Here is a 59,742-nt window from a genome sequence, read left to right on the forward strand (position 1 = left end):
AGTGAAACAGCTTGCGATAAAAGCTCAATTTCATGATTTTCAAAAGCTGGGATAGGTTTGTAGAAAAAAGTTGTTAATGTGCTTTCCCTGAAAACTGTTTGAGCTAGAGGCATACACTGCTATAGTGATTAGTCTCTCTCAACCTCTAGGTTCCTAGTCAATCCGACCTGTCCTTCATCATCAAGTTCATCTAGATTTTGCCTCTTAGGTGCATCTTACAAGACAAGGGTATGTATGTATGTTCCTCGTCACTTTTTTATTATTATATTTCAAGGGTAGGTGCATCCATAACTATTATTACAAAACACAACTCAATTATGCAACACTACATTTCGTACGTTGTATCCATATATATATATATAGTTACTGTTGTTGAGAAAATTATGAATTTATTGTACATGGATCTTGGAGGACCGAGTAAAAAGATAATCCCTTTGTTTCTTGTGCAGAAAAACATCCTAAATTATTTTTGCTAAAGACGGATTTATTTATATCTAGGAAATAAATGCTGACAAAAAAAGAATAGAAAAGTTAGTGAAGGAAAAATTACAGAAGACGGGAATCAAATCAGTGTGTTAGGTTGTTATTGGACATTGGAAAACCGAGGAACCAGTATGACACCAAACCAAACCATTATTATGAATGATGCATGTCATGAAAGCAAAGAAATGTTTAAGAAATGCATGAATTATGAATGACAGAATGTAAGAACACTAGTGTCATTAAACTGATTGTATATTTTAACAAAGTGAGAAGAGACATGTTTAAGAATTGGTTATACAGCATCCATAACGCACGATCTTCACAACCAAATTGTGATACACAATTATAAAACCCTTTACTAGATCTGGTGTGACTTTGAGAACATATAGACTCTAGATAGACGCATGATAGTACCATAAAACCAAAATCTAAACCCACTACAAGTAGTTTTCTAATACTGCTGCAGGTTGGGAAAAATGTTTTTTTTTTTTCACAAACATCTCTTTCATGCACCAATTAGTGAAGTAGGAAACAATTACTGCACATTTCAACCTTTTATTTTAATAGTTAAGTACGTTGGAGTTTGAAATTGCATTTGTATGTCATCCACTTTATTTGAAAGTGACTCTAGATAGACGCATGATAGTACCATAAAACCAAAATCTAAACCCACTACAAGTAGTTTTCTAATACTGCTGCAGGTTGGGAAAAATGTTTTTTTTTCACAAACATCTCTTTCATGCACCAATTAGTGAAGTAGGAAACAATTACTGCACATTTCAACCTTTTATTTTAATAGTTAAGTACGTTGGAGTTTGAAATTGCATTTGTATGTCATCCACTTTATTTGAAAGTGAAAACTAGGCAACACTGGCAATTGCTTCTTTGGTGCCAAAGAGAAAGAGGGAATTGCTGGCACACACAGTGTTGAAAATAGATGAAGCTCATCTCTACCTAGCCATAGTGTGTTTGATGTAGATGTTAGCTAGTTTGCTTTGTAGGTTGCAATATGTCTTAGATGATCTTGTACTTTAGGGTTGTGTGTACTCAAGGGTGCCCTTTTGCCTTACATGACCTATCCTAGATGCCTAAGCAAGCATAGATCAAGCACTTGAAGTGGTTAAAAGTTTTTTCCAAAGCTTTTTTGAGTTCTCTCCAAAAATCAGGATACTACACAAAAATAAATCTGTTTCACTGTAAAAGAATAGGTTTTATTTTTGGTGTGCTGAAAGGGATTTTCAAAAGTTAGTTAAGGCACCAAAGGCTCAACTCAGTCAGTTATTTTCAGTTAGCTGAGTTGGCAGTTTTCCTAAAATAAATCTGTTTAGTTTAAAACTGAATCTGTTGTTTTCATAACAGCTTTTCAACTGTTTTTTTGAAAAGAAGTTAGAAACTGTTTTCTATATAAAGAAAGTTTTTCTCACATGAAAGGATGCTGAGCAATCACGTTTTTGACAGAGATTAAACACTTTCTATGTGAGAAGAATGATTGAAAAGAGTTTTTGAAAGGTTTTCCAAAGGGATTTTCAAGTGAGCTTGTTCTAGGAAAACTTTGATCTTGGTGAAGGTGCTGGTGCAGTTCTGCAGCAAATTGAACTACTGGTTTTGAGTTTCTTGCATCTTCTTTTCAGGTGTTATCTTTCCTTTATTCTTGTTTGTAAAGGTGTAAGTGTTAGTTACTCCTTGATAGGGTTTCTTGGAGTGCAAGGTGTGCTGAAATAGGGTTTTTCAGCATTGGTTGTATTGTTCTTGTAGTGTTCAAGAACTGTTGTGTTTGTAAGTGATTGATACTGTTTTTAGTGGATTCCACCTTGGAGTAAGGTTGAAAATAGATGTAGCTTTGTATGAGTGAACCAGTATAAAAACCTGCTTGTCTTTTTTCTCTCATCCCTGCACTCGTTTCTGGTTTTGCTTAATTCTGTCAAGAACTAAATCTGTTCTTTTGAAATCAAATTTGTTAATTTTGGGTTTAATAAAAACTGTTCTTCCTGATTTGTTAAAGTTCTCTAATCACTAACAAAGTGTTTGTATATGAGGTTTAAATTGGTTTAAGAACAAATAGTCCTATTCATTAATCGTGACAAAGATCATTCTCTTTTGAAACCTTGTGTTGAATGAACTTGATTGATTTCTTGGCATAATCTGTACTATTCAAACTCGTAAAATTTAACCAATCTGATTTTGTCATACCTCTCTGTTGATTGCAATTTTAATCTGAACAAGTTCAAATTGTGTTAGACTATTCTGAAGAATCAATGTGTTCCTTTTTAAAAACAATTTGTTCTTTTTTCCTCTGATATACTAAAAACTGTTTGTATTTGCGAAAATTTTATATGTTCAATTCACCCCTCCCTCTTGAACTTAGACACTAATAGACCCAACAATTGGTATCAAGAGTTAGGGCTTGTATTTTGCTCAAGTGTATGCATGATGTCTGAGTTTAAAATGCCTTTTGCTGAAGGTGCGTCTATTAATAGACCTCCTATGTTTGGTGGTGATAACTATGCTTTCTGGAAAATCAGGATGAAAATCTTTATGGAGTCTATTGACATGGGGATCTGGGATGCAGTGGTCAGTGGACCTTTTATACCTATGCAGGTTGTCAAAGAAGAAACAATAAAGAAGCCTTGGTCTGAATATAGTGAAACCGAGAAGAAGAAGGCCCAATATGACTCCTTAGCCAAGAATATCATCACCTCTGCACTGAATATGGATGAGTTCTTTAGAGTCTCTCAATGCAACTCAGCTAAGGAGATGTGGGAGGTACTAGAGGTAACTCATGAAGGGACTGATGATGTGAAACGGGCAAGGAAGCACTCACTAATTCAGGAATACGAACTGTTCAGAATGCAATCAGAAGAAAGTATTGCAGATGTGCAGAAACGATTTACACATATTGTAAATCACCTCATTGGCCTTGGTAAAGTCTTTGACAAGGAAGAGCTCAACATAAAGGTGTTGAAATGCCTTGATAGGAGCTGGCAGCCTAAGGTAACAACAATCTCAGAATCCAGAGATTTATCCAAGATGTCCACTGCTACACTTTTTGGAAAGCTGATGGAGCATGAAATAGAGCTGAAAAGATTGAAAGAACAAGAAACTGTGGAGAAGAAAGCCAAAGGAATTGCCTTGAAAACTACCATGGAACATGATACAAGTGAGGAAGAAGAGAATCCTGAACATGATGAGACATTGAGTCTGCTCATCATAAAATTCAGCAGATTTCTTAGAAAGAAAATCGTGACAGAACTCAACAAAGGAAGAGGTATTCTAAATCCAATGATTCAAATTCTTCAAATTACACTTGTTTTGGATGTGGTAAACCAGGTCATATGAAGGCTGATTGTCCAAACAATCAAAACAAAGAAAAATCAGCAAGCAAGAAGAGTGAAAGAAGCAAAGGCAAAAGAGCATACATCTCATGGGAAGAAAATGATGTATCCTCATCTAGTGATTCCTCAACCGAAAGTGAGGAAGCAAATTTGTGCTTTATGGTGAATGATGAAGAATCTAACTCTGATTCAGTAAGTGATTTTTCTACTGATTCTGAAAATTATGATCAGCTGTTAATTGCATTTAAGGAAACACATGATGAAGTAAACAGATTAGTTGTAATTTGCAACAAATTGAATAGAGTAAATAGGGTACTTGAACCTAAGGTCAAAGCTCTTGAAGAAGAACTGCACAAAGCTAAAACTGAATTGGTTAGCCTTGAATTAACATGTTTGCATGCATCAATAAAACCTGTGATAATTGTAAAAAGCTAGAAAAGCAGGTTGAGTATTTGTTAAAAACACTTTCAAATTTCACCAAAGGAAGAGAAAATCTTGAAACTTTATTAGGTTCACAGAATGCTGTTTTTAATAAAAAAAATGGTCTAGGATACAATCCTGGAATGAAAAGCAATGTGAAAAAGTTGTCCAGTTTTTTGGATCCTTCCAAAACAGGTTTTTCCTCTTTTAGTTGTTCAAATACAATGTATTATGCAACTTGTTTTTATTGCATGAAGTCTGGACATATATCTAGAACATGTAAAGCTAGGAGGAACCTTGTTCCAAAAGGGTTAGCCAAATGGCTTCCTAAGGGAAGGTATTAATCATACTGGACCCTAGACTAAAATGGGTACCATATGTGCTGAATCTGTTTTGCAGATGAATAGCAGAAAAAATCAGTGGTACTTGAACAGTGGGTGCTCGAAGCACATGACAGGTGACTTGACTCAATTCATAAGCCTAAAACTCAAAGCTGAAGGACACGTCACATATGGAGACTGTTAGAATATATGACCTTAAACGAGAGGGGGGTGAATTGTTTAAGAAAGATTTTCGCAGACTTTTAAACCTTAGAATGAAAATACTTTGAAAGAACTTTGATTAAGGATTCAGTTTTTCCAAACAAACAGCAAAAGCACAAAGCTGGAAAAAACAATCGGTTGTTTTAGCGAAACAATCGGTTGTTTATACAGTTCCAAATAACAAAACTGAATTAAAGAGATAGGGATAGAGAAATGTACACAGTTGTTATACTGGTCACTCCAATCCAGAGCTACATCCAGTCTTCTCAGAAACCCTGGGATATCCACTAAGCAATCACACATTGTCACTTACACCACAACCAAGAGAATGACCTTGAACACCTCAAGAAACACACTCTCCTTGGCAACACTAAGATTGTGATCTTGAACACCTCAAGAACACACAGCCAATCTCAGCAAAACACACACACGAATTGTTCAGCAGTTTACAAAAAGATTACACTTGTTACAGATGGAAATCTGAAATCAATACAAGTAGAATCCCTATTCAGCACCTTTGATCAATCTTCAACTCTTTAGCAATGTCATATACTTTGAAAAACTCTAGATAAAAACTTTGTTTCAAGATTCATAAATATATCAAAACTGTTTTTCAGAATATATCTAAGAATATAGTTTGTTATCAATCTTAACAAACTCTTAATTGTATTTAAAATTGATTGGTCAAAGCATTTTAATGACTGGAACGTATTCAGTTAAAGCATTTAAAGCTCAGTCAAAGAAAACAGTTTTTCTGTTATGGTTTTAAAACAAACAATCGATTGTTTACTCGAATCAATCGGTTGTTTTGTTACTTAACAAAAACACCATTCAAAAACAGTTTTCAAACTTTCTCAAAACACCTAAGTGTAAACAATCGGTTGTTTCAACTTAGTTTGAAAATCATTTTGCTTTGATAAAATTGAGATGCTAATTGCTTTGAGATTTAATCTAAGTGTATTACAATATTGAACTACCCCAGAACAAAGCTTAACCATCACAGCAGCATCAAGCAAAGCAGAGGCTTCATCATCCTTCAAAGGATTGGATTCATCAAAACATTGAACACCACTTTAAATCAATTTCTACACAGTGCTGTCAGACTCAAAAACAATCGGTTGTTTCTTCGAAACAATCGGTTGTTTATACCAGCAAACAACAAACAAACTGAATTTAAAGAGATGGGGATAGAGAGATTGTACACAGTTGTTTATACTGGTTCACTCAAAACTAGAGCTACATCTAGTCTTCTCAGAAACCCTGAGGATATCCACTAAGCAATCATCACTTGATTACTTACACCACAACCAAGAGAATGACCTTGAACACCTCAAGAAACACACTCTCCTTGGTCAACACTAAGATTGTTGATCTTGAACACCTCAAGAACACACAGCCAATCTCAGCAACACACACAAACGAATTGTTCAGCAATTTACAAAGATTACACTTGTTACAGATGGAAATCTGAAATCAATACAAGTAGAATCCCTATTCAGCACCTTTATCAATCTCTCAACTCTTTAGCAATCTCAGAACTTTTGAAAAACTCTTAGATGAAAAACTTTGATTCAAGATTCTTAATATATCAAAACTGTTTTTCAGAATATATCTAAGAATATAGTTTGTTATCAAATCTTAACAAACTCTTAATTGCATTTAAAATAGATTGGTGATGACTTTTTACGGCAAGTGCACCGCGTTTGTCAGAAGTAATAATTGTCCCTAAGGACGGATATCGATCCCACAAGGAACAGTGAATTATCAAGTACAATAATCGCTAAATATAGAACAAAACAATTAAAAGTGTATTGAGAGTGGTTGTGTTGGCGATGATCAATAAGAAAACAGACAAAGAATTAATTGTTTCAATTGGAAAAATAGGGATTAGGTTTCATCTCTCTCACTCTCATGTATTTTTGATTAACATGTCAATATTAAGTTCTTTAATTGAAATTGATGCCCGTATAAAAATCATTTATATCGATTCCTCGCATATAAAATCCTTAAGAATGTTCCCTAACTATCGATCCCTCGCATAATTATAAGAACAACTTAGAACGAAGCTCAGACGTTTAATAGCAATTAACATTTCAAGTCTATTCCTAGCACTCAAATATGTTAAGTATTGCTGTATAGGTCCGAACCCTAAAAATACCTCCCGGTCAGATTTTAAGATTCTCAATTTGTCACGGAAAATTAAAAGTAAAACAACAATACCAATAATCAATCAAGAACTGAATATTAATATATAAAATATCACCTCAATACATAAGAGTTTGAGCAGATTACTCCCAATCCCAAAGGGGTAGAATTAGCCACGCATACTTCTATCACCTTCCATTCTCCCAATTGGGTTACAATTCACTCTATGGTGTTTTCCTCTCAATCTCGCACACTAAGGTTGAGCCTCTAGCCCTCTATTTATCCTAGTTTTCTAGGGTTAGATTGTTTATTGTGTTGCGCTAATGGGCTAAATGATAAAACATAAAAAAGGCCCAATCTTTCTTTGCATCTTTTTTCCATTCTGGGACCTTCTATCTTTATCTTTTTAGCTCAAATCATTCATCTTAATCCAAATCTCCAATCTTCCTTAGAAATCTGCAATTAACACCAAATTTGGGAATAAAATACTCTTATTCAAATAAAGATCATAAAAAATGTAAAAAGGTATAAATTCATAAATTAGGGATTATTTTATATGTAAATTAGCAATAAATCTTCATAAGTGCTTATATTTTAATATGAAAATTTACTGAAATTAGACACTTATCAATTGGTCAAAACATTTAATGACTGGAGCGTATTCAGTTAAAGCATTTAAAGCTCAGTCAAAGAAAACAATTTTTCTGTTATGGTTTTAAAACAAACAATCGATTGTTTCCTCGAATCAATCGGTTGTTTTGTTACTTAACAAAAACACCATTCAAAAACAGTTTTCAAACTTTCTCAAACACCTAAGTGTAAACAATCGGTTGTTTCGACAAAACAATCGGTTGTTTCAACTTAGTTTGAAAATCATTTTGCTTTGATAAAATTGAGATGCTAATTGCTTGAGATTTAATCTAAGTGTTGATTACAACATTGAACTACCCCAGAACAAAGCTTAAACCAGCACAGCAGCATCAAGCAAAGTAGAGGCTTCATCATCCTTCAAAGGATTGGATTCATCAAAACATTGAACACCACTTGGTTCAACAATCTCCCCCTATTTGATGAAGACAAATCCCTGGTGCTTGTGTTGTACAGATTAAATCTGAAGCAGTTCCTGCAGAGAAAGCATTCATACTATCCAAAGCTTCTTACAGCAGCAAGTTGGATTTCACTCATTAAGCATAATAAACAATTGGTTGTTTACACGAAACAATCGGTTGTTTCTATCAGCAGCAGCAGAAAGCAATTTTAAATTCAAAGATTTAAACATTTTATGCATATAAGACATAGATATACAAGAACCAATAATTCTCCCCCTGTTTGTCTTCACAAATAGACTTTAACATGTATTAAAAACAGATTTAAGAGAGATTATTAAGATCAAGAATACCTAACTCATTTCTCAAGAAGAAAAACCTCTCTTTTGGCAAAGGCTTTGTGAAGATGTCAGCTAGCTGCAGTTTGGTCTCCACAAACTTTACTTCACAGTTCCCATTTTGCACATGATCTCTGATGAAATGATGTCTTATTTCAATATGTTTGGTCCTTGATGCTCAATTTGATTTTTGGTAAGGTTTATTGCACTTGTGTTATCACACATCAAGGGAACCTTGTTGATTTGTAAACCAAAATCTGCAAGTTGTTGCTTGAGCCATAGGATCTGTGCACAGCAGCTACCTGTAGCTATATATTCTGCCTCAGCAGTAGAGAGAGCAACACATGCTTGTTCTTGCTATGCCATGAGATTAGGCATGAGCCAAGAAGGTGACAAGTGCCACTTGTTCATGATGTGATTCCACTAGCCATATAGAGAAAGGTTCTTGATTTCTTAGGAATCACCTTGAGTTGGACATTATAGAGGCACTTTTCTTAGAGTTGGATCATTGTTCTAAGACAAAACTCACCAAAACTAGTACAAATCCCAAACTCATTGGATGAACCAATTTTAGTCAAATTGACCGAACAAAAGAGTAAGAAAAGCAAAGGAACAAGATGAATGGACTCAAAATAAAACTGCCGAACCAAAACTCATAAAAAACAGCAAGAACACCAAACCAAAACTCAAGAACACAAGCTAACAAAAACAATAGAAAGAGAAAAAGGAAGGAGAAGAGAGTGCTCATGAAGATGGAAGGATGTTGGATGATCTCGCCACTAGAAGTGTGGAATGCTCCTAGATAAGAGTGATGCCGCCACTTGAGGACTCCATTGATCCATCAAGATAAGACTAGAGAAGAAGGCTCCAAAAGCTCTCCAAAGTTCACTCAAAATTTGAGTAGAGTTTTCTTAGATTAATTCCAATCTCAATTTTACAAAGAGAGCACCTCTATTTATAGCCTAAGGTGCTGAAAATGCAAGCTAAACATTTCAAAAATTCCCTCCTAAAACTAGCTAAAACCGGCGCCTAAACCATGCATGAGGGAGGTGTGACTCTTTCCTTCACTTTGGCACCTCCTATTCTACTCCTACACCTATCTACTAATACACCCCCCCCCCCTAAGACTCCTAACTAAAGACTAAAAGATGCTAAAACAAAAGAGGTTTCTAATGTTTCCCTCTAAGCACCTTCAACTAAAGAAATTACAAAAAGAGAAAATAAATGTCCTCTAGCTCCCAAAGCTTTGAACATGCTTCTTGTAATCCTTTGAGGTGGACTTTGACCTCCATGGGCGTCTCCATTTGTGCCTCCACCTCTTCTTGATCTTGTTGATTGGCCTCCATGTCCTCTTGAGCTTGATCTCCATCAGTGCTTTTTCTATCTAGCTTGCAACCTGCAAATTCAGAATCTGAATAACCAATTAAATGTATAGGAGAATGAGAAGGATACCATAGTCCTACAGAAGATGTTCCTTTGAGATATTCAGAATCCTTTTTGCAGCTTTGAAGTGTGACTCCTTAGGATTTGCTTGATATCTTGCACATAGACACACCGCAAACATGATGTCCGGTCTACTTGCTGTGAGATAAAGCAATGATCCAATCAAACCTCTGTATTTTGTTTATCTATACTCTTTCCAGCAGCATCTGCATCCATATAGCAGCTTGATGGCATTGGAGTGCTTGCCTCTTTGCAATTCTCCATGTCAAACTTTTGAGAATTTCCTTGCAATACTTTGATTGACTTAGGAAGATCTCATCCTTTGTTTGTTTAACCTGCAATCCAAGAAAGAAAGATAGTTCTCCCATCATAGACATTTCAAACTCAACTTTCATTGCAGCCACAAACTCTTCACACAACCTATCTTGAGTAGCACCAAAAATGATGTCATCAACATAGATTTGTACAAGAATAATTTCTGCATTTGACTTCTTGATGAAGAGAGTCTTGTCTACCATTCCCCTTTCATAACCATGAGATAGCAGAAAGTTGCTAAGCCTTTCATACCACTACCTTAGAGCTTGTTTCAGACCATACAAAGCTTTCTTCAACTTGAAGACATGGTTAGGAAACTTGTGATCTTCAAAACCCGGTGGTTGATCTACATAGAGTTCCTCATTGATGTAGCCATTCAAGAAGGCACTCTTTACATCCATTTGGAAGAGTTTGAAGCCACTCATACAAGCAAGGCCAGCAGCAGCCTCACAGCCTCCAATCTAGCCACAGGAGCAAAGGTTTCACCATAGTCTATGCCCTCTTCTTGATTGTAGCCTTTGGCAACTAGCCTTGCCTTGTTTCTAGTGATCACTCCATCCTCATCTAGCTTGTTCCTGAAAACCCATTTTGAACCAATAACATTCATTTCATTAGTTTTAGGGACAAGAAACCATACCTCATTTCTTTCAAATTGGTTTAGCTCTTCATGCATAGCCTCAACCCATTTCTCATCTTTGAGAGCTTCTTCAATTGACTTTGGTTCAATTTGAGAAACAAAAGGTGTGTGCCTGCAGTAGTTTGAGATAGAGCTACGTGTGGAGACACCTTCCTTTATCTGCCCTATGATGTTATCCACTAACAGATCTCTAGGAATCCTCCACTCTTTGGGCAGCTCACTCCGTTGCAGAATTTCAATCGGTTGTTTCTACGAATCAACCGGTTGTTTTTCTGCACAGATGTCTAGCTTCTCCAAACTGATGCTCTGTTCGTCTTCCTCAGCACTGATCTTTGGGTTCTCACTGGTTCTACGATCTACCTCATCAAAGACTACATGGACTGATTCTTCTACAGTCATCAACCTTTTGTTGTAGACTCTATAAGCATGGCTTGTGAGAGAATAGCCAATGAAAATGCCAAGGTCAGCTTTTTCATCAAACTTTCCCAAGCTTTCCTTTCCATTGTTGAGAACAAGGCAGTTACAACCAAAGACTTTGAGGTGACTGATGTTGGGCTTCCTTCCATTGAACATCTCATATGGAGTTTTCTTCAAGATGGGCCTTATAAGCACCCTATTTATCACATAGCAAGAGGTGTTCACTGCATCTGCCCAAAAATACTTAGGAAGTGATGATTCACTAAGCATTGTCCTTGCAAGCTCTTCAAGAGATCTGTTCTTCCTCTCTACAACTCAATTCTGTTGTGGTGTTCTTGGAGCAGAGAAATTGTGTAGGATCCCCAACTTCTCACAGAACTTTGCAAACTTCTCATTTTGGAATTCTCCTCCATGGTCACTTCTTATGGAGCCAATGTTGCTGTTCTTTGTGTTTTGAAGCCTTCTTGCTAGCTTTGAATGCAGCAAAGGCATCACTCTTTGATTCCAAGAACAAATTCCAAGTGTACCTAGAGAAATCATCAACAATAACAAGAGCATAATAATTTCCACCAAGACTCATAGTTCTAGAGGGTCCAAAGAGATCCATGTGAAGGAGTTCAAGAGGTCTCAATGAAGAGACAAGATTTTGGTTTTAAAAGAACTCTTCACTTGTTTCCCCTTTTGTCAAGCTTCACAAATGTGATCCCTCTCAAACTTGAGTTTTGGCAGCCCAATCACAAGATCTTTTGATATTAGCTTGTTTAAATGATTCATGTGAATATGAGCAATTCTTCTATGCCAAAGCCAAGATTCATCTTGCTTGGATAGAAGACATCCAATTGAACATGGTGAAGAGATATCAAGAAGATACACATTATTAACTCTCTTACCTACAACATTACCTCTTTGGTGTTGGGTAGACAGATTTCACATGTGTTTGTCTTGAACATCACTTGATACCCCTTGTCACAAAGTTGGCTAATACTCAGAAGATTGTGCTTTAGGCCCTCAACAAAGAGCACATCATGAATCACCAAGATGCCTTCATCTCCTATGGATCCTCTCCCAAGGATTCTTCCTTTGTTGTTGTCTCCATAGGTAACATGACCCTCTTGCTTGAAGGATATTCTCAGGAACTTTAATTTGTCCCTGTCATATGCTTGGAGCATCCACTGTCCAAGTACCAAAGATGGTTTCTTTCCTCCAAGATGTCCTACAAAAAAGATTTTCAAGTACATAGGTTTGGTCCCCTTATGAATGTGGGTCCAACTGGTTTATACTCATCAATACAAGCTTTATTTTCTTTGGAATCCACTTCATAAGCCCTTTAGGAACAACATGTTTTTTGATTTTACAGAATCGCACAGAATGGCCTCTTTTCATGCAATAGAAGCATGTAACAATCGATTGTTTCGATGGTCCAATCGATTGTTTTTCTGGCATTTTCGAAAACGATTTTGAAAATCTATCTTGTTTGTTTTGTGGATTAAAACCCAATCCAGATTTTCCAAAAACACAATTTTGAGATGCTAGCACACTCTCAAAGTTAGATTGGCCTTTTGAAAGCTTATCCACTGTTTTAACAAGATAGTGGACATTCTTTTCAAGATTTTCGCAATTTTCACAAGCTAGAGTATCACACTTGCAAGAGGAGTTTTTGTAAATGATTTCCAGGTTTTCAAAATCCATTTTTGAATTTTCTAAATCTTCTTCCAGTGCCTTTACTCTGTTTTCAAGCCAGCTATTCTTTTCTTTCAATCGATTGTTCAAGAGAGCCAATCGGTTGGCTTCTTCATGAGTTTCTTGAAAGGCTTGAAGCAATTGACCATAATTTTCAGAGTTTGATGAACTTACACTACATGAGTCATCCTCCCTTCTGGCCATTAAGCAAAGATTGAGGCTTTTCTTGTTTTGCCTTTTCTTTCTTCTTGCTTGACTCTTTGTCATTGCTTCCTTTGGTTCATGAGCAGCCTTGAGTGTCTCCCACATTTCCTTAGCAGTTTTGCACTTTGATATTCTGAAAAATTCATTAGTTTCAAGTGCAGAAGCTATAATATTTTGAGCAGACTTATCAAGCTGAGCCATCTTACATTTATCATCTGTCCATTTGGACAAAGGTTTTGTAAAGAAAGCATTTTCCTTTTTGAACTTTGGAATGTAAGGACCATTCTCAATTGAGTCCCAAATTCTTTGATCAATAGATTCAATAAAGATTTTCATTCTTGCTTCCCAAAACTTGTAATTCAATCCACAGAATAAAGGTGGTTTGTAGATTGAAGCACCCTCCTCAAAAGATAGTTTTCCACCCATAGAAAAAAAAGATTTTTGGATCAACTTGAATAACTTTCAAGAACCAAGCTCTTGATGCCAATTGTTAGAATATATGGCCTTAAACGAGAGGGGGGTGAATTGTTTAAGAAAGATTTTCGCAGACTTTTAACCTTAGAATGAAAATACTTTGAAAGAACTTTGATTAAGGATTCAGTTTTTCCAAAACAAACAGCAAAAGCACAAAGCTGGAAAAACAATCGGTTGTTTTAGCGAAACAATCGGTTGTTTATACCAGTTCCAAAATAATAAAACTGAATTAAAGAGATAGGGATAGAGAAAATGTACACAGTTGTTTATACTGGTTCACTCCAATCCAGAGCTACATCCAGTCTTCTCAGAAACCCTGAGGATATCCACTAAGCAATCACACCTTGATCACTTACACCATAACCAAGAGAATGACCTTGAACACCTCAAGAAACACACTCTCCTTGCCAACACTAAGATTGTTGATCTTGAACACCTCAAGAACACACAACCAATCTCAGCAAAACACACACACGAATTGTTCAACAGTTTACAAACGATTACATTTGTTACAGATGGGAATCTGAAATCAATACAAGTAGAATCCCTATTCAGCACCTTGATCAATCTCTCAACTCTTTAGCAATCTCAGAATACTTTGAAAAACTCTTAGATAAAAACTTTGTTTCAAGATTCTTAATATATCAAAATTGTTTTTCAGAATATATCTAAGAATATAGTTTGTTATCAAATCTTAACAAATTCTTAATTGCATTTAAAATTGATTAGTCAAAGCATTTAATGACTAGAGCGTATTCAGTTAAAGCATTTAAAGCTCAGTCAAAGAAAACAATTTTTCTGTTATGGTTTTAAAACAAACAATCGATTGTTTCCTCGAATCAATCGGTTGTTTTGTTACTTAACAAAACACCATTCAAAAACAGTTTTCAAACTTTCTCAAAACACCTAAGTGTAAACAATCGGTTGTTTCGACAAAACAATCGGTTGTTTCAACTTAGTTTGAAAATCATTTTGCTTTGATAAAATTGATATGCTAATTGCTTTGAGATTTAATCTAAGTGTTGATTACAACATTGAACTACCCAGAACAAAGCTTAAACCAGCACAACAGCATCAAGCAAAGCAGAGGCTTCATCATCCTTCAAAGGATTGGATTCATCAAAACATTGAACACCACTTTAAATCAATTTCTACACAGTGCTGTCAGACTCAAAAAACAATCGGTTGTTTCTTCAAAACAATCGGTTGTTTATACCAGCAAACAACAAACAAACTGAATTTAAAGAGATAGGGATAGAGAGATTGTACACAGTTGTTTATACTGGTTCACTCAAAACTAGAGCTACATCCAGTCTTCTCAGAAACCCTGAGGATATCCACTAAGCAATCACCACTTGATTACTTACACCACAACCAAGAGAATGACCTTGAACACCTCAAGAAACACACTCTCCTTGGTCAACACTAAGATTGCTGATCTTGAACACCTCAAGAACACACAACCAATCTCAGCAACACACACAAACGAATTGTTCAGCAGTTTACAAAGATTACACTTGTTACAAATGAATATCTGAAATCAATACAAGTAGAATCCCTATTCAGCACCTTGATTAATCTCTCAACTCTTTAGCAATCTCAGAACTCTTTGAAAAACTCTTAGATGAAAAACTTTGATTCAAGATTCTTAATATATCAAAACTGTTTTTCAGAATATATCTAAGAATATAGTTTGTTATCAAATCTTAACAAACTCTTAATTGCATTTAAAATAGATTGGTCAAAGCATTTAATGACTGGAGCGTATTCAGTTAAAGCATTTAAAGCTCAGTCAAAGAAAACAGTTTTTCTGTTATGGTTTTAAAACAAACAATCGATTGTTTCCTCGAATCAATCGGTTGTTTTGTTACTTAACAAAAACACCATTCAAAAACAGTTTTGAAACTTTCTCAAAACACCTAAGTGTAAACAATCGGTTGTTTCGACAAAACAATCGGTTGTTTCAACTTAGTTTGAAAATCATTTTGCTTTGATAAAATTGAGATGGTAATTGCTTTGAGATTTAATCTAAGTGTTGATTACAACAATGAACTACCCCAGAACTAAGCTAAAACCAGTACAGCAGCATCAAGCAAAGCAGAGGCTTCATCATCCTTCAAAGGATTTGGATTCTTCAAAACATTGAACATCACTTGGTTCAACAATCTCCCCCTATTTGATGAAGACAAATCCCTGATGCTTGTGTTGTTCTTTGATTAAATCTGAGGCAATTCCTGCAAAAGAACTTTGAGTAATACATTGAACTTCTGATATTCTGTTAGTAACAGATTAACAATTAAAGCTTAAACATTCAATATCAGAACCAAATAACATCACTCAACCTGTTTTTAACAATATGAAAAACAGAAACTTAAAACAAATTGGAAACACAAACACGGCATATATCTCCCCCTATTTGTCTTCACAAATAGACAAAGATAAGAGATAAAATAAAACATTGTTCCAATTACATCAGAATAAAACAGCAACAGCAGAAGGAAAGAAATTTTAAAACCAGAAAAGAGAACAACCAAAAACAATCGATTGTTTCGATGGCCAATCGATTATTTTTCTCTCAGTCTTCTTCATCAGCAAACTGAAGATCAAAGATTTGATTCTGGACAGCTTCAATCTGTTCGTCCAGAGTCATAAACCTTGCATCCATGTTGTCAAACCTTGTATCTATCCTCTGAAAGTTGCTAACACATAGATCATGAAGGCTCCTTTGATTTTCAGCAAAGGTATCTAGCCTATTCACCATGAGTCTTTCAAAAGGAGACATGGTTTGCATTCTTTCTCCTTGATGTTCAGCATCAGCACTAGGTCCTGCATCTTGAAAATCTTCAGCTGGATCTTCATGTTGAGCATCCATGTTAGCAGGTTCATCTTGTTCAAGGTGAGCAGCACCACTTGATGAGGCACCATGATCACCATCCTTACTTAACCATTTTCCACCTATTTTTGTGAAGCCCATCTTGCTGAGTGATCCATTGTTCAACTCTTGAGTTGACTTGACCAGCTCAGAAGTTTCATCTTCAAGATTAACTTCAAAATAGTGTAGAAACTTAGATATTAAAACAGCATAGGGATAGTGGTAATCGACTAACCTCATGGCTTTTTGCATATGTTCCTTGATTATGTGAATCTAATTGATATTCACTTTCTTGGTGATACAGAAGATGTAAACCAGATCTTCTTCAGTCAACACTGAGTGATTACTCCCCCTTGGAGTTAGGATCCAAGTTACAATGAGAGCAAGCAACCTCTCATCAATCCTCAAGCCTCCAACCGAGCAAGTGCTGACTTGAGATTGTTTGTTCTTCAAGCAACTTTTGTAGAACTGGATTTTGTTGAAATCTTCTACCACACCAAGGTTTCCTTTGTTGATTCTTAATCCAGAGAACTTAAGCCCAGCTACAGCAGCCCAAACCTCATGGGTTATCTCCATCTCCACACCTTTCACATGAGAGACTAAGTTGTTTCCCTCAAACTTCAAGTTGGTGTAGAAAACTCTCACCAAATCTGGATATATGTTCCCTTTGAGCTCCATAAACTTTCTGAGTGACTGGTCTTTGAGAAGCTTCCTCACATTGTCAAGCTTTAAGACAACAATAGAGGAAGAATTCTTGGAAGAGGAGATGTTGGCACTAAAGACTCAACCACTATTGAGAATGTACTGTATGTTGAAGGGCTAAAGCATAGTCTTCTAAGTATTAGTCAGCTGTGTGACAAGGGATACAAGGTTAATTTCGAAGCCAACACTTGTACAATCTCAAATGAAATTTCTGGTAAGGTGCTTTTCACAGGAAAAAGGGTAAACAACATCTATCTCTTAGACATTATGAATAACTGTTCTGAAAATGAGTGTTTGTTGTCTAAAAGTGATGAGTCCTGGCTGTGGCATAGGAGGCTTACTCATATCCACACAAATCACTTGAATAAGCTGAAGTCTAAGGAACTTGTTTCTGGTTTACCAAACATAAAATTTCAAAATAACAGATTGTGTGATGCTTGTGTAAAGGGAAAACAGATAAGAACTTCATTTAAATCTAAAGATGTGATTTCTACAAATAAAGCCTTGGATGTTTTACATATGGACTTGTTTGGACCATCTAGGACTACTAGCTTAGCTGGAAATTACTATGCCTTGGTGATTGTTGACGACTTTTCAAGATATACATGGACTTTGTTTCTTGCATCTAAAAATGATGCATATAAAGCCTTTAAGAAACTAGCTAAGGTTCTGCATAATGAAAATGAAAATAGAATAAAACAGATTCGTAGTGATCATGGGGGAGAATTTCAAAATGAAAAATTTGATAGATATTGTGAAAAGCATGGGATCACACATAGCTGTTCTGCTCCTAGGACACCCCAACAAAATGGTGTAGTTGAAAGGAAGAATAGGTCATTAGAAGAGTTAGCTAGGACCATGTTAAATGAATCTGGTTTACCTAAATATTTTTGGGCTGATGCAGTATACACTGCTTCTTATGTGCTTAACAGAACCTTGATTAGACCAATTCTTAAGAAAACTCCCTATGAATTGTATAAAGGTAGGAAGCCTAGCATTAGTCATCTTAGGGTTTTTGGCTGCAAATGTTTTGTTCTAAATAATGGTAAAGAAAATCTGGGGAAATTTGATCCTAAATCAGATGAAGGAATACATACTGGTTATGCTATAAATGGGCATGCTTATAGAGTGTATAATAAAAGATTGCTTGCAGTAGAAGAATCTATACATGTTGTATTTGATGAAACAGATTGTTCTGTGTCTAAATCTGTTCTGGATGAACCTGGTATGGATGATTTAAGAACCATTTTGTAAAAGAATCAATCTAGTGAGCTTGATGCAACTAATCCAAATGTTGTCAAAGAATCTATTGTGAATGCAGGATTGCCTAAAGAATGGAAGACACCCAGGGATCTCACACTAGACAATGTAATTGGTAAAATTGAGAAAGGAGTCTCAACAAGAAATTCACTTAATAATTTCTGCAAAACAGTGGCCTTTGTTTCACAGATTGAGCCTAAAAGTCTAGAAGAAGCACTACAAGACAGCAATTGGATAACAGCAATGCAGGAAGAACTGAACCAATTTGAATACAATGAAGTGTGGACTTTGGTTCCACGAAGGCATGAGATGAATATCATAGGAACCAAGTGGGTGTACAGGAACAAGATGGATGAACATGGGTCTATCACTAGAAATAAAGCAAGGCTAGTTGCTAAAGGTTATAACCAAGAAGAGGGAATTGATTTTGGTGAAACCTATGCACCAGTAGCACGTCTTGAAGCTGTCAGATTACTCATAGCATTTTCCAGCATACAAGGCTTCAAGCTATTTCAAATGGATGTCAAGAGTGCATTCTTAAATGGTTACATTAATGAAGAGGTGTTTGTATCTCAGCCTCCAGGGTTCGAAGATCATAAAAATCCAGAGCATGTGTACATGCTTAAGAAGGCGTTATATGGATTGAAGCAGGCACCTAGGCAATGGTATGAGAGACTAAGTGAGTTTCTGCTCTCTCAAGGATATAACCGTGGCAATTCTGATAAAACTTTGTTCATAAAGAAGAAAAGAGAAGACATTATACTTGTGCAAGTCTATGTGGATGATATTATCTTTGGATCCACAAATGAAGAGATGTGTGAAGACTTTGTGAAAACAATGAAGAGCGAGTTTGAGATGTCAATGTTAGGGGAAATGAATTTCTTCCTTGGACTACAAGTGAAACAGCTCAAGGATGGAATTTTCATAAGTCAAGAAAAGTACTGCAAGGAGCTGCTTAAGAGGTTTGATATGGATCAATGCAAGGCAATCAGCACTCCTATTTCAACAAGCTGCCAGCTGGAACAAGATTGTGTAGGAAAATCAGTGGATCAATCTAAGTACAAGGGTTTAATTGGTTCTTTGTTATACTTAACTGCTAGCAGGCCTGACATTATGTTTGTTGTGTGCTTATTTGCTAGATATCAATCTGATCCAAAGGAATCACAGTACAATGCAGCAAAGAGAATTCTGAAATACTTGCAAGGATCTAAGGATGTTGGATTATGGTATCCTAACAATGTATCTTTAAACTTAACTGGTTTTTCAAACTCTGACTTTGCAGGTTGCAAGGTTGATAGGAAAAGAACAAGTGGGACTTGTCACATGCTTGGATCAAGTCTAATCTCTTGGCATTGCAAGAAACAGGCTTGTGTTGCTCTCTCTACAGCAGAAGCAGAATACATAGCTGCTAGAAGTTGTTGTGCTCAAACCTTATGGTTAAGGCAGCAGCTAAGTGACTTTGGGATTCTATTAAACAAGATACCTATAAATTGTGATAACACTAGTGCTATAAATCTATCTAAGAATCCTGTCATGCATTCAAGAACTAAACATATTGAAATTAGACATCACTTCCTAAGAGAACATATAACTAATGGAACTTGTGATATCAAATTCATTGGCACTGAATTTCAATTGGCTGATCTTTTTACTAAACCTCTTGCTAAAGATAGGTTTTATTTTCTTCTAAATGAATTGGGTATCATTAGCTTAAATTGTCCTCTGCAGTAAAAATTTCAATATGTTATTTTATATTTTAACATGTTTTGCTCTCTGTTTCAGAATCACAGTTGTGACTAGGAAAGAGAAAAATTTGTTTTTCTCTCTCTCTCCCTTTATCTTTGACTGCTTTTACGGTTATTAACCAGCAGGTCTATAACAATTATTATGTGGGTATCCTAACTGATTGGATATTGTGTAGGTGCAACAGATTTGATTTGTCAAACTGAAATCTGGTTCCAATATATTCTTGCGTAAATCAACACCTGAACCTACTGTACCACAAGAATAAAATCTGAAGCATATCTGATTGAATTGATTTTTTTTTTAAAACCCATAATTCTTGAAATCTGATCTAAAGCTCTATATTAATCTGGCATTGATCAATTGTTTTGCACACAATCTTATTCCTGCTACAAGCTGTCTAGGTTCAAAACATTTACAATATTAATTTCCATTTTCTCATGAACAAGTGAATTGTTATTGATTCTCTCTCTAGCTGGGATTGTCTTTTGATAAACAGGTGCAGGTAAAAACAGATAGAGCATGGCATCCTCATCACACAAAAAGAAGAAATCCAAAGAGCAATCCAACAGCAGCCAAGGCATTCTAGAAAACTGGTTTGCTGGAGATTCTGAAGCTATGACAAGGTTCATCCATGAAACAAGCAGAAAGCAAGTCAATGTGCCCAAGGTGCTGGAATTTTCTTGGTTGAGGGAAGAAAATCTGACTGAAGCGAAAACCCTGCTCAAGCATCAAAAGCTTAAAAGCTTCTTATAAATGACTGGAAATGTCTATCCAGACTTGGTGAAAGTGTTCTACAGCAATCTGGTTCAAGATGGCAAAAATCTGGTCTCCCATGTGAAAGGTGTGAAGCTGAAAATTACAAGGGAAATATGGAGCAATGTGGGAGGAATCAAGTATTCAAGAATGAAGGTTAGCAAAGGGAATACTGCTGGAATTCAAGGGTTCAACAAAATGCAGTTTTACAGGAGCTGTGTTAGAAATCCTGCTGAACCAGTGGCTAGATTTCATGCTGGTAATCTGACCTTAATTCCAAGACTCCTAGCCTACATAATTTCTTGGCAGCTCACTCCTAGAGGAAGTAATCATGCTACTCTTCATGAAGAGGATTTGATTCTGCTATACTGTATAATGAATCAACTCAAGGTAAATTGGGTGAGTACAATGGTAGAGCATATGCTCAAATCCACACGGCTTCCAGATTATCGTATTCCATATGCTATTTTTGTGTCAAAGCTAATTGATTATTTTGAAGTTGATACTGCCAATGAGAGAAATGACACCATTAAGGCAGCAAGTGAAATAAACAACTCCACTCTCTTGAAGATGGGGTTCCAAAAGGAGGATGACAGCTGGATATTTAGAAGGAATGCTGCAAATAGAGCTGAAAATGAAGCAGCTAATCCAGCAGATGAAGAAGAAGAAAATGTTGATGGTGTGCATCACATGGATGAGTCACCAGTGCACTCTTCTGGAAATGAGGATATTGCTGCTACAAGCCAAAATGCATTGGTAGCATATCAGGAACCTGTGCATAGAGGTGAACCTCTATCCATGTTCGAAAGGCAAGTTCTAAACAGGCTAGATACACTCACATACGACCAAAAGGAGTACTATGAAATGACTCAAGCCAGGTTTCAACACTTGGATGACCAAATTGAAGGAGTTCAAGAGCAGCTAGCTGAGCTTTACTACCACAACCAGTGATTCTATTTCATAGTCTTTATCTTTTATATCTTGTTGAACAATTTGATTTTAGTCTGTTTGTCTTTATTATGCACTGGTTTTAGTCGGTTTTATTTTGGTTTGTAATAGAACTCTATACTGGCTTTTAGTTTGAACTGTTATGAATGTCTATGGTATGTCTTTATCCCATGCTTTATTCTGTTTGATGAATCCAAAGGGGGAGAAGAACAGAAGAACATCTCACAAAAGCTGATGTTCTGGTTCAAGCTGCAGGGAGGTAGCACAAAACTCACACACTGCTATATTCTGGTTTTATTTCTAAATGTTGTTGTGAAGGTTTTGGCAGTTAGTACAGTGCAGGTTTTTATCATCAAAGTATGCAAAGCAAAGGGGTTTTGTCTCCATCAAACAGGGGGAGATTGTTGAAGATGGATGAAGCTCATCTCTACCTAGCCATAGTGTGTTTGATGTAGATGTTAGCTAGTTTGCTTTGTAGGTAGCAATATGTCTTAGATGATCTTGTACTTTAGGGTTGTGTGTACTCAAGGGTGCCTTTTGCTACATGACCTATCCTAGATGCCTAACTAAGCATAGATCAAGCACTTGAAGTGGTTAAAAGTTTTTCCAAAAGCTTTTTTGAGTTCTCTCCAAAAATCAGGATACTACACAAAAATAAATCTGTTTCACTGTAAAAGAATAGGTTTATTTTTGGTGTGCTGAAAGGATTTTCAAAAGTTGGTTAGGGCTCCAAAGGTTCAACTCAGTCAGTTATTTTCAGTTAGCTGAGTTGGCAGTTTTTCTAAAATAAATCTGTTTAGTTTAAAACTGAATCTGTTGTTTTCATAACAGCTTTTCAACTGTTTTTTGAAAAGAAGTTAGAAACTATTTTCTATATAAAGAAAAGCTTTTCTCACATGAAAGGATGCTGAGCAATCACGTTTTTTACAGAGATTAAACACTTTCTATGTGAGAAGAAGGATTGAAAAGAGTTTTTGAAAGGTTTTCCAAAGGGATTTTCAAGTGAGCTTGTTCTAGGAAAACTTTGATCTTGGTGAAGGTGCTGGTGCAGCTCTGCAGCAAATTGAACTACTGGTTTTGAGTTCTTGCATCTTCTTTTCAGGTGTTATCTTTCCTTTATTCTTGTTTGTAAAGGTGTAAGTGTTAGTCACTCCTTGATAGGGTTTCTTGGAGTGCAAGGTGTGCTGAAATAGGGTTTTTCAGCATTGGTTGTATTGTTCTTGTAGTGTTCAAGAACTGTTGTGTTTGTAAGTGATTGATACTGTTTTTAGTGGATTCCACATTGGAGTAAGGTGAAACTAGATGTAGCTTTGTATGAGTGAACCATTATAAAAACCTGCTTGTCTTTTTCTCTCATCCCTGCACTCGTTTCTGGTTTTGCTTAATTCTGTCAAGAACTAAATCTGTTCTTTTGAAATCAAATCTGTTAATTCTGGGTTTAATAAAAACTGTTCTTCCTGATTTGTTAAAGTTCTCTAATCACTAACAAAGTGTTTGTATATGAAGTTTTAATTGTTTAAGAACAAATAGTCCTATTCATTAAATCCTGACAAAGATTCATTCTCTTTTGAAACCTTGTGTTGAATGAACTTGATTGATTTCTTGGCATAATCTGTACTATTCAAACTGATAAAATTTAACCAATCTGATTCTGTCATACCTCTCTGTTGATTGAAATTTTAATCTGAACAAGTTCAAATTGTGTTAGACTGTTCTGAAGAATCAATTTGTTCCTTTTAAAAACAATCTGTTCTTTTTCCTCTGATATACTGAAAACTGTTTGTTTTTGCGAAAATTTTATATGTTCTATTCACCCATCCCCTCTTGAACTTAGACACTAATAGACCCAACACATAGATCCTTACTAAATCAACCTCAGAGTACACTGTTATGGTAGGAATTGCATTGAAGCTCATTTGTTCCATACAAAAGTTCTGTATTGTAAGAGTAACTTAAAATCAATTTTAGTATCAACTTTAGAATGTCTTAGAATTCACTTGTGAAAATAATATTGAATAAGGTTCTATTAGAAATATGATTTCAGTATCAGTCCATGTTTGAATAGGTTTCAAGTAAAATTTATGTTATTGATTTCACATATCCTTTCAGCATATTATATTCTTATATATTAAATGTGAAACACATGGCTTCAAGCTTTGAGTATCCTATATTACAACAACTTTTTCAGACAATTTTACCTAATAAGTATCCCTATTATATATAATACACACACATTATAGATTAATTACAGGTCACTGTTATTGTTTACCTGCACATTAATGAAAATTTTCCAACTAATTTCTTTTTAATTACTTCAAATAGACTGAGAAGCAATCATTCATGAAATAATATCTGTTTGTTTTCTTGATCAATATTCTATTGGTATGAATATTCTATTGATGTTAACAAGCAGAATTTACAGGTAAATTTGAAGACTTAACACAAAGTGCATCTGCACAAGGAATTCCCCCTCCAAATGAGTTAGATGTTTGGTGTGATGTAGCTGGAACAAAGAATGGGAGGATATATGGTCTTGGAATGGAATCTACTGTTATTGGAGGTAGGCCTTACTACCTTGGCTCATCTTCTTCCTCAAATGGGTGGATACAAAGTCAAGAGCTTGATGAACTTAAAAGAGATATGGAAGTAGTTAGGAAAGAAAGAGATGAGCTTCGAATCAAAATTTTAAATATTGAGCAACTTTTTGAGAAAAACAATGCAATGATTCGACAATGGATGGATAGCATTAATCGTCAATCAATGCCACCAAGTTTTGAGGAAACTCAAGATGAGGATGAAACACAACCACCCAGTCAACCACTCAGTCCTTATCAAGGTAATTTTGTTACACTATTCTATATATATTTTTAAATTTCAATCTTACTAATAAATTTTATTTTATATTTTTTGACAGGTAGATGATTATTGTTATAGCTAGCATCAAAAGCTCACATGGTACACCACTGAGCATTAGCTCTTCATGGAATAAAGTTCACAAAAAAATGATAGATTAAGCATTTTACTTTTCAAGCGCCTTGTTTGAATCATTTGTAATGATTAGCAGCAGCAGCTCTTAGCTTCTACATTGCATATAATTACTTCTAACAATAGAAATAACTGTTATAATTTGTTAATGACACCATAGTTGGTGCTGCAGAATTATAATATGTGTCACTCTCATGTGCTTTGAAGTCCTTTTGTTTTGTTTTTATGCAGTTTTATCCCAACTATGCCAATCTTTTTTGCCTCACTGCCAGGAACTAAAACCATAGTTGGTAGAGGGTAGATAAAGTAAGAGTGGGTATGATAGTAGATGCAGTTGTGTAATTTTTTTTATCTTACCTGCAGGTTCGATGGTGTTGAGGAGGATGGAAGGAAGCATATGAAGGGGAGTTAGAATAGCTATTTGAAAAGTTATTTTCATCAAACCTTGTTATCTATATAATGTACATACAATCTTAAAATATGTCAAATGTATTGATTTTTATACTTGATAAATAAATAAATAATAATAAAATAAATAAATAAATAATAATAAAATAAATAAATAAATAATAATAAAATAAATAAATAATAATAAAATAAATAAATAAATAATAATAAAATTATATTATTTAGAGACCAATATAGTGACCATTTTTTGGTATTTATATATTTGGTCACTAAATGAGTTTCTATATATTTTGGTCACTAAATTGGTTTAAATAAAATTGGTTGTTAATTTGATTTTTATATAATTGGTCACTAAATTAGTTTCTATATATTTGGTCACTAAATTAGTTTTTACATATTTGGTTACTAAATTAGTTTCTACACATTTAGTCACTAAATTAGTTTCTATATATTTGGTTACTAAATTGGTTTTTATTTAATGTCATTAAATTGGTTTCTAAATTGGTTTTTATTTAATGTCATTAAATTGGTTTCTAAATTAGAATCAAAATTGGTATCTAAAATTAGCGACCATAATTTTAGCCACTTAAAACTATTAGTTTCTAAATTAGTTTCTAATCAAGTTAGTGACTAATTTTATCATTTTAGAAATCAAAAATTTAGTTCCTAAAAGCAATTTTTCTTATAATGCCATATACGAAACTCAAGAATTTGTCTCCTTAAATACTTCATATTCATCCAACACAGTGCAAGACACTATTTCTTCTATTTTCATATAAATAAACTTCTGCAGCTCTTTAATTTCTCACATTTTCTACAAACCCCAATTATATTTCCCTACATAATATTTTTTTTCTTCCCTCTCTCAAACGAATTAAAATTTCTTCTTTCCAAAATTTCAATTATTTAATTCAATAAACCTTTTTCAATCAATTTTTTTTTTATTTTCTCATTTTTCCTCTCTCCTTTCAAACTAGTGCGAAAATAAAAGAGAGTAGAGAATTCGGAAAACAAGTTTAATTGCGGAAATAAAATTCTGGTGGGTCCAAATGGGGGAAATTTTCCCTTTCCGTACTAGGAAAAAAAGAAGTAATAATACTTTCACATCCTGCTTCAATATAACCTCTCTCATCAATCATATAACGAAAGGTTATTTTCGTCATTGGTGAAAAGTTTGAGAGAAAAAAAAGTGTTGAAAAGGGTGTTCCGTCTGTGGATCATATTTAACATAATATGTTTCACATTAAACCCAATAAATATTAATATTTTAATTATTTATAGAAATTTATAATTTTTTAAATTTTGAAAATTATTTTAACATGTTACATTGTGCTTATAATTTTAATTAAAAAATATTAATTTTTTTATTATAAATATTAATATTTTGTTGTAGATGTAAGGTGCAACAGGGTATAAAAATATAAATATGTTTTATTAATACCCTCTGCCACTAACACAGACATGACATTGCTTGCGTGACATTAATTGACGTTGCAAACATGACATTTGGTGAAGATGTGACACTGGCTCTATATTATAATATATGACCCGTGGCACACGCAAAACTGGTTACTCGTGTGTGTAAGTGGTTACTTATGTGACGTTTATGGCCACCTACTCTTCATGAAAAGAAAAATCAATTTTTTTTAATAAGAACCATATATTACATCGGTTAGATGGCTTAATCGGTGTAATAACCCTACCAGAACTGGTTACCTAGCCACATGTTCTTCCACATATACTGGCACACGCAAAACTGATTACCTGTGTGTCTGTAAGTAGTTATTTATTTGACTTTTATGACCATCTACTCTTCATGAAAAAAAAATCAATTTTTTTGAATATGGGTAATATATTACATCGGTTAGATGGTTTAACCAATGTGTAATATGAGTCATTTTAAGTAAAAATATATATATATATATATATATATATATATATTACACATGTTGTTACTAAAAACCGATATAATATATTTTTTTTATCCTATTTAAAAGTTCACGCTGTTCATTGATGCACAATCTCACTCCGTCACGTCTCTATGTTATTGTGAAGGGTGTGAATATATCACCACTCTTCAAAATATCATAACCCTTATCACTTTCTACACAACCCAATCTCCTCTTCATAATGGCTTTCAATGGTACCCTTGAGAATGCAGAAACCGAAGTGCTCGTTATTCTCATACCTTTTCTTGCACAAGGCCATCTCAACCCGCTTCTCCACTTCGCACGCCTAATTGCTTCACACAACATACCAGTCCATTATGTTGGCACAATCACCCACATTCGTCAAGCCACACTTCGTTACCACAACTCCATTTCAAACTCAAACATCCATTTCCATCGCTTTGAAGTCCCTCCATTTGTTTCCCCTCCTCCCAACCCCAACAACAATGCACAATCCAATACTTTTTTTCCATCTCATTTACTTCCTTCCTTTGAGGCCACTTACCATCTTAGGGACCCTTTTCGCCAACTTCTTCAGTCTCTCTCATCTCAAGCCAAAAGGGTCCTAGTCATCCATGACTCCCTCATGGCCTATGTTGCACAAGATGCTACAAACATGCCAAATGTTGAGAACTACACTTTTCTCAGCTCGTCTGCCTTTTACACCTCCCTTCTCTTTTGGGAGAAAATGGAAAGGCCCCAATGCTTGCATGTCCCGGTTCCTTCTCTGGAAGGGTGTTTCCCAAGTCAATTCATGGACTTCGTTAGTGCTCAACGTGAGTTCCACAAATTCAGTGATGGCAGCATCTACAACACAAGCAGGGCCATTGAAGGTGCTTCCATTGAGTTTCTGGAGGGTGTCGGTGGTGGCAAGAAGGTTTGGGCTTTGGGGCCATTCAACCCTTTAGCCGTTGAGAAGAAAGATTCAGACGGAATTAGGCACTCATGCTTGGAGTGGCTTGATAAACAAGAGGCAAATTCAGTTATATATGTGTCTTTCGGGACAACAACAACTTTGACAGAGGAGCAAATCCAAGAGATTGCAAGTGGATTGGAACAAAGCAAGCAAAAGTTCATCTGGGTGCTGAGAGATGCTGATAAAGGAGACATCTTTGATTGTAGTGCGGCAAAAAGGCATGAGCTTCCAACTGGGTTTGAGGAGAGAGTTGAGGGCATGGGTCTAGTAGTGAGGGATTGGGCACCCCAATTGGAAATTCTGAACCACTCTTCAACAGGAGGGTTTATGAGTCATTGTGGATGGAACTCTTGTTTAGAGGCACTAACCATGGGGGTGCCAATTGCAGCATGGCCTTTTCACTCCGACCAGCCAAGAAACACAATTCTGATGACACAGGTGCTCAAGGTTGGTTTGGTTGTGAAAGATTGGGCCCAAAGGAATGTGGTTGTTAGTGCTTCGGTTGTTGAGAATGCTGTGAGAAGGTTGATGGAAACAAAGGAAGGTGATGAGATGCGAGATAGAGCAATGAGGTTTAAAAATGTCATTCATAGTTCAATGGGTGAAGGTGGAGTTACTTCCACGGAAATTGATTTTTTCATTGCTCACATCACCAAATAGTCTTATCAAATTATTCTTGAATCTACCAGAAGTTTACGGTTTGTTTGGCATGAAAATACACTTTCTTTCTGTTTCTTTAGGCATTGTCTGGTAATAAATATTCCTTATGAATGTGTGCTAATCCATTTTGCTATCCTCCTCTAGTTATTTCCGAAGAGCAAACCTTATTTGATAGCAATAGTTGCCTTACATGCAAACTGAAGCTTCACTCTGCAGATTTTGTATACTATTATTTTTGTTCAAGAGAATCTGTCAAATCTCCAACCATCAGCAAATGAATTTTATTTGCATCAATTAGATTGAAGAATATACTGATGAACTATTTATCTTATGTAGTGAACAATTCTGTGACACCAAAAGCACACTGAACATGTGCTTTATTTTCCCATTTGTTGGATGCTCTTTTTGGCTTCTCTGCTGACATCTTTTCAGTTCCTGTCAGGTTCACTGTTGCCTTTTTTCCTTTCCATGCAGTCTTTTTCTTGTTTGATCCACTTGGCTTTTGTGAAACTTGGAAAAGCATGTGTTTGGCCCTGCAATCTGTTTTCATGTCTCCTTGTGCAAGACACAGCTCTATCAAATGCTTGAACAAAGATCATTTTTGGCATTTAAATTCCTCAACTTTATGTTATCTACCTCCATCTTTTGTTGTAATAACTCAATATCCCTTATCTTCCTACAAATAAGGTAATCTGCTAGTAAAAGTAAAATAAATAAAACTCCTTACAACTTTGACCTACTCAACTAACAGTTTTGATGTCATCCAAATCAAAATTCGTTTTGATTGAAGATGTAACTAATAACTTCATATCATCTTTTTCAAAGTTTGATACAATTTTAATCATTTTCTCAAGTGACTTTAACTTCAAAGCTAGTGGATACACTAAACTTGAAACATTCTATGCAACCTTTTTCCAAACTATGTTGCTCATTTTGCAAATTTCTTTGATTCGATAGTATTTTTAAACAACACATGTTTCATGTTCAAATTTAATGTAAAATGACTTCTTTCTCCCCCATCGAATCTTTTTAGCACACTACATTCAACTCACAATTAACTTTGTTATTCTAATGCACAATTACAATTTCTGTAAATATTTTTTTCTAAACAAGGCAGTTACCAAAATGTCAATGTTTCAAGTAAAGCTTTTCTTCAAAAGTAAATGTAAGAACATCAACTAAATAAAATATCTCTTAAATAACAACTTACTTAAAAATTTCCCCCTAAGATAATTTTCATATATATTGATGACTAATAAACAAATTTATTATTGATAAAAAAAGATATTGAAGATGTTGAATAGTAACTATAGCACCTATAAATCGCTGTTAGAATAGATGCAGAAATATTATTCTATTTTTTAACCGTTGCTAAGGTATCACACAATTTTGATCTCTCTTCTGTGACCAAAATAATTTTTGCACCTTTTTCTTTCTTTTTCTTTATTGTTTTAAAATAAGAACTTTATGTCTTTCTACAACCTATAAAAAAAATCGGTTCATGCCCATCTCTTATTAGTCCTTTCCAAAAAAAAGATCTTCGTGTTATATTCCATTTTTAGATCTTCTAGTTACATTCCATTTTTAATGTTTTTTATCAAATGGTAAAAAATCAAAATATCTTATCTAATCCGATATTTTGAAAAACTGTCTAAAATATATTTTAAAAATTTATTTCAAAAAACACGTTCTGAACCATACTATACTCATTCCAAAAATCTTATTTGGGAAATCTTTTCTGAAAAATGTTTTTCAGAAAACAATTTCTGGAATAAAATTAAATTCCAGAATGGGATGTTCGGAAAAATTCCAGAAAAATTAATTCAAAAATCATTTAAAAAATAGGTAAATTCGTATTCTTGAATATTGATGGATGCAGGAAGAACTTTATCCGATGTAGGAAGAAACACCTTCATTTTATTTTTTTTAATATCTAGAACAATCTTTCTATTGGAATTTGTGTGCTTGCAAGACAGATTAATAACTTCATTTTCAATGGTGTTTCTAACCCACTTGTTGAAATGATATCAAATACCTCAAAATGGTTATATATCTCACATTCAAAAGAAAATAATTACATTCACAAGAAAATATCTCACATTTCAAGTTTATTTTGATAACTTAAATAACCTCTTAATGCTTTGGAATCTCATGTAGACCCTTCACATCTGGTAACATTAACAAACTTTAAATTCAACCCATAATATCCCATTTGTAAAACCATCACCCCTCACCCACTCCAAAAATATCTAGGCATGTGCTAAAAAAACAAAAACAATATATAATATAATAGGGACTACTTTTCAAATACTCGTTTTAGACAAAGCATAACCATGTTTGTACTTATTTATTTTCAGCAGTGTTGGAATTTAGCATGTTATCTCTTTTCTAATTTCATAGTATTTGTTGTTATATTCATAGTAAATATCTACATGGACTTTATTCAAACAATCACAACTTTATTAAACATTCCTACCATACTTCTGAATAGAACACATTTCTAGGAATTCATACCCATTACATAAATCAAAGAAACGTCCAAACACACCACAAACATTAAACAAAAACTAACACATGTAATTATCTCTATACTATTTATAAGATAAATTGGGACAACTTGTAAGGAAAGTCTTTCAAATAATACACATAATTATCTAGTATGAGACTCCAGGCTTACATTTGTTGTTAGCTGAATCTAACTTTATTGAATTACTTTAAATAATTTCATCTAATACTTTAATCAAGATTTTAGGGCTATCAGATGTCTCTAGTCTTAACAATATTGAGGTATAGGAAGAAAAATAAACATGAAAACTGTACGGTATCTACTGTGTCCTTGATGCTCATCACACGAGGCTTACTAATAGAACATTGTTACGGACAAAATTGGAAGCAAAACGCATAAAATTATATTTCTCCAAGTGAAACAAAATGGCCGCAAGCAGACTTCAAAATTGCTTGCAAATTAAACTTGGGAAAATTGACTGAGATTCATAAAACTGATGCTGACTTTCCCTATCAAAGTTTGTTGCCTTCTCCTTAACCAATTTTGAACCACAGATCTCTACAAACTAGAGAGAAAATTTACAACTGAGAAGCAATCTAAAATCAAAAATGACGCCCAACAATATATACATTTGTGAGAAAGGTTCGAATTACTCAAAAAGTAATTTTGAAAGAGTTAATGTTCTTCCTCACCCTTTATTTTCTTTAAATATAATGGTGCTAAAGAATAACTCGTCTTGGACATCAGATTAAAAGAAAATAAACAGTGAGGGCGAAAAATAACTCCTTTTAAGTTACACACTGAATATGATTTGTATCATTTTGCTCACCACATAGCTCAGTCCATGTCCTTCTGCCTGTCAATTTGACAATAAAGAAGTCCCTTCTATGCCAACTATGGCTGCAAACAGTAAGCGTGTCAGAAATATTCAATTGCTACTTTTATTACAAATCATAATGAAATATAAGCATGGGTAAATTAAGCACCACATCATAGCAGTCATGAATAATATGATTCTTTTGAACAGCTGAATGAAAACAAATTGTTGCATAATCAGGAGAATTATGTTATAATTAAGTGCAGATTCCATTTTATATTTATTAAGACAGATTTGTTAGTGATTTTATTTTATTTGATTTGTACAGCTTTAAACACTCATTATTTCTGGCTTTCATTGCCTATTATTTCTTTCTTTAATTAGGTTGTAAAACAGTCTATAAATAGAGACTGTAATCACATTTGTAAGATATCTCAGAAATATATTTCATCTATTTCTTTCCACTTGGTATCAGAACTCCTGATCTAGGAGACTCTGCTCCCGCAATTTTTTTTATTTTTTTTTAGCCTTCATTGCTGTAATCATTTTCCTTGACAGCCTTCATTGCTGTAATAGCCTTCATTGCTGCAATTATATTTTTTTGGATAGCCTTCATAGCTGCAACTTTTTTATTTTCCTTATCCTTTCTCCATCGACCACCACCACCGACCACCACTGCCGTCGCTCGCCGGAAACCGCCACCGGAAAATTTTTCCGGCGGACTTTTTTTGTGCGTGAACAAGATCAAATTTTGCCAATCTGAAAAAAGTTGGTTTTGAACTCTCATGGACTCCCTTAGTAAGCCATCTAGCTATTGTTCCTTTACTATGAGTGGTAAGAGTTCTAGTTTTTTATCCTTTAATGCTTCTAGTACTGAAAATATCTGGATTATAGACTCTGGTGCTACTGAACATATGACACCTCATTCCTCGTTTTTTTCATCCTACACTACTTTATCCGGTAAGCCATATATTACTGTTGCTAATGGTTCCACTACCCCCATTAATGGTTGTGGTAACATTCACCTTCAACCTTCATTTCCTTTAAAAAATGTGCTTCATGTTCCCAAACTATCCAATAACCTCTTGTCTATTCAAAAGATTACCCAAGATTTAAATTGTGCAGTGGTATTTTTCCCTTTCCATTGTGTTTTTCAGGATCTTGCCACGGGGAAGACTATTGGAATTGCTAAAGAGCAGGGCGGGTTATATTATTTACAGCATGAAGAAAGTAAAAAGGGTGTTAGACTACAGGCACACACTTCTAATTTTCAGCAAGGTCGTGAATCTTGGTCATCCTCTCAGATATGGCTTCAACACAGACGTCTTGGTCATCCTCCATTTAGTACCCTAAAGTCCTTATTTCCTGTTTTATTTACAAAAGTGTCTGCTGAGTCATTTCATTGTGATGTTTGTCAGTTTGCTAAACACCATCGGACAACTTTTCCTCCCAATGGTAATAAAAGTTCTAAACCTTTTGATCTTATTCATTCAGATGTATGGGGACCTTCACCTATTCCTAATATCTCGGGTGCAAAATGGTTTGTTTCATTTATTGATGATTGTACTCGGGTTACTTGGATATTCCTCATGAAATATAAGTCTGAAGTTTTTCACTTGTTTGTAAAGTTTTACAGAATGATTCAAACACAATTTGAAAGTCCAATTAAGAGATTGCGTTCTGATAATGGAAGAGAATATGTGAACCAAAACCTTTCCAAGTTCCTTGAGGAAAATGGAGTTGTTCATGAATTAACCTGTGTGGACACTCCTCAACAAAATGGGGTTGCTGAAAGGAAAAATCGTCATCTCCTTGAGGTTACTCGAGCTTTACTTTTACAAACATCTGTTCCTAGATCTTACTGGGGGGAAGCAGTCCTGACTGCCACTTATTTGATTAATAGATTACCCTCTCGGGTTTTAGAGGGTGTTACTCCTATTCAGGTTATGACCACATTCTATCCTTCTATTCCCATGTTGAATAGTCTTCAGAATCGTGTCTTTGGTTGTCCTGCTTTTGTCCATGTTCATAGTCCTTATCGGGGTAAGTTAGATCCTCGTGCCATCAAATGTGTCTTCATCGGTTATGCCCCCAACAAAAAGGGGTACAAATGTTATCATCCTCAAAGTCGTAAAGTGTATATTTCCAAAGATGTCACCTTCCATGAAACAGAGTCTTTCTTTCCTAGTTCTCAGCTTCAGGGGGAGAGTATTCAAGAAGCTGAGGATCTTGAGTTGCCACATTTTCCTTTGTTGCAGGATTTCGTTCTTAGGGAGGATGACAAAGATCCTGCACCAACATCATTACCAGAGAAGAATAATGAAGACAAATATTTTGGAAAACAATATCAGCGAAGGCAACAAGAACCCGTCTTGGTCGAACAGCAACTTCAATTGTCTGAACCGGAGGTAAGAACTCATACCAGTGAGACTCTTGAGGACACCTTAAATACTGCTTTTGAACCTAACCTAAATGATTTACCTATTGCCTTGAGAAAAGAAAAAAGATCTTGTGCCAAATATCCTATATCCCAATTTGTGTCTACAGAAAAACTTTCTATGCAGCACCAGAGTTTTCTTTCAGCTATTGATTCTATCAAAATCCCTTCATCGATACAAGAAGCCTTAAAAGATGAGAACTGGATTCGAGCCATGAATGAAGAAATGAGCGCGTTAGAGAGGAATGAGACTTGGGAGATTGTAGAGAGACCAAAAGATAAGAAAGCAGTGGGTTGTAGGTGGATATACACAGTTAAGTATAAGTCTGATGGCACACTCGATCGGTATAAAGCAAGGTTGGTTGCAAAAGGGTACACTCAAACCTATGGGATCGATTATGAGGAGACTTTTGCTCCAGTGGCAAAAATGAATACCGTCAGGATTATTCTCTCCCTGGCAGCACACTTTGGTTGGGCAATGCATCAATTTGATGTTAAAAATGCCTTCTTGCATGGAAGCTTGGAGGAAGAAGTATACATGGAGATTCCACCTGGTTATGGTATTGTTAATGAAGGGAATAAGGCGTGCAGACTTAAGAAGGCCCTATATGGTCTTAAACAATCACCTCGTGCTTGGTTTGGAAGGTTTACTCAAGCTATGGTATCTTTGGGGTACCGACAAAGCCAAGGTGACCATACTCTGTTTATAAAACATTCTCAGAATGGTAAACTCACTCTACTTTTAGTCTATGTAGATGATATGATTATTACAGGTGATGATGAGATTGAAAAACAAAATTTGAGGGAGAGACTAGCTGCTCAATTTGAAATGAAGGATCTTGGGAAGCTGAAGTACTTCCTTGGGATAGAGGTTGCTTACTCGAGACAGGGCATCTTTATTTCTCAAAGGAAATACATCCTTGATCTTCTCAAAGAGATTGGTAAGTTGGGTTGTAAGCCCACTGGAGTGCCAATAGAGCAAAATCATAGGATTGGGAATGATGAGGAAAACCAAAAAGTGGAGAAGACACAATATCAAAGACTTGTGGGAAAACTCATTTATCTTTCACACACTAGGCCAGATATAGCCTATGCAGTTAGTGTGGTTAGTCAATTTATGCATGATCCAAGAGAAAGACACTTGCAGGCAGTAGATAAAATTATTCAGTACTTAAAAGCCTCTCCAGGAAAAGGATTGCTATTCAAAAAGGGGGAAAACTTATCCATGAAAGTATATACTGATGCTGACTATGTAGGATCGATTGTTGATAGGAGATCCACCACAGGCTACTGCATGTTCTTGGGTGGAAATCTGGTGACATGGAGGAGCAAGAAGCAAAATGTAGTTGCAAGATCAAGTGCAGAGGCAGAATTTAGAGCCATGGCTCAAGGGGTGTGTGAACTCTTATGGATGAAGATCATACTTGATGACCTAAAAATAAAATATGAAGCTCCTATGGGTTTGGCATGTGATAATAAGTCCGCTATCAGTATTGCACACAATCCGGTTCAACATGATCGAACAAAGCACGTAGAGATAGACCGACACTTTATTAAAGAGAAGTTGGATGATGGTCTTATAGCCACTGAGTACATCCCTTCAAGACTCCAATTGGCAGATATGTTTACTAAGGGACTTCCCACAAAACAATTCGAAGATCTTACTTGCAAGTTGGGAATGATAGATATACATTCACCAACTTGAGGGGGAGTGTTGCATAATCAGGAGAATTATGTTATAATTAAGTGCAGATTCCATTTTATATTTATTAGGACAGATTTGTTAGTGATTTGATTTTATTTGATTTGTACAGCTTTAAACACTCATTATTTCTGGCTTTCATTGCCTATTATTTCTTTCTTTAATTAGGTTGTAAAACAGTCTATAAATAGAGACTGTAATCACATTTGTAAGATATCTCAGAAATATATTTCATCTATTTCTTTCCACTCAAATGAAGTAAAAATACTTATTAGCAAGATTGAGCATAACAAAGATGTATTAAGAAAGATAAACACAATATCATCAAAAGAAAAAGGCAACACAGACAGAGAAGGAAAACTAAAACATTGATTAATAAACCCAAAAAAATACTGCAAGCCATCGTTATGCTGAAAGGCTTAATTCAAAATGGTCATACACGAAGCAAAAAACATTAGAAGATATGTCCCATGACACTCCCCACACCAAACAAATGGACACAACTATAGCACAAATAAGTAAGAAAGGCAAATTACTATCTTAAAGCATGTGATTTAATCCTTGACATTTGCCAAAAGATATTTTAATGCCTAAAATTTTGAAATGTGCGAAATAACCCCTTCCATAGTTATTTCCAAGCCAATGACCAATGGATTATATGTGGACGACTTATTCTGCACTTTTTGACAACATTAGAGAACAAAATGCATATTTTTAAGAGTCAGCAACAAAATCACAGATACTAATTTGCACTTTTCCCTACTGATTATTTAGAAACACTACTGAAGATGTATGATACTGTAAACACACCGAAAAAAGATACAAGAAACTCCAACACAAATACACAATAAAATGACAACTGACAAACATGACAGAAAAAATTGCTAAAGAAATAACACTGTTCCAGGCATGAAAAACGTACCAGTTTCTCACTCCAGAACATTCTTCTTGACGATCATTATCTCGTTAAGATTTTCAGTCGTTCAAGAGCACATTTTATTTCATGTTCTTCAATTTTCATACTGATCTTCCCTGATGACTACATAAAAAACAAAAAATAATCAAAGAACAGCCATTATAATGTTTTGGGAACTAGATATGTTAACAAAACAATAACATCAACAACAATAGCCTCATCCCACAGATAAAAGAACAATAAGGCAAATAAAAAATCAAAATACATTGAAACATTAAAAGTCACAGCATATGATGTATCCGTTGGGAAACTATTAAGGTTCCATTACCAGATTTCCACCCAACCAAATCTATTAGCTTGACTAGTTGTGGTATGGCATGCAATAAGCACACTACTTGAACTTTATGCAACCAAAAAATAGGTGATATTGTATCATGGATTCATGCTAATGAGCAGATGTATATGGTGCAGAATGTAACTATCCTCACTGCAGAAGATGTAACTATCTACACAGTGGAGTATAGACAATCTCAAAATACTGAAAACCTTTACTAAACTCACAATTTTGATTTATCCAATGGAAAGATAAGTAATATTTATGAACAGCAAGCTTCAAAATAACAGTCAAGAGTTTTTCTTGTTCATCAAGGTTGAACCTACCTGTAAGGAAATAACTTGCTCTACGATGTTATCAATATTTTCCTTGAATAGAGACATAATCTGTTGCAATTTAGCTTCCTTGTGCATCAACAAAAGAACAGAAGTAACAGCATTCACCTTATTCAAGCAGTTCCTTATATGTTGAGAACATTTGTCAGATTTTAGTAACAAACTACTATCATATATTGCTGATCCCATTCTCTTCAACACAAGATTCATAACTTTATGGCACCGGTCAAACAAGAAAAAACAAGGTAGAAGATAATAATGCTGGGTGCTTAATTGAGCGGAAGGAGTTCCCTGTTCATCATCTTCTGGAATGCACTGCGGTAAAGTAAAATTTAGAATCAATGGAAGTACTGACATTAATTCATATCAGAAAAATTAAGATCCATTTCTTTAGAAAATAAAATAAAAGAACACTCATAAATTACTAGAAGCACTTACTACTAGTATCAGAAAACATACTAGGGAGTCTAGCAAACATTTAAACAGGAAATTATATAAATAAATCAATTCATGTTGTCAGCAGAAATTAAAACCCATTGCTTTCAAAAAGAAAAAATATGCCAAATTACAACTACTTACTATAGTCAGATCATAAAACATATTAGATATCTAGAAGAAATTTTTGTTAAATAATAAATTAAAGATAATCTTCAATAAAGATGTCTTTAGACCGAGATGAGAAAATGAAAAGATAATGCTTATTTGTTACAAATAACACCTTGAGGTTCAAGGGTTACCCTCAACTTCTTATTATATGGATGTTAAGCCATAAAAAAGGTAAGCACACATAGAAGAGTCAAGTTGTCATTTTTCTCAATGAATCATCACATTGATTAAAATTGTGATATTGGTATCTGTTGTTATATAACTCCAGAAACATTTATTAACAACCAAAAATCAATCATCTCAGAAGTAGTGACAATTTAGAAACTATTCCCACCATCACCTTTAATATAATAATGGCTTGTAGACATTTAGCTAGATTCTGCATTTCTTTTTGGAAGTTGTCAACTTTTATTTTATATGTAAGATACTGTAGCAATCAAACATAATATTTTAAAAACACTGGACATTTTGACTTTAAAAAAGAAAATAAGGGCAGAAAAAACAATTAGCTAATTTTGATGTAAAAAGCATTGTCAGGGGAAACCAAAAGAATAACTTGGACAAATAGGTAACAACACAGTTCAAATTCATATCATGGGCTAGTCAGAATTTGGAAGCGTGCTTACCTGCACAGCATCCATCAGATATTCAGAAAGATGATGGCCAAGAGTGCTAATGCTTTGTTCAGAAAGTCTTGTGGGCTTTGAATCCACTGTAACAAGCATTCTCAGGAGAGAGCAACTATTATCCAAAGAAGGCTTTTGTGGCTGTGGTACAAACTAGGTATGAGAAATCATTCTTACAAAAAAAAATTAAATGAGCTAGGAAGGAAGCACCAGAAAAGTAAACAAAAAATCGCAATGCATAAGAACTCAAGAAAATGTATCAACTTACTATCTGATCAATAACCACTTTCTCTATCATCTGTAGAACAAGACCGTTGTCACCCATCTGTGCAATGTATGAACAAAGAACAGTTGTCATTGACTTTAAAGTTTGGCGAAGTGGGTCACTCTTTAAACCAGAGGAACCAGATTCTGCAAAAGTGAAAAGAATAACATTTCTCAATCTCTGGTACATGAAGATTACTTAAAGTAGTTTAGAAAGATTCAAAAATATAGATAATTCAATCACCAAATATTAGTCAAACAACAGAATGATTATATGAGGGTCGGTAACAGAATGAGAGTTACGAGGATTCTTAAGTGAAAAATATCTGGCTAGGTTGAGTGAAGGAGTTCTTCATCAGGAAAGGGATTATTCTTATTTCAGTTTTCTTCATTTTAATTTAGTAAGGAGTTCTGCCCCAGCTACGGTCTATTTTTCCTTTAACTCTTTATTGTAACAGAAATTTCCCCTCTGATTAGTCATATTTCAGTATCAATACTATTCAGTTTTCCTATTCTATTTTTGGGCTATATCACATTTCAACCCCTACTAGTTCTTTCTGATACCAACTACTGAGTATTATGGACAAAAGCACACTGACTTGGAAAAATGAAACAAGAAATGGATAATATCAAAAGTTAAATAACAGGTAGTCCAAATAAATCTTTGTAAGCTACCAGGAGAAACTTTGAAACGCAAGACCAATGTGATGAAAACACTCAAGTAATCAGCAATTTTTATATGTCCATCTCTATAGGCTGAATGGAGAATCTCTATGATCCTAAATAAGACACAGGAGTCTAGATCATCACCTGCAATAGTATAAAACAAAATTAAAAATCAGAAGCTTTAACCCAGAAAATTTTACAGCATTTATATCCTTAGTATCTAAACCCTACTTCTACTTAAAAGGCAATAGCTACATTGAACATTAAAAATGTTGGTACAGGAAGTGAGGGAAAAATGCTGTACAAAAAGTATCCTCCATTGCTTTAAGTTGTCAAAATACTTAAATCACAATAACATCACAAAGAATCTTAGTTGGAGCTCTGAGATAATTCATGGACAACATTCTAAGCTATAGAATTATCACTGCAACATCTACTTTGCGGGGAAAAGTCCGAACTTTCAAATCAACCTTACAAGAGTTTAACAAATATAACCACATTTCTATTGTAGGCAATAAAATAAAAACAAAAATAAGGCTGCCAAGTCAGACAAATATCTACATTTTTTTGGTTTTGATGAAACAATAATTACATGTTTTTATAATTAATTTCACTAAATAAATATTACTTGAATCTTTGAGACATACACTTAAGATGTTTCCAAAAAATCCTCAAAAAAACATCAAAGCAGTGGGACTTCTATGCTATATCTATCACATTTATTAAAACAAAAATTACTACAAAAAAGGAAGAAAAAAGTTTTAAACTTATTCTCCTCAAAAAAATTTAAATGATAAACCTTTCAATAACTTGCGATCATGTATCATGATAAATTTAAAATTAATTGATGTTAGTTATGCAAATGATAGTAGGCAAAATGTCAGGTGAGGAGGTATGATGACTAAATTAATAAAGAAACACCATGTTAGTGAAATTTTAAACAAGCCTGAAAGCGTACTTAGGCAACAATAGGCTATTGACTTTAAAATAGGCTGGTCCAAATGAGAGAAATAGTAAAGGGAACATAAAGAGAGCTCTTGAGATTCCCTAGGAAGACTGAGGAAAGGACCATAACATATCTGTTCTGCAAGGTGAAAAAAACAAAACAATTAGAAGCCAAAAAATAACTCACAGGAGTAGTATTATTAATACAGATGTCAACGGCATGTTCATGTTTACCTCCTCCTTCTTGACATGTACAATAAAAATCTTGCAATGACTGCTGCATGTTGTCATACATGCAAACAAGTACTGAATTCAACAAAGCACACTGTCCAATATGAAGTTGAAGACGTAACACAGCCTATGATGAACAAAAAATGTCGTGGGTAAAAGGACATAGTAAATTGCAGACTTAAGATCAATGCAAAGGAAGAATAAAGTACTCCTTATCAAATCAGAATAATAACTACCTGGGAGGAGGCTGGGTGTTTATCTCCAAGCTGGATAAGCAACAGAGGGAGATCTCCAATCCATGCAAGTAAAGCATCTTGAAGATTTAAATTTTCTGGATTGCTTGTCTCTATGGAAAGCATGCTTTCAATCTACATTTGAACCAAAGAAAAAAAAATTAATCTAGAAGGAAGGAAATAAATTGCTTTCATAAGATTATCCAAGAATCAAGAATTTCATTTCAAGAATGTTCTCAAAATGAGATGAGTCCAAACTTACATAAGTTAGCATATCTTCAATAGCGGAGACACAAGCCAATTTCAGCATGGAACCTGGTTTGCTCTCCTTGAAAGTCAGGGTAAAAGCCTGCAAGTGTCACAAATCCATGTTAATAGCAACATCAAAACCTTTATAGGAAAGAAAAAAACATCATAAACAAAAACATGGCACAAGATGACACAAAACCAGAAAATTAATTCTTTCAATTTAATTTCTAGTTTCGGTAGTTGATATATTTTCACTAACAAAAAGGTCACACTTAGTTAATTGTTTTCAAGAATTCGCAAGGCAACTGGTGATAACAAAATCTTGATTTCACCATGTCTTTCACAGTATCTGGAATCAGACAGAACAATTAGAAAACAACATAATTTTGTAATTATTGTCGAAAACAGAAAAGAAACCAAAGGCCAGCAAATATTAAAAAATCAGAATATCCAAAATTAATGGCATCCACAATCTAATGAAAATGACATAGAATTCCTTCAATGTGTCAAACCTGAAGAAGACGTGATGTCCAATAGCCTGCCCCACGTGAAACAAATTTAGGAATAAATGGAAGGAGTTGAATTAAATGCTCTTCCCAGACAGCCTTAGCAGACTGTGTAACCCAGAAGAACTGTATAATAAAAAATCCAGCCCATTTCAGCCATAGAATGATAACTATTTTCAACTTAATGAAAATTCAAAAGAATAATGTTAGCATATCATCAGACCTTTCCAAGCAGAGCATTTTCAAAAAATTCAAGAAATTTCTCCAACAAATTAGGAGGAAGACACGTCCATTCATTTAATTCAAAAAATATTTTGGCAATGACCATGTTCAAGTCAAGCAACCTACCACAATCCTGCATTGCAAAAAAAAAAATTAGTTTATTTGAAATAAGAAGAATATCACAATCCTGCAGATCCCCAAAACATGTCACAAATGGAACCAGATCACAATAACACAACAGAAAAAGGGTAATCCACCACAGAACAATTTATAGGGGTAAACTATCTTCTTTTTTTTTTGGAATATAAACTTGATCTTAACAAACCAAATTTGAGGGCTGATGACCAAAGCAAACACACAAACCAAGATCAACTCAAGAAAGGTTGCAAAATTTAATATTTCAATTACTACTCAAAATATTGATAGAAGATTTTGCTTAGACATAAATACATGATCTTTAAAGTATACCAGTTGGAACACTAGACATGCCTTGTCAAAAGTCACATTTCGTAAATCTTACAGTTCAAACGATACATGGTATATTTTCCTCAGGAAAAAAAAAATTACGAGGAAAGGGAACGTAACAACAAGAATTATATATCTTCCTTGGACCTAATTAGAAAAAGAACATGACTTTTGTCAGGGGAACCTCCTTGGCAGGTAACAGAAAATTGAGAGCTGTACCTCATCCTTCTTGGTACTTAGTCTTATCTTCTTAGAAAATTTCTTTTTTACAGACATCAACCAAACAGTAAAAAAATAATCAACTTAGCAAACATTATATTTGTTGAAACATAACAAATTTATGTTGATTGGGTTATCAAAGGGAGAAATAGCTAATCTGAACAGTTCCATCTCCTCTTTAGATCACAATTTTACAGTTAGTTTCTACTCACCAGCCCCCACTAAAGGGTAAAAAACACAAGACACATACCCTTGCTGAAAGATGATCAGCCGGATTGAGGGGGAAAAGAGGAAATAATTTCTTGAAGAGTACAGAAGAGATGGTAACATCCCATATAGCCACATCAGGTCCACCTAGAGAACTTTGAGATTCTGATTTCTTATCATTCCCATAAGCGATAGACCTAACTATAAGATCTATGCAATGAAGAATGGATGCCATACAACCATAAGACTTCCCTTCAAGACTTTCCATAGAATGAATCAGTGGAATAAATTCCAGGAAACTATTTATTAATGCTGGAACAAGATCCTTCAAATTCTTTATGATATAAGAAAAACCTACACAAACAGATAAAGCATAAAATTGGAAAGTCAAACAATTAGTGAGAACATCAAAAGCTTGACAAAAAGCTTTTAGAATTATGTAAACTCATGCAACGACAATCGATTTATGTATGCTTCAAAAATCAAATTGTATTTATAAGTTATCATACCATTTGAGTTCATAGGCATGTCAACTTCAAAGGCATGCAATACCCTTTGTCTAGTATCATCCTATTAAAAATATAAAATATTAGAAATAAATTGGTGAGCACAAAAGATAAAATACAGTTAAGATTAACCACAATGAGATGTTTCACACAATGAAAAGCAAAAAATTTAGATCATAAATTATAACTCATTCTAATCATAGATAAGTATTTATCCAGATACTAACACGTATTACAATTTGTGCAAATTATAAATTCCAGATGCACATAATTTGACCAATTTAAGCACAAAGCTGAGTATAAATGAAATGAAAATAGAGACAGACTGCTAAAATAAAAAATGCAGAGTGGTTTATGCATAGAAATACCAAAGCTTAAATTAAAAAATATGTCATGAAGCATTAACAGCTAAATGGAAATAAAATACCTTATTGTGCAAATGAGTTCCTCCTTTATTCCATGGAAGGAGTGACAAGCAACGAACCAACCCAGAAAGAGCATAATTTAATTTTCCTTTGTCTTGTAAATGGTATTGGTTCCTCCTTAGAATATCCTCATAATTCAGAAAAATCTGTTAACCACACAACCAGCAAAGTCAATTCTAAGCATCAAATACAAAAATTACAATTACAGGGATATAGAACTCAATTTCAGGAACAATTGAAGAACAAAAGTATGCAGATGGAGAATAGAATAAAATGGTGGGCTGGAAAATAGATAATACATTGATGGCAGGTAAAACAACCATGAAAAAAATGGGAAATAGAAATGCAATAAATCAGTGTGTTTTGCTAGCACAGCTAAGAAAAATACTGCCACAGTAATCTGTGTATGAAATTCCCAAATTCCTCTGACAAGTGTTCAATCAGCATTATAGTACCATTATAGGATTTCAGAACAACAAGAATATTAAATGTACAGAAATCTCCCTTCAATTAAGTTTCAACGTATTGTCATATCAGGATCCAAGTTCTATAAAATACAGATATAGTGAAGCATTCCCTCATTTTTCTCTTCTGATTGTTGGGCAACATCAAGACAGAAAATAGCATATAATTCAAAAACCATTAGCATAAAACTGTATGAAAAAAGTTTTGACACTGGGTCAATAAATAAATATAAGCTTTCATTGCAGAGGTGGATGTAAAATCCAATTACAAGAGCATCAGAAAATTTAAGGAAATCAAAACTGCTGCTATTGCAAGAGAAAAACCTTCAACCCCCCTCCATGCCTCCTCCCCCCAAAAAAAATCACCATAGACCATAGAGTTGCATATTAAAAGAAAATTTGATTTTAAGGAGCAATCATACCATACTGATAAAGAAATTTAGAATATGGAAAATAATATCACCTTTTCTGCATAAGATGGTGAAAAGGAAGGAGGATAGAACTCGAGAATGAGATCTAAAAAATCAAATGCCATCATCCGAACATCAACCGACAAATGAGTCATTGCATTAAAAATGTAAGGCATCAATAAAGAAACAATCAGCTCTTGATTGTCCTACAAAACATAGGGAAACCAAAGTAACCGAATAAGGCAAATGAAGTTTCAAAAGAATCACTCTTTAATGTAATGATGTAGTCATATAAAGATTATGGGATACGTTAAGGAAAAATCAAATTAGACCCTCATAATAAGACTTCAGGAAATATAAGGATAACAATCAGCTTCAGAGTATTACAGCCAGCCATCTTGATGCATGATAATATTGATTAATAACCAGAGGCAATATAACAAAGCATATATCATGAGAAAGAAACACCACCATTTACTTTTTCATAACTGATAAAAAATAAATAAACAGCCAATGGTAGTGGCATATGAATGTATCATCCCAATGTGTTAGAAAAGTGAAGTAAATAAAATGGGAAGTACCTCTTTACAGCAAGGTAAAATCACAACTTTAAAAAGATCATACAATGATTTCCGAACCACTTTATCATCATCACCAATGCGCTCACGAAGTTTTTCTACAGCAGCATATTTGTGTGACTTCTGTTCAGCTGGATGCCTGGTGAATAAATCTTTAATACCCATCAATGCATCTGTAGTTTAGAGTGTGGTAAAGAGAGTATTAATATGAGGATGATCAAATTTAAATGAAAATTCAAATGCTTAATTCCTGGATTAAATAAAGCAATGACATTAATTTAGGAAATTACAATTCAAAAAGAACAAAGAGTACATTAGGAATAGGAACCAAGCCAACACATCAAAGCAATCAAGATATGCCATTAGAGTAACTTTCAAAAGATCCAAACAATATAACTAATGGCTGCTTAATTTTATTTTTGACATATTTGGAAAATAATTAGTAATATTGGCAGTGCTCATGATCTTGATTTTATGGCTTCAGGCTTAATTTCAAACCAACTTGAGCTATCATTTCTAAAACTTTTAAAACTGTTAGATATTATTAGATATAATTAGATATTATTTGATATTATGAGATATTATAGATATTGTTAGATATCTCATATTTATGTAATGGGCTTAGCCCATATGTTTCTTTTTCCTATATAAACATAACTCTATGTGTTCACAAGGGATTTACCCTATTCTTTCTTTTCCTTTAATATGGTATCTAGAGCATAAGGTTAGAGTTTAGGGTTTAAGGTTCAATTTTTATTGGTGAACCCACTATTCACTGGAATTTTCCAGCCACCACCCCACTGTCTCGCCGGACCAGCCTCCGGACCTTCGCCAGATCCGCTGCCGGAATCTCGCCGGAATCGCTGTCGGAGCCTTCATCTTTGTTGCTCCCGCCAATTAACCGGTGACTAGATTTGTCCTTATCTTTTATGGCTTCTTCCGCTTCCGCTGCCACTATGGCTTCTTCTTCAGTCATTATGCCGGATTCATCTATTTATACTAATTACGTCAATGTTCATCTTTCCATTGACAAATTGGATGGAACCAATTATGACACTTGGGCATCAGATATTAAATTATGGCTTAAGAGTCAAGGAAGGTTATGTTGATCATCTTACTCATCCTACTCTTGCTGAAAATGAAGTTGTTCGTTGGTCGAAAATTGATGCTCAATTATGCATTGTTATCAAATCGACCATTCACTCATCTTTAAAACAAATTTTTCGTACCTATGAAACATGTTCAGAAGTTTGGGAACAAGCAAAATTATTATACACCAATGATACTCAACGTCTTTATGGTGTGTGTCAAAATCTTCTCACAATTGTTGCTCCCAAACGTCTTGATGGTACAATGGCAGAATATCTAGGTAAACTTCATGCTCTTCTTCATGATTTTAATGAGTTATTACCTCCTGCCTCTACTCCTTCTCAAGAACTAGAACAAAGATCCAAGTTCTTCATGTTATTGGGTTTACATGGTCTTCCTGATGATTATTCTCAGGTTCGTGATCAAATTTTGGGATCTCCTATTGTGCCCAATTTTACTTCCACTTGTTCTACCCTTTTGCGCGTGCCAGGTAAACACACCGCTGATATAACGTCTCATGTTGATGACTCTTCTGCTTTAGTATCTCAGCATAATGATCGTACTCGCCCTCACAAGCCGGGCAAAGGGCGTCACAAGTGTGACCATTGTGGCAAACTTGGCCACAAAATTGACAGATGTTATGCCTTACATGGTCGTCCTCCTAGATCTGTTGCGGTTGCTCAAATTGCCCCTATGCAACCTTCTACCATGGACCATACTTCAATTGATACCCCAAGCCAGCCTGCTATTTTCAATGAATTTCTTAAATGGTATGAGGATCGTCAGAACCCTAGTTCCACGGCTTCTATTGCACATTCAGGTACATCTTTTGTTGGCCTCACTCACTCCACTTCCCATGGCCCTTGGGTTCTAGATTCAGGTGCCACTGATCACATTACTGGTAATAAATCTTTTTTCTCTTCCCTATCTACTATGGGTTATTTACCTTCAGTTACCATGGCCAATGGATATAGGGTACCATCACATGGTGTTGGTACTATTAATCTTTTTTTCATCTTTATCTATTGATAATGTTCTTTATGTCCCTGGGTCTCCATTTAACTTATTATCCATTAGTCGTCTCACTCGTTCCCTTGATTGTGTTATTTCTTTTACCAAAGATTCTGTTACTTTACAGGACCAGAGTTCGGGACGGATGATTGGCACCGGATGTGAGTCTCATGGACTTTATCAACTACAGATCTCTGCACATGTTGGCGCAATTATGGATTCTCCATCTCTCATTCATGCTCGGTTGGGTCATCCTAGTCTTGCCAAGATGCAACAGCTTGTTCCAAGTTTGTCTAATGTGTCTACTTTATCGTGTGAGTCGTGTCAGTTAGGGAAACACATTCGTAGTTCTTTTCCTCGTAGTGTCTCACAACGTGCTTCATCTCCTTTTGCCTTAGTTCACTCTGACATTTGGGGACCAAGTCGTATTAAGTCTAATTTAGGATTTCAGTATTTTGTTACTTTTATTGATGATTATTCAAGATGTACTTGGGTATTTTTAATGAAAAACCGTTCTGAGTTGTTTTCTATATTTCAAATATTTTACAATGAAATTAAAAATCAATTTGGAATTTCCATCCGAATTTTGCGCAGTGATAATGGACGTGAGTATCTTTCTCATTCTTTTAAAAATTTTATGGCTTCTCATGGTATTCTTCATCAAACTTCATGTGCTTATACACCTCAACAAAATGGGGTAGCTGAGCGCAAGAATAGACATCTTGTTGAAACAACTCGTACTATTTTAATCCATGGTGATGTTCCTCAGCATTTTTGGGGTGATGCTGTTCTTAGTGCATGTTATCTCATTAATCGCATGCCATCTTCAGTTTTAGATAACAAAATTCCTCATTCTATTTTATTTCCACATGACCCTCTCCACTCTTTACCTCCCAAAGTTTTTGGGTCCACATGTTTTGTTCATAATTTTAGTCCTGGTCTTGATAAATTATCTCCTAAGTCACACAGATGTGTCTTTTTAGGGTTCACTAGATCACAAAAAGGATATAAATGTTTCTCACCGTCTTTAAACCGTTATTTTATTTCAGCAGATGTCACCTTCAGTGAATCTTCCCTTTACTTTAAGTCTTGTCCTTCTCCTTCAATTTCTTCATCTAATCAAGTTAATATTCCTCTTGTTGTGCCTAGTGCACCTAACAATTCACCACCGCCGCCAACTCTTCAGGTGTATAGTCGTCGTCAACCGTCTCATCGTCCATCAGCAGACTCTATTCTGGTGCCAACACCTCATCCCCCTCCGGCTCCTATAGTTGAACCTCCTACTGTTGAACCTGATCTTCCTATTGCTATCCGTAAAGGTATACGTTCTACTCGTAATCCCTCTCCACATTATACTGCTTTGAGTTACCATAGACTATCTCAACCCTTTTATACCTGCCTTTCGTCTATTTCTTCTGTATCCATTCCAAAATCTGTAGGTGATGCCTTAGCCCATCCTGGTTGGCGTCAGGCCATGCTTGATGAAATGAATGCGCTTCAGAATAATGGAACTTGGGAACTTGTTCCTTTACCATCTAGGAAATCTATTGTTGGTTGCAGGTGGATTTTTGCTATCAAAGTTGGTCCTGATGGTACTATTGATCGTCTCAAAGCTCGTCTTGTGGCTAAGGGTTATACCCAAATTTTTGGTTTAGACTATGGTGATACTTTTTCTCCAGTAGCAAAGATGGCCTCTGTTCGCTTATTCATAGCTATGGCTGCTCTTCAACAATGGCCTCTTTATCAACTGGATGTTAAAAATGCTTTTCTTAATGGGGATTTGCAGGAAGAAATTTATATGGAGCAACCTCCCGGTTTTGTTGCTCAGGGGGAGTCTTCTGGATTGGTATGTCGTCTTCGCAAATCCTTATATGGCCTCAAGCAGTCTCCTAGGGCTTGGTTTGGAAAATTTAGCAATGTTGTTCAACAATTTGGTATGACTCGCAGTGAAGGCGATCATTCAGTTTTTTATCGTCACTCGAGTGCTGGGTGTATCTATCTTGTAGTATATGTTGATGACATTGTTCTTACAGGCAGTGATCACCATGGCATCTCACAAGTAAAACAACACCTTTGTCAACACTTTCAGACCAAAGATCTTGGCAAACTCAGATATTTCTTGGGGATTGAGGTAGCACAATCCAATACTGGTATTGTTATCTCTCAAAGAAAATACGCATTAGATATTTTGGAGGAAATTGGGTTGATGAATTCGAAATCTGTTGATACTCCCATGGATCCCAACGTCAAGCTTCTACCCAATCAGGGGGAGCCTCTTTCAGATCCTAAGAAGTACAGGAGATTAGTTGGAAGATTGAACTATCTCACTGTTACTCGTCCTGATATTTCCTTTGCAGTCAGTGTGGTGAGTCAATTTCTTAATTCTCCATGTGAAGATCATTGGAATGCAGTCATTCGTATAGTGAAGTACATTAAAGGCTCTCCTGGAAAAGGTTTGTTATATGGTCATAATAACCATACTAAAGTCGTTTGTTATTCAGATGCTGATTGGGCAGGATCTCCATCTGATAGAAGGTCAACTTCTGGTTATTGTGTCTCCATTGGTGATAACTTGATCTCTTGGAAGAGCAAGAAACAAAGTGTTGTGGCAAGATCTAGTGCAGAAGCAGAATATAGAGTTATGGTCTCGGCTACTTGTGAGCTTATTTGGCTTAAACAGTTACTTAAAGAATTGCAATTTGGAGAGGTTACTCAAATGACACTGATATGTGATAATCAAGCTACTCTTCATATTAGCTCAAATCCAGTTTTTCATGAAAGGACAAAACATATTGAGATTGATTGTCATTTCATTCGAGAAAAGATTATATCAGGAGATATCAAGACTGAGTTTGTTAATTCAAATAATCAATTAGCAGATATTTTTACTAAACCCTTACGAGGACCTAGGATTGATTACATTTGTAACAAGCTGGGTACATATGATCTATATGCACCAGCTTGAGGGGGAGTTTTAGATATTATTAGATATAATTAGATATTATTTGATATTATGAGATATTATAGATATTGTTAGATATCTCATATTTATGTAATGGGCTTAGCCCATATGTTTCTTTTTCCTATATAAACATAACTCTATGTGTTCAATATACACAAGGGATTTACCCTATTCTTTCTTTTCCTTTAATAAAAACAAAATCATAATCAAGATTTTTGTTGTGTTTCAGCTCCAAACCAAGGCTCGTTGCTATTTCAATCCATAAAAATGTTCTGTTGATTATAATAAAACAAAATACAATACATTGAAATTGTAATGAATAAGAATTATCTAAGTACTTCATACAGCAATCATATTCCCTCCACATTTTAATAGCTTAATAAGTTAATCTTTATTGTACTAAATTTTTTTGTTCAACTCAGCTAATCAAGATTAATCTTTTTTGAAAAATTGATTGGTTCTAAACATACAAAATTTGTTCTGTAGAGAACTAATTACACTAATATGCACATTTAAAGGCAATTAAATAATGACAATATAATAAAACAAAAATATACCTCTACGAACTTTTGGATTGTGATGAGATGTTTGCTGGAGAAGTTCTTTTAAAGTCAAACCTTTCTTGTTTACAGCCAAACCTGCCTTCTCTGCTGCTATACTCTGTTCCGGCAGAACAATTGCTGTTGGAGATATGTTGGTTAACTTATTTCGTGACATTAAAGTCATTTATAAACAAAAGTTATAAAACAATTAAAAAGAAATTCCTTTTCTAAGTTGTGTGTGTAAAAGAGAGGGAGGGGGGGAAAGAAAGACTCTGTACTGTGAGTATTAACAGAGAAGCAGATGGACATTCTTAAACTTCGCACAAAATATAAATATGTTTCTATTTGAAAGGATAGCCTAAAATTTTATTGATTTTTTTAAAAGAACCAAGTATGGCAAAAGAAAGCAGTTCAAAAGTTCAGATTGTTATTTGCATCAACAGAACCAAACACATTAAGTTGAAATATCAAATTTCACCATGTCTCTTGCACTTTCCTTTGCTAATACAGAAAACAGTACGTAGGGTACTAAACCAAAAGCAAACCACATTTAAAAAATGTAAACCCGTTTTTTATGTCTTAATAATTGGTTCTGTTAGTGAGTTTTAAATCCATTTTCTCACATGGTTTAATTTGTAAGTTAATTCCTAAAAAAGTTGTTTTTAGAATAGGGTTTGGTTCAAAAACTGGTTTTAAAACCAGTTTTGAACCAAAACCATTTTGGCCAAAAAACAAACTAGATTTAGAAAGAAAAGAAAGAAAGAAAGAAAGTGATGTGGATTCAAAATCTAATCCATGCATCTAGGTTTAATTTGGATTGATTTTCTTTTTTAAAACCAAATTACATACACCTATTAGCAAATAAATATGTCATGAACACAACCTATTTTAATTTTGGAGCAGAAGGGTACCTTTAGATTTAATTTCAGTATTTGTTGTATTCTTAGGTGGTGGCAGTTTCCTCCCAATCTTTCGCCTTATTTTCTGAAAATTTTGAAAGTGGCATGTTAAAAGGCTACAAAAGAATTCAGAGTTACGGATGCAGAAATGAATATAATAGAGTTGTGCTAGGGCCATGGAGGAAACCTTAAAGTCAATGCCAGGCTGTTTCTTTGAGTTGGCTTTAGAACGAGTCATCTTACCCTAAGGAGACTAAGAAAGCAGAAGCAATAGCTGAGTTAGTTTCTAGTGTCATTCAATTTAATTCATAGAAAGGACACGAGAGATGAAAAGGTACCTTTAATGTAACTGTAATTTGGCCTGGGTGTGAGCGTGGATGTGAGGTGAAATAGTGATTTTCAATATACTCACAATGTTGTCTCTGCTGGTTGTAGCAGCACAGTGGCAAGACTGAAATAAGGCCCAATCAGAGTTATAAGTGCAACAAACTCAGCAAACAGGCCACTGTAGAACCTTTTCAACCATCACAAGTCCTCCCAACTCTAGTGGCTCCTCCTTCAAAACTGAGAATTCCTGTGATTGTAAACTACTTTTATATCTGAACAAGAAGAATAAATAAGCTCATCTTAGCATTTGCAAGATTCTCTGAAACACCCTTGCATTGTGAACATGGACACAGAGTAAAGTCAATCGTCCGTTAGATTAGTTTCTCCATAAACACTTACCGGAGAGAAAAATTAGAAGAACAAATCAAATTAGCTTTGTCATAAATTAAAATTAGTTTATGCACTAATTTGTAAAAATTATTTCATTTAACTTCTCTGGAAAAAAAAATAACTTGTGCATAAGCTAGCCTTATAGAGCAACTCACTTCATACTTTTCTTTGTATTTTTCTCTCTTTCATAAGTGATTACAGAAATGTTTGTCCAACTGACCTTAATACTAGAACTTCACAGTGAAAAGGAAAGCTTAAAAGAACAACTCATACATTCCTTTAAATTGAAAAAAAAAATCTAGCGTATAACATTCTAGGGCACCTAAAATCGCGAAAAAAAACAATTCAACAAGTGCAAAATCAATAATCAAAACGATAACTACGCATAACCAAGTGAGTGCAGTAGAATCGAAGTGAAGAATGAGAAGAATGGAGTGTTACCAGAAGATTGGGTCTTCTTCTACGGTGACGCCGGTAAATTGAGAAGGAAAGAGAACCACAGAGGCTCCGAACTTCAAGGGCGGCTACTAAGCTATGAAGTTTTGCTTGGTGCGGCGGTGGCAGCAACCGTGAAAAGGGTTTAAAAGAAAATATGCTAAAGAATATTGCATGTTTATAAATATATCATAAATATTTAATAAAAAAATTAGTTTAATATTCCTCTTAAATGTATATTAAAAAAAATACTCTAAAAATTTACTTTTCAACCATTTTAAGTTTTGTGAATAAAAAGATTCGAAATCATTACCTAATCTTCCTTATATTTAAATAAAATCACTTTCAATAACGTTTTATGTGTTGATTTTTTTAAGATAGTGCTTTTAAAAATTTGTTTAATCTCCTATCTTTTTTTTTATCAGCTTATCGTTTATTTTCTAGACTCGATTTGTTTTAAGGGTTGTACTGGTCAAGAGGAAGAATGTGAATGGATATTTATGATTTAGATCAAGGGATGTGTGGGGAAGGGAGAGAGGATCTGCATGGAGAGTGATTTCTCTCATCCTCTTCCTATGCAAAGATTTGATTGGAAAGTCACCTAAGATAGTGGTGTTTTCCCTTTTTTATCTTCTTTTTTGTTTTGTCATTCATGCAATAATATAAATAATAACACCTTTTATTTTTATTATTTTTCCATCACAATTATCATATTATGATATTTCATACTTTATTTTATATATTTTCTCTTCTTTATAAATAAATTTGTTGTACGATTTACTCCATATATAATATTTTTTTATTATAAAATATCTACATGGTTATGTATTTACATACAATCTAAATCAATGAATAAAAAAAACTTTCAAACTGTATAAACAAATATAACAATAAATTCATATATGCTTAAATAATATTATTTTTATGATTATTTTCATGTTTCGATAATATTAAGTAACTCGTATTTTTTCCGAAAATAATTATTTAACGGTATCGAAATAACTTATTCAATTGTACCAAAAATAATTTAAAATATTTCAATTAACTCAAATCTACATAAAAATACATCATATTTCATTAATTAAATATTTTTAAATACAAGGATAAATTTGTAAAGTTACATTTTACACTTTAAAAAAAACTCACAACCATTTCATCACTCACAAACTCCTTTAAATTTTCCTCACACATTCACTCTAACATACTCTAATCCGAACAACCTCATTTTCTTCCCACTTTCTTCTCATATCCTCACACATTTATACTCTCTAAAATCCTCACGCATCCTCTCCTCAATTCAAACACACACTTAATCTATTATTGATTTTCATATTTTTATTTAATATTTTAAAATTACTGGTGTACCTGTATAGGCTGAGGGGTTAGCTTTTGGAGATAGCTGAGTGGTTGATAGTCCCGATCTTAAAAATGGGTATAGTTTGAAAAAAAGATCTCTCTCCTTTTTATCGATAAATAAAGTTTTTTATTTTCTAAGTTTCTATCAATTTTATTTTTTTTAATGATATAACACAGTCCAAAAAAACAAATTGGTAAAAAAAAAATATTATCTTTAGAACTCATTCAACACAACCAAATATTTATAGTAAAAGAAATATGATTTCTTCTCAAGTCTTTCGGTATCAATGGGTACAATAGTAATTACAAATAAAAACTATGGATTTTTATAATTACCTTTTTATATGTATATACTTTTATTGTGATAATTACTTTTTAGCTTTATAAATTATTTTTTTAATTGTATTAACTTTTTTTATCATAAAAGAATAATATACAAAAGCGATAACACGTGTTTTCACTATTTATCGTTAACTAAAATATAGTCTGTTAAATTTATGATAACCAGTAATTTAAAAATAACTCACTCGATAAAAATATGAAGTTGTTATAAATTTTAGTCGTATAACATAAATATTTATTATTTATTGTAAATAAGCTAAATACCAATAAAATATTTCTTTGTTTTTGTATGTTACTAATTTTACTGTGAATAACTTCTTGAATAATTATTATTGGGAAATGATAAAGAAAATAATTTACGAGACACTAAGCAGATATTTAAACGAGAATGTCCTTCTTAAATATTAAAAATTGCATGTTCTTCAGTGTAATTCTTAACGGGAAAAATATTTTTATCTTGATTGCATAAAAAAAGCTCGAAATTACCTTTTAAAGTAGAATTGTTATATAAAATTCTAACTAAAATAGTTTTTATTATATAAGCACACACTCAAAGCAGCCAAAAAATATACATACCATTTAAAATATATTAGTGTTAACCCAGTTTTCATTTTGATTTTGTATTTCTTTAGGATATATTAGTGTTTGGGTTTTAGGTAAGAAATGGTACGTGAGTTGTTAAATTATTTATTAGTGTGAATAAAATTGTTTCTTTTTCTAATACATTTTTTAAAAATTCATTGGTAAGTAATAGACTTTAAGAGAACAATAAAATAAAAAAATTATAATATTTTGCAAATTATTCATTTTTGTACCTACTACTATATTTGCTTTGATGATGAAAGTAACTATATGATTACTAATTTTTCTACAGTATTAATATAAAAAAAATTATATTATCAATGAATTAAGAAATAAATATTTTTTTTAAAACAATCGTCTGTATTTAAACATGTAAGACCGACTATGTTTTCAGTATTATTTTCACTCTCTTATTTATTTATTCTTAAAAAAATTGTTTTATGAAGTTATCAATTTCATTCTCTTAACAAACATCTAATATATTTTTTATGCATTTAATATTATGTGAATAGTTTAACATACTATAATTGAACATTATAAACTGATTATATATATATATATATAATCTTTAAAATTTAAACATATTGTAGATATGCTGTTTTTTTATTCTTTGATATCAACTAAATAATTTAACAAGTTGAAATTGAATATCATAAAGTAATTTGAAATATATATTCTATCTTAATATGCTGTTTTTTTATTCTTTGATATCAACTAAATAATTTAACAAGTTGAAATTGAATATCATAAAGTAATTTGAAATATATATTCTATCTTTAAAATTCAAATATATTCCCAATATTTATACCATATGTGTCATCTTATCTTTTTAACATTAAACATACATACATACATATATATATATATATTATTCTCTTTTAATTTTAAATGAAAATGAATAACTTGATATAATTTATTATTGCAGTTGTAATTTGAATAGTTTGGTTATAACATATTTTAAAAAGAATTTTCGTAATAAATTTACATGTATAAATAAATATTTATTTGATAGAGTATACAGACTAAAATACTACTTATTACGAAAAAAAACAAAACTATCACGTATAGCTAAAATACTATTTATTATAAAACATAAAAAGTCAATCTATTTAGTAACAATTACTATAAATGCATGAGCAATATTGTATAACCAAATCCTCTTATATATAAATATGCCAATTAATGTTTACTATTTAATTTTTTTTATTTTGAAAGTAATCATTCAAATCCATTTTAACCGAAGATATGAGAACACATTTTCTAACCCATTATTTTTTATTGATTAATATTTTACATATTGATTAAAAATTAAATTTATAAAAGTTTATTAAATATACGATAATATATAAAAAAAATTATCCTACTTAGTACAAATATTCATTTACCATTAATTATATTATAAAATTAATAAAACTATAACAGTAAATAAAAATATTTCCTCGTTAAATATACATAATTCATATTCATATTTTATTTTCAATTATATTTTAAAATAAGAATAAACTATCTGAATATTGGATATTCATAATGGTACATACGTTATAAATCACTCACATCTTTTAGGAGTAGAATATTATAGAAATCACTTGTTACTTTTTATGTAACAATTATTATTTGTTTTATTTTATTAAAAAAATATAGCGGTGAGGCATGAAGTGCCTCTTTCGTGCTAGTAATTGTAATACAATGACTTTACAATCATTATTAAAATTAAAAGATATAAATCTTAAATACGTAAATATATAAATATTATTATTTAAAATAATGTCTATTATTAATAGAAATTTATAAAATATTTTTTAAATTGGTATTCAACATTAACTATCAAGATTTTAGTTATTAACTACTTTAAATTCTAAAATAATTTTTAATTTAAAATTAGAAACATTTTAAGTTGGTAGTTAATTAGATATCACTACAAGAAAAAAATTGTTTTAACGAAGGTTTATTTTTACATTACCAAGAGTTAAACATCCGCTAAGTCATTTATCTAGGATTGCAGTTTCCCCGCTAAACCATCCATGGAAAATGTGTTCCTCGGGGTTTTTTTAAACTCCAAGGAAAAGTCTTTAAAAACCCCCTCATTAAATACTGCGAGTTTAAGAACCTCTGTAAAATACCATAAGTTTTAGGACTTCCGTAAAATACCATGGGTTTTAGGACTTTCATAAAATACCATGAGTTTTAAAATCTTTGTAAAATATCATGGGTTTTGGAACCTCCATAAAATAAATAGGTTTCGAAACCTCTGTAAAATACCACAGGTTTTCGAAACCTCCATAAAATATCATATGTTTTCAAAACCTCCATAAAATACCATAAGTTTCTAAACCTCTATAAAATATCATAGGTTTCGAAACCTATGTAAAATACCATGAGTTTCAAAACCCCCATTAAATACCATAGGTTTTGGAACTAAGAACATTTTTTTACCCATTTATCATTTAAGCATTCACAGAGGTGGAAGACGTGTTGCTTATTTCAACCCGCTGGCCTACTTAGGCACGCCCCGCATAAACCGCAGCTCGCACGGGCCAAGTGGGGGGGAGGGGGGGTGGGGCGGGGTGGGTTGGCCCGCATAACTTTAAAATGTATAATTTTTTTTTGCACCCTCATACTTTCTTCATGTAGCCTCATATTTCACATTTCAAAATTTTTAATAACATCTTACTACACATATCTCATGAAAATAATATTATGATACCATTTACCTAATGCATCTAAATGAAAAAATCAAAATTTTTATTTAAAAAAATATTTTTTTTAAAAAAATATTTCTTATGCGGGCTGGTCCGTAGGCTCGCGGGCCAACCCTTATGTGAGGCGGGTTAGAAAAATCAGCCCGCAAATTATATGCGGGCGCGGGCCAACCCGGTTTGCTTTTTGCAGGCCAAGTATGAAGCAGGCCTATGCAGGACGGGCCAGCCCGCATTGCCACCCCTAATTCATGTTTTTTTCAACCACAATTATTTACATCTATTGTATTTATTTATCTATGTTTATTATACTTTTTCAATAAACAAAACAAATAAATGGATACAACACTCACTAAAAAAAAATTTAAGTTTACTAGGGATTTTTATCAGAGGTTACAGAAACCTCTAGTAAAACGTGCACGTATCAGAGGTTTTTCAAACCCCTGTTACGTAATTGTTGTTTTTAAATAAACCGTAGGAAATTTTATACTATTTTAACTCTTTTATATTTTAAGAGAATGAGAGAACACTTAGACACTTTTTTACATACGAGTATTATACACTTACATTTCAAACTTGAAGGAGCTTACATCCCAAAGCGGAGCGACTTCCTTTCAAATTTGCCGAGAGCAGCTTCATTTTAGATTTGCAGGGAGGGAGCGACTTCATTTCATTTCTTTGCATTTCAGCTTTGCAATTTCGTGTTTCAGCTTTGCAGCTTCGCTTTTCAGCTTTGCAGCTTTGTGTTTCAGCTTGACATTCATTTTCTCGCGAATCGTGTTTCAGCATATCGGGGTTTTGGAGCTCGATTTTCTTAGGTTCGTCTCTCATTTCGTATCTTCTTTGAACTTGTTTTTCTTTTAGTAATTTTATATGTTGGGAGATGGTAACTAAATAATTGCGAACACCATAGCGTTTAAGATAGGTAATAGAGCAGTTTAATGTTGTCTAGTTATTATTATAGTTTTAGCATTTCACCTATAAATTTAGAATTTGCTACCATAAAGTTGTAATGTAATTTGGTTTGGAGTTTTTTCTCCTAAATTTTAGGTTAAACATGTTTTTGCATATTTGCTTGGATTTCAATTTGATTTACAATTTTTAAGTTAATTTTATAATAGCGTATTATAGGAGATTGAATAAGTTTTTAAGGATTGAAGACTTTATTTTAAGTTTGTAAGGGTTAAGGATTGAGGTTGACAGAGTGGTGTTCATAAAAAGGCAAGGGAAAACAGAAAGCTTAAAAAGTGAGAGTACTTTTACGAATTACTTGGGCGAAAAGGCATCACCAAGTATATATGAAATAAATTATTTGGACACATACTCACACACAAAGTGAGAAAAGATAGAAAAGTGAGGTATGATATGAATTAATATATTGGATGGAAGGAAAGAAAAAAGTAATTGTTATGAAAGAATGGCAGTGGCATGATGCGGTTTGTGATTTGAGTGATGGTTACTTACTCTAGATTATTGTATATGATAGCAGGAGTTCATATGTAATATAAAAAGCTACAAGTCAAGTTCTAGAATGAAAAATGTCATTGAATAGGTATATATCCTTTCA

The 59,742-nt window shown here is 33.8% G+C and overlaps 3 protein-coding genes across 10 annotated transcripts; 2 read left to right on the forward strand and 1 right to left on the reverse strand.

Annotated features, from left to right (window-relative positions):
* The first annotated feature begins 21,899 nt into the window (after nucleotides 1–21,899).
* LOC137824562 (uncharacterized) lies at nucleotides 21,900–24,816 on the forward strand. The gene is made up of 3 exons (XM_068630229.1): nucleotides 21,900–21,912; nucleotides 24,171–24,593; nucleotides 24,672–24,816. Exons 1-3 carry the CDS (start codon nucleotides 21,900–21,902, stop codon nucleotides 24,677–24,679), a joined length of 444 nt encoding a protein of 147 aa, XP_068486330.1. The 3' UTR covers nucleotides 24,680–24,816.
* Nucleotides 24,817–27,227: 2,411 nt separating this feature from the next.
* On the forward strand, nucleotides 27,228–28,796 carry LOC137826617 (zeatin O-glucosyltransferase-like). Its single transcript, XM_068632652.1, has one exon. The coding sequence runs from the start codon at nucleotides 27,281–27,283 to the stop codon at nucleotides 28,673–28,675; it is 1,395 nt and encodes a 464-aa protein (XP_068488753.1). The 5' UTR covers nucleotides 27,228–27,280; the 3' UTR covers nucleotides 28,676–28,796.
* Nucleotides 28,797–31,292: 2,496 nt separating this feature from the next.
* On the reverse strand, nucleotides 31,293–53,373 carry LOC137827272 (uncharacterized). 8 transcript variants are annotated; one of them, XR_011083697.1, is made up of 23 exons: nucleotides 53,206–53,373; nucleotides 52,386–52,611; nucleotides 52,235–52,300; nucleotides 52,060–52,132; nucleotides 51,164–51,286; nucleotides 45,548–45,717; nucleotides 45,020–45,172; nucleotides 44,095–44,238; nucleotides 43,671–43,731; nucleotides 43,205–43,515; nucleotides 42,272–42,403; nucleotides 42,055–42,174; nucleotides 41,556–41,642; nucleotides 41,297–41,428; nucleotides 41,064–41,187; nucleotides 40,843–40,968; nucleotides 39,894–40,028; nucleotides 39,223–39,365; nucleotides 38,955–39,095; nucleotides 37,714–38,037; nucleotides 37,060–37,176; nucleotides 32,011–32,081; nucleotides 31,293–31,746 (listed from the first exon to the last, which is right to left on the reverse strand). XR_011083697.1 is itself a non-coding variant. In XM_068633559.1 (22 exons), exons 3-21 carry the CDS (start codon nucleotides 52,283–52,285, stop codon nucleotides 37,096–37,098), a joined length of 2,631 nt encoding a protein of 876 aa, XP_068489660.1. In that variant the 5' UTR covers nucleotides 52,286–52,300; nucleotides 52,386–52,611; nucleotides 53,206–53,373; the 3' UTR covers nucleotides 31,293–32,081; nucleotides 37,060–37,095. The 8 variants fall into 8 exon arrangements, 3 of the variants coding, with proteins under 3 accessions (XP_068489660.1, XP_068489659.1, XP_068489658.1); XR_011083699.1 differs by having other exon boundaries at nucleotides 31,293–31,739; nucleotides 52,386–52,621; nucleotides 53,206–53,361; XR_011083696.1 differs by having other exon boundaries at nucleotides 52,386–52,621; nucleotides 53,206–53,361.
* Nucleotides 53,374–59,742: the final 6,369 nt, after the last annotated feature.

The sequence above is a fragment of the Phaseolus vulgaris genome, chromosome 8 (genome assembly GCF_000499845.2).
Source record: "Phaseolus vulgaris cultivar G19833 chromosome 8, P. vulgaris v2.0, whole genome shotgun sequence".
Lineage (NCBI taxonomy): Eukaryota > Viridiplantae > Streptophyta > Magnoliopsida > Fabales > Fabaceae > Phaseolus > Phaseolus vulgaris.

Coding starts and splice junctions, on each gene's coding strand:
- LOC137826617 (XM_068632652.1), top strand. CDS start 27,281: ATGGCTTTCAATGGTACCCTTGAGAATGCAGAAACCGAAGTGCTCGTT.
- LOC137827272 (XM_068633559.1), bottom strand. CDS start 52,285: ATGACTCGTTCTAAAGCCAACTCAAAGAAACAGCCTGGCATTGACTTT. Junction 41,643..42,054: donor GGACATCACGTCTTCTTCAG/GTTTGACACATT, acceptor TGACACTTGCAG/GCTTTTACCCTGACTTTCAA. Junction 38,038..38,954: donor ATCTGATGGATGCTGTGCAG/GTAAGCACGCTT, acceptor ACTTTACCGCAG/TGCATTCCAGAAGATGATGA.